The sequence below is a fragment of the Bufo gargarizans genome, chromosome 2, assembly GCF_014858855.1.
Source record: "Bufo gargarizans isolate SCDJY-AF-19 chromosome 2, ASM1485885v1, whole genome shotgun sequence".
In the NCBI taxonomy this organism is placed as follows: Eukaryota; Metazoa; Chordata; class Amphibia; order Anura; family Bufonidae; genus Bufo; species Bufo gargarizans.
Window position 1 is genome coordinate 121506547 of NC_058081.1, and position 72089 is coordinate 121578635.

The 72089-nt window shown below is 44.9% G+C and overlaps 1 protein-coding gene across 1 annotated transcript; it reads left to right on the forward strand.

The window, feature by feature from the left end:
- The first annotated feature begins 6160 nt into the window (after positions 1 to 6160).
- On the forward strand, positions 6161 to 41862 carry RGMA (repulsive guidance molecule BMP co-receptor a). The gene is made up of 4 exons (XM_044283196.1): positions 6161 to 6272; positions 22925 to 23040; positions 38080 to 38594; positions 39193 to 41862. The coding sequence occupies exons 1-4, from the start codon at positions 6259 to 6261 to the stop codon at positions 39886 to 39888; spliced, it is 1341 nt and encodes a 446-aa protein (XP_044139131.1). The 5' UTR covers positions 6161 to 6258; the 3' UTR covers positions 39889 to 41862.
- Positions 41863 to 72089: the final 30227 nt, after the last annotated feature.

The window sequence follows — 72089 nt, forward strand, 5'->3', positions numbered from 1 at the left end:
ATTTTAATCCATTTTTTCCAGTAACAAAGCAAGGGTTAACAGCCAAACAAAATGCTGTATTTATTGCCCCGAATCTGTGGTTTGCAGAAACACCCCATATGTGGCCGTAAACTACTGTACGGGCACACAGTAGGGCATAGAGGGAAAGGTGCGCCGTATGGTTTTTGGAAGGCAGATTTTGCTGGACTGGTTTATTTACACCATGTCCCATTTGAAGCCCCCCTGATGCACCCCTAGAGTAGAAACTCCATAAAAGTGACCCCATTTTGGAAACTACGGGATAAGCTTTGTTGGGACTATTTTTATGAGGCAAGGTTACCAGAAATAGAAATTCTGACATTTCATCTCCATTTGCCAATAACTCTTGTGGAACACCTAAAGGGTTAAAGACGTTTGTAAAATCAGTTTTTAATACCTTGAAGGGTGTAGTTTCTTAGATGGGGTTGCTTTTATGGAGCATACAGCAGTGGGGTGTTTCTGTAAACTGCAGTATGAGGGTAATAAATATAAAGTTTTTTTTGGCTGTTAACCCTTGCTTTGTTAGTGGAAAAAAATAGCTTTTTTGGCACCGTTTTTTTTTTTTCCTACCGTGTTTATCTGAGGGGTTGGGGGGGTATTTTTCTAGAGCAGATTCTTACGGACGCGGCGATACCTAATATGTCTACTTTTTATTTATTTATGTTTTACACTATATTATCTTTTTATAAAGAAAAAAAAACATTTTAGTATCTCCATAGTCTAAGAGTCTTTTTTTTTTATTTTTTTTTTACCCGATTATCTTATGTAGGGACTCATTTTTTGTTGGATGAGAGGACGGTTTTATTGGCGCTATTTTGGGGGGCACATGACTTTTTAAACATTTGCTATTATAATTTTTGTGATGTAAGGTGACAAAAAAATATCTTTTTTTGAACCGTTTTTTATTTTATTTTTTTACCTGTGTTCATCTAAGGGGTTAGGGGGGTATTTTTATAGAGCAATTTCTTACGGATGCGGCGATACCTAATAAGTCTACTTTTTTTTATTTATTTTAGTTTTACAAAATATATATTTTTTTTTTTCCCGTTTTAGTCTAGTTTTAGTTTAGTCAAGTCTGAGAACCAGTTTTTTATCCGATTGTCAGTGGCTAAATTGGGATATATTTAGTACTCCATGGAAGTGTGGTACTCCCTGAAGCAACCAATAATAGAGGCCCGGATGATCGGGGCACGTGTCACATTAAGGAGTGGTGTCCTTCCGTATCCCCCTCCTGTGACACACTCTGCACCTTTTTTGGGTCCGTCCCTTCTTTCCAGTATGGGGGACCACACCTGGAAAGTGTTGGCCAGGGACGATCCGGGCGCCTCCAGTTCCCGAGGTAGTCCGGCCTGCTCGTTCCTGGTCCGAAAAGATCAGGGCCTTGTGGACTGCCTGATAGAACTGAAGGAATGTCCCTGTGTTTCCACCGCTCTGGGATAGCACAAAAGAGTTGTACAAGGCAACCTGCAACTTTTTTCTACCATGCCCGAGTTTTGCGCATGGCATTATATGGCTTGAGGACTTGATCAGAGAGATCAACTCATATACCAATTGTAGTCAATGATACAATTGGGCTTGAGGACCGTTGCCGCGGTACCTCATACAGGGACAGGGGTGATGCCGTTACCATGAATTGTGGACAGTACAAGGACATCCCTCTTGTCCTTATATCTGACCAGCAACAGGTTTCCAGTGGTAAGGGCACAGGTCTCACCCCTGGGGATAGGTACCTGGAGAGGGTAGGCAGGGAGGCCGCTCTGATTTTTCTGCACGGTCCCTGAAGCGGACGTGGATCTGGCGGCGAGGGACTGGAACAAGGGGATACTAGTATAAAAGTTATCCACATACAGGTGGTAACCCTTATCTAGCAGTGGGTGCATAAGGTCCCACACAAGTTTCCTGCTAACACCCAGAGTGGGGGGACATTCTGGGGGTTGAATACGGGAATCTTGCCCCTCGTACACACAAAACTTATAAGTTTGTACAGCTTCACGCCATACCTCGCCCGCTTTGAGGGAACATACTGGCGGAAAATGAGTTTCCCCTTGAACGCAATGAGAGACTCATCAACTGCGACCTCCCTTCCAGGTACATAGGCCTGTACAAATTTGTCCCCAAAGTGATCGATGGCCTCAAACCGGGAGCGTGTCATGGCCGTATTGTAAAGTGGGGTCTGGTAGAGGATGTCCCTACTCCAGTAATGCCTGACACTAGGTTTATTGACTAGGCCCATATGCAGCACGAGGCCCCAAAATGTCCTCATCTCAGCTGCACTGACCGGCGTCCAGCCACCGGGCCTAGCCAAAAAGGAGCCCGAACTGTTGGGCGTTCAGGTTTGTCTGCTCCACCATTAGATTTATCAGTTGGTCACTGAAAAAATGACTAGAAATGTCATATTCAGTGAAGCCCACTGTGGAAATCTGGATTCCTGGTTGGCCTACAAAATCAGGAATCACGGGCTCAAATCGCTCTGGGGTATACCAGACAAGTTCACCGGCAGGGGGCTCCGGTAGATTTAACTGGTGGGCCGGAAAACTAGTACAAGCCCCACAGCTGCTCGTACTAGGGTGGGCCACAGGGTCCCTAGCATGGCGGTCCCCTTGCTCCACCTGCCGGCGTCTCCGGCAGGTGGAGACTTTTGTTCTGAAGTGCTTATGCCGCTGTACAGAACACTGGTGAGACCTCACTTGGAGTATTGTGCGCAGTACTGGAGGCCATATCTCCAGAAGGATATTAGATACTCTAGAGAGAGTTCAGAGAAGAGCTACTAAACTGGCACATGGATTGCAGGATAAAACTTACCAGGAAAGGTTAAAGGACCTTAACATGTATAGCTTGGAAGAAAGACGAGACAGAGGGGATATGATAGAAACTTTTAAATACATAAAGTACTGCATGTCCGACTTTTTAGTCCGTCGTGCTGCACTGGAGCTCCGCCCCCGTCCCCTTATAGTCAATGGGGACGTTGCTGCTGTCCGGCGGCACGGCGAGATAGCCGCAGGACGGATCTGACATGGTGAACAGCCTGTCGGATCCGTCCTGCCGCAAGTGTGAAAGTAGCCTAAAATACAAACCTGAAGAGGGAGATTAATTTCATGTTTTGTAGTTTTATGAAAAATTACTTAAAGGGGTTCTCCGGGAATAAATATTTTTTTATCTAATCCCGCCAGCCTGCCTCTGTAAATAGTCCAGAGAACATGGACATGTTGGAGCCAGTGCAGAGAACTGGAGCGGTGCGGAGCAGGTAAGTACAAATCGTCTGTTTAAGGCCTCATGCACACGAGAGTATTTTTTCACGGTCCGCAAAAACGCTGGTCCGTAGATCCGTGATCCGTGACCGTTTTTTCGTCTGTGGGTCTTCCTTGATTTTTGGAGGATCCACGGACATGAAAAAAAAGTTGTTTTGGTGTCCGCCTGGCTGTGCGGAGACAAACGGATCCGTCCTGAATTACAATGCAAGTCAATGGGGACGGATCCGTTTGACGTTGACACAATATGGTGCCATTTCAAACGGATCCGTCCCCATTGACTTTCAATATAAAGTCTGGAGTCCCTTTTATACCATCGGATCGGAGTTTTCTCCAATCCGATGGTATATTTTAACTTGAAGCGTCCCCATCACCATGGGAATGCCTCTATGTTAGAATATACTGTCGGATATGAGCTACATCGTGAAAACTCATTTCCGACAGTATATTCTAACACAGAGGCGTTAGTTAGAATATACTACAAACTGTGTACATGACATATGTGTACATGACATATACCCAATAGTGGCCCCTCCTAGAGACCCCGAAGTGTTTCATGGCAGCTTCCTGTCTGGACGCTGAAGAGTCCAGTCAGTTTTGTCTGCGATTGTGTTCAGTTGTTCCATTTTTTCCTCACGTGTGCAATGCGTTTTGATGCAGCAGCAGGAGCTTTGCAGGTTCCTTCCTCTCCCCCTCTTGGCTGGCAGCAGGACCAGACCACGTCTACCAAGAGGGGAGGAACAGAGCGGTGAGCCCTGTTCCTTGCCAATCTTTAGGCTCCATTCACACGTCCGCACCCATTCCGCAATTGTGTGGAACGGGTGCGGACTCATTCATTCTCTATGGGGACTGAATGGATGCGGAGAGCACACTATGTATATCCCCCCAGGTCCAGGATATACAAGCGGACAGGAGGTGCGCATGTGCAGCCAACCTCCGTTCATGGCTATGGGAGCTCCAAAAATAGGTCCACGTTGGCTCAGCTATTCCTGGCAGTCCGATCCTGGTGATATGCCATGAATGTCTGGGAAGGACAGGCCCCTTTAATAATACAGATGTGTGACTAGCCCCATTGACTTGTATAGGTCTGTGTATCTCACAAATGGAAGAATATAGGGTTGTGTGAATAAGTTGTTAGATCTTCATTTAGCAGAGCTGAGCAGCATCTACAGATGACAAACTATCAACCATGTCAGACACAATCTTCTACTGAACATCCAGCATCACTGAGAGTCATCGGTCTGACAACCTTCCAGGCTCTGCTGCATCATTCCCCTGACCGCTGCATAGGACAGGCTCAGCACTGCTGCATCATTCCCCTGACAGCTGCATAGGACAGGCTCAGCTCTGCTGCATCATTCCCCTGACCGCTGCATAGGACAGGCTCACCTCTGCTGCATCATTCCCCTGACCGCTGCATAGGACAGGCTCACCTCTGCTGCATCATTCCCCTGACCGCTGCATAGGACAGGCTCACCTCTGCTGCATCATTCCCCTGACCGCTGCATAGGACAGGCTCACCTCTGCTGCATCATTCCCCTGACCACTGCATAGGACAGGCTCAGCACTGCTGCATCATTCCGCTGACCGCTGCATAGGACAGGCTCAGCACTGCTGCATCATTCCCCTGACCACTGCATAGGACAGGCTCAGCACTGCTGCATCATTCCCCTGACCACTGCATAGGACAGGCTCACCTCTGCTGCATCATTCCCCTGACAGCTGCATAGGACAGGCTCAGCACTGCTGCATCATTCCCCTGACCGCTGCATAGGACAGGCTCAGCACTGCTGCATCATTCCCCTGACAGCTGCATAGGACAGGCTCAGCACTGCTGCATCATTCCCCTGACAGCTGAATAGGACAGGCTCAGCACTGCTGCATCATTCCCCTGACAGCTGAATAGGACAGGCTCAGCACTGCTGCATCATTCCCCTGACAGCTGCATAGGACAGGCTCAGCACTGCTGCATCATTCCCCTGACAGCTGCATAGGACAGGCTCAGCACTGCTGCATCATTCCCCTGACAGCTGCATAGGACAGGCTCAGCACTGCTGCATCATTCCCCTGACAGCTGAATAGGACAGGCTCAGCACTGCTGCATCATTCCCCTGACAGCTGCATAGGACAGGCTCAGCACTGCTGCATCATTCCCCTGACAGCTGAATAGGACAGGCTCAGCACTGCTGCATCATTCCCCTGACAGCTGCATAGGACAGGCTCACCTCTGCTGCATCATTCCCCTGACCGCTGCATAGGACAGGCTCAGCACTGCTGCATCATTCCCCTGACAGCTGAATAGGACAGGCTCACCTCTGCTGCATCATTCCCCTGACCGCTGCATAGGACAGGCTCACCTCTGCTGCATCATTCCCCTGACCGCTGCATAGGACAGGCTCAGCACTGATGCATCATTCCCCTGACCGCTGCATAGGACAGGCTCAGCACTGCTGCATCATTCCCCTGACAGCTGCATAGGACAGGCTCACCTCTGCTGCATCATTCCCCTGACCGCTGCATAGGACAGGCTCAGCACTGCTGCATCATTCCCCTGACCGCTGCATAGGACAGGCTCAGCACTGCTGCATCATTCCCCTGACCACTGCATAGGACAGGCTCAGCACTGCTGCATCATTCCCCTGACAGCTGAATAGGACAGGCTCAGCACTGCTGCATCATTCCCCTGACAGCTGAATAGGACAGGCTCAGCACTGCTGCATCATTCCCCTGACAGCTGAATAGGACAGGCTCAGCACTGCTGCTTATCAGCAACCCTGTTGCATGTTTTAAACTCAGTCTATTTGCATTTGACAAACTCAGCTCAGCTCCATCAGCGCTGGCCGGCTCATCCCCCAGTGCCCGGCTGCAGGGGGAGGAGCTGAGGGAGCGGCGGCGGCAGCAGTCAGTGCCCGGCAGACGGTGTGCGCGCCGTGCCCCCATATGAGCGCTGGATACATCCTATGGGAGGCTGGCCCCAGGCTTGGGCAGGCTCATGAAGCCGACAAGGTGAGTGGCACACGGGCGCCTAATTCCGCTTCTCCATAGCTTCTCAATGCTGAGAGCCAACTTACCATGGACTGGCAGGGAAGGGGGCAGTTGGATGTACATTTAACCCTTCACTTGCGCGAGGTTATCTGCCCAGAACCCTGCCGTGCGGGTATTCCCGTGCATCCTAGCTCCCCCATAGACCGTGGCTGTACAGGAGTCTGCAGGGCATGGAAGGAGCGTGGCACAGGTACCCCCAGTCTATGGCATGCCCCCGGCTGTGCAGGTAGATGGCAGCCTACCATAATGGCATTATTACTATATGTCCAGATATCACTCCCTGGGAGCTCATTGTAAAATCACATAACAAATTCAGCTCGGCTACAACTTTGTGTTGATACCAATGAGATGAAGCATGCGGTAAGTATAGAGCAGACATGTGTATAGCCTGTCAGGTGTCTAGAGCTGATATGTCTGTCAGTAATGGTTTGTAATCTATGTATCTAATATCTCATATCTGTCTGTCTGTCTATTATCTATCATCTATATCAAATCTATCCATCGATTTATTCTATCTATCTATCTAACGTGCTGGATAATCCTCTATATAATCTATGTTCTGGATAATCCTGTTTATAATCTATGTTCTGGATAATCCTCTATATAATCTATGTACTGGATAATCCTCTATATAATCTATGTTCTGGATAATCCTCTATATAATCTATGTTCTGGATAATCCTCTATATAATCTATGTTCTGGATAATTATATAATCTATGTTCTGGATAATTATATAATCTATGTTCTGGATAATCCTCTATATAATCTATGTTCTGCATAATCCTCTATAATCTATGTTCTGCATAATCCTCTATAATCTATGTTCAGGATAATTATATAATCTATGTTCTGGATAATTATATAATCTATGTTCTGGATAATCCTCTATATAATCTATGTTCTGAATAATCCTCTATATAATCTATGTGCTGTTTCTGTGCACCCCGTTCTCCATGGACCTACCTTCTTCTGTCCCATAGCTCAGGGTGGACATAGACCTCCCTCCCAGGTAACCAGATACCGGACAGATCTTTCCTCTGACGCCATCATACACGTAGAGATTATTTTACAATCAAAGGTTTTCCTGGGGGACATTTGCTTTATTATATTGAAGTTCTTGCCCAGTCCACCATTGCCATCTCTGGCCAGTTTAACCCTTTCTTATATATACCTGCTGTCTCTTCAGCGCAGCCATCTATCTGATAAACGCCATTAGTATTCATTAACTAGAGTTGTCGTATTCCCTATGGCTCTGCCCAGTCTCTGGCAATAAACCCTTGCGGGGGGAATTCTGAAGGACGTCATGACTCGTTCTAGGAAGGCGAATTCTGTACGTATATCCCTATAGATGTCCCCAGTGTGGTGTCTGTATAGTGACTGACTGGTCTCGCATCATCCTGGGCGCTGTCGGATGCCATCTATATATCATATCAATTGGTTGGGGCTTTACGTGAGCCTCTTGCCTACAGGAGGATAAAATAACGAAACCGTTTTACCGTGAATCTGTCAGACGGTGAACACACACATGTATCACCATAAAGCCGCCAGCTCCATTCATCTTGATCAACATGTCTACGGTAATTTAATTACCGCATGAAAACTGCACCGTGGGAGGACTTTCCTCTGTTCCCGTTCCTATTGTTTTACCCCCTGAAACCTCCGGAGTAAGAGGACGTCTGAGAATATATTCTGATCTAGATTGCGGAATATTAGAGAGATTTGTCACTTTTATTTTTCCCCAGAAAAGGTGGCGGAGCAGCAGGTGGTGTCATTGGATTCATTAGATGCTTAACGAATCCCCTGTCTGGGAATATCCTGCACGACATCCACAATTCAGCAGAAGCGTGCGCGCTGTGTGGATGATAGCGCAAATCTTAGAGATTTCACTGTTTCAGAAGCAGGTTTAGGGTTCATAGCGCCACCTGCTGCTCATAATCAGTGTGACCAGCACTGATCACTAGCAAAATATAGAATCTATCTTCTAGGCAAAGTAAGAACGCAAGAGGAAACATTAAGAATATGAACGTGCCGCCCCCAGAAAACATAGCAAAGCCATCTTCATTCGCGGGGCTCCACCAATGCTCTTCAGGACGCAGCTAATCAATACACAAGGTGCCATTGACAGCCCGCAGCAATGTCATTGCTGTCTACATGACGGCTGGGGCGTATTTGCACGGATATTGATTAACCCACAAAGTGACAGCCTACACCGTGTCCAGGTGTCAGCTGCACTCTAAAGATTAGCCTTCTAGTAAAGGCGATCACTTAATGTATGTCCGTCAGGAAGGTGCAAGGCAATCGCTTGCAAGTGTGGGAGGGTCATAAAAAGCCCTTGAAAATATTCTACATTTTTCAAACTAGCACCTGGATCTGAATACTTTTGTAATTGCATATCATTAAACATTTCGCATAGCCACCGAGTTATTCAATAAAACGTATCTGTACAGCGCCACCTGCTGTTTGTTCTTTTCCTTATTTCTCCGTCTCCCTCATTGAGGTGGTCGCACGTGCTCATTTTAAATCTTCAACTGCCGCCAACCATATATTCAGTTAGAACAGGGATCAGCAACCTCAAGCACTCCAGCTGTTCTGAAACTACAACTCCCAGAATCCTCCTTTCACTTCTATGGGAGTTACAAGAACAACCAAGTACGTGTGCATGCTGGGAGTTGCAGTTTCACAGCAGCTGGACTGCCGAAGGTTGCTGGTCCCTGTGTTAGAAGCTGTGGCGGTTACAGGGAAACAGCTACAGGACACGCCCCCTGTAAACCATAGATGTTCCCTGACTCCCCATCTACAGGTAGACTCCTTGCCATAGGGCAGTGGTCGCCAACCTTACATACACAAAGAGCCAAAAAAACAACAACTTATGACTACCAGGAGCCACAAGCTATACATTTACACACGAGTCACTGTATTTTTCGCCCTATGAGATGCACCAAGGTTTTAACAAAGAAAAATAAGATAAAAAAAAATATTTTTCATTCATTGGCAGAGAGAAAAAGAAAAAATATATTTTTCATCAGACCTCAGATCAGACTCCTAAATCAGATCCCCAATCCTCATCTGACCTACAATAAGATCCCCAAATCTCATGAAACCTCCAAAACAGACCCCCAATGCTCGGCTCAGACAACACAAATCATACTCCCAGTGTCAGACCCTCAGAGCTCAGATCTACCCTGCATGCTTAGATTCCCCCCCCCCCCCCATGCTCAGATCTCCCCCCTTCTCAGATCGGACCCCCATGCTTAGACCTGACCAACCCATGCTCAAACAAGACCCCCATGCTCAGATCTGCCCCCCATGCTCAGATCTGCACCCTCATGCTCAGATCTTCCCACTCATGCCCAGATCTTCCCACTCATGCCCAGATCAGACCCCCATGCTCAGTTCTATAATAAAAAAAAAATCTCTTCCCTCCCCTGATCAGGCACTGGGCTCCTGCTCGGGCACCTGCTGCTCTGCAGGTCTGACACGCTCTCCACTGTGACTTGATGAGCACAACGTCAGGTCATAGTGCGTGTCTCCACATACTACGTTCTCACCCTGTGTGCATCAGGACGTAGTGGAGAGTGAGCTGGAGCTGCAAAGTAGTAACAGTGCCCGATCAGGAAAAGAGATCTGAGCCTGGGGTGGAGAGTGAGCCGGCCTGACTGCTTCCCGGCTCCACAGCTAGCCGCACTTGAAGAAGCAAAGAGCCGCATGTGGCTCAAGAGCCACAGGTTGGCCACCCCTGCCATAGGGGCGAGGAACTCCCAGGAGAATCAATGACCGTTATCTAATAGTAGGACTCTATTTATGGTGTCTTCTGCACATGTCTCAGTCTTCATATTTACTTGCAGTAAAGTGACACATCCGGCAAGTATAAATTTGTTGAGCAGCACATGTTTTACATTACCGTAATTCATAAGCTTTCTAAGAATGCCTGGCACATCTGATGTCTTCTGTCAGCAGCACAGAAGGACAATCCGCAACTCTTCGGCTTTTATTAGACTTCACAGAATGCCTTGCCAGCCAAAGACTGGAAAAGCCTGGTGGGGCTTACAGTACTTTAGATGGTCATACATGGTGCAGGATTTCGTCCGGGACTGCGTAACCAAAGAGGGTTTTTGACATTGAGGAGGCAAAGCAAATGATATGATCCTTCTCCTCTGTAGAAAAGGTAGGGATCAGACCATCCCTGGTGTGTCAGTCTCACCATCATGACAGATGGTGAGAAGTCTCACCGTCATGAGTGTCAGGAAGACATCTGATGTCTCAAGGTGTTTTCTGATTAAACCCTTCTTTTTTATAGATTCTATCATGTCATGCTGAGCTGACTCAGGGGGTCCAACACTCAACACCTAGTTTTAACAGCACAGATTGCAGCTCTGGAGGATCGTGGGCGTATCTGGAGAATAAGAGTTCCTTCACGCGTGGCAGATTTTGTTGCACAATTTTCTGCGACTGAAAATCAGTTCCATTCAGTAGAAATGGAAATCACGTGGATTTCTGTAAGCCTCATTCAGATGAATCAAATTGATTTTCAGTCGCAGTAGTGAAATCTGTCGCATGTGAAGGAACCCTAAGCTGGTATCCAGCCTGTATAAAAAGGTGTTTCCAAACCAGACAGACGTCTTGGCAGAAGGGTAGACCTTTTCCCACCGTTGCCGTTAATAGCTATGGACAAGGTTTTGCCATAAACTAATTTGAGGAGCTGGCCGGGCAAGCTGCTGACAATATTTGTAGCCTTCTGTATTGTGGGTTTTGCAGTTTTTTGCACAATTACAATAGCAAACCGAGATCACTAATAAACGGTAATCACTTTAGACGTCAAGAATTGCTTCTGGATGCATTTTACATAATCTTTATTGAGAAAAGCAATGATTTCACACCGGCATGCCGGAGCAGACTACCGGATTACCATTAGTGGAGATGTGAACCTTCCCTTACTCCTTCATAGAAAAATGTAGAACTGGGCCAACGTTCACAGAAAGGTGTATCTGTCCTAATTACTGTCGTAGGGAAACATTTGATTCAGATGTCAAACCCCTTTTATTTGGTGTCCAGATAGGACACATTCTGGGGAGGCATCTGTAGTGTTGATTGAGCCACCCCCTCCATGATCAGAATTGTATATTGTGTATCTCTGGTATCTGGTAGACATATCTCCGGTACCTCCAAAAACCTTCACCGACATCTGTGGGACGTTAGCAGCTCTCATAATACGCCGCCCTTTTATTACAGTCATCATTTACGTGTTATTGTCCCTTGTAAGGGGTTAAATTTGGAGCTGAGGACCCAGTAGATCAGTGTTCTATGAGTCTACATGAAGCATCTTGTGGTTTCAGGCTGCACAACAACTCCACCTAGCGTAACCTCCGCGCTCGCTGGGAGCCAGGAGCAGCCGCTCGGTCCTGCTTCCATCTCCTGCATCGTGATAGTGTTTGAGATATGTTTCATGCACATATAAGGGTGTGATCTCCACAGTTCTGGCAGGGCTGACCACTGCCGTCTGCCAAACCCTGGAGTTTGAGTCAAGGTACAGCATAGTTCTACAATATTCTGTGATCATGGAAAAAACACCGGGTGCAGTTTCTGGAAGAAGCAAAATGTCCGTGAACCTGAAAAACCAGCTCTTCTGGGCTCTGAACTTTTCTTTTCAAACTCCAAAAATATGCGTTAGGGTATGGGAGTATATGATGTGTGCTGGCGAATGGGTTATCAGAGGGAGAGGCAACTGCATTGTGGGTACTACCCTGTGCAATAGGATGGCGCCTTACAAGTAATGAGGAGATGTAAATGCAAGATCTGGAGGTATCTATACGTCTATAGGTGGCTTTCACCTGGCCATTATAGAGAATCTGGACCTCCGGTGAGCCTGAATCACCATAGAACCCTATGGGTGTCTGAGTCCAGTTTGGCAGAAGTCTAAGGCCTCATGCACACAATCGTTGTTGTGTCCGTAGTTCTGTTTTCCGTGATTTTCTGCGGACCCATTGACTTTCAATGGGTCCGTGGAAAACTCGGCTAATGCACCGTTTGTCATCCGCGTCCGTGATCCGCGTTTCCAGTCCGTGAAAAAAACGAACAACGGTTCGCAGACCCATTTAAGTCAATGGGTCCGTGAAAAAAAAAGGAGGCACACAAGATTGTCGTCCGCGTACGTTTTCTTCCTATCATTTGCATGGCAAACTTGACTTAGATTTTTTTTTTACTTTCCTTCATGTCTGGAGATCCTCCAAAAATAAAGGAAGACACACGGAAACAAAAACGGACACGGATCACGGAACAACGGAACCCCTTTTTGCGGACCGCAAAAATATACTATCGTGTGCATGAGGCCTAAGGGTGCCTTCACGTGTGGCGTTATCCTATGGGGTTGAAAAGCGTCAATCCCAGCTCTGTGTTCCATTTTGCTGCCTAAATAATGATGTCTTGCCGAATCGCGAAAGCGCGAACGACCGCGTGCCCCCCGTGGCCCTATTGCGGCCCGCATACGGCAGGTCTACAATACACGGGCATCGGCCGCGTGCATATTAGGAAAAAGCAAAACGGAATGCCTCTTAAAGGCTTCTGTTTTGCATTCCGTCCTACAATTCCGTTATATTCCATTATAACTCTGTTATAACGGAACCTATAACGGAATTCAATAACGCCATTGCGAACCCGCCCCCGCCCCTGGTCTCGGTATTGCGGCTGTAAGACTACTTTCACACTGGCGTTTTGGCTTTCCGTTTGGGAGATCCGTTCAGGGCTCTCACAAGCGGTCCAAAACGGATCAGTTTTGCCCTAATGCATTCTGAATGTTGAAAGATCCGCTCAGAATGCATCAGTTTGCCTCCGTTCAGTCCCCATTCCGCTCTGGAGGCGGACACCAAAACGCTGCCTGCAGCGTTTTATTCTGTCCACAATGCGGTGTGGAGCAAGACGGATTTTCTCTGACACAATAGAAAACGGATCCGTCATGGCTATAGAAGACGTAATACAACTGGATCCGTTCATGACGGATGCATGGGGTTGTGTTATGGTAACGGAAGCGTTTTTGCAGATCCATGACGGATGTGAAAGTACCGTAGCAGACCATAACACGCGGCCATATTACGTCTGCCATTAGTGCTTAATGATTATCCAGAGAAAAAAATCCCGACCAGTTATCCCTCATTCTATGATTTATGTGCCCTTCGTGTTTCCGTGTGCGAATGTTGTTGGGTGTAACAATTATTACCGTGTTCAGGACGGTTGAAAGTCCACCTTATCTTCAGTATCACTGACTTGTAACTAGATCACACACACTCAGGTCCATAAAACTAGATGAGTCTGTTTCTGGGCCGCTCGGCAAAGAGAAGATCAAACTAGTATAGGAAACCGAAGTGGCAAGTGTCATCCACAATGTGACCGCTGCGCCTGCTCTGCTTTTATGGAGCTATTAAATCCGCTTTAGCCTGCAATTATTTTATACACGCGGTGTATCTAATAGGTCTGAGCAGACTTACCGTGTAGTTGCGGTTTCAGATCAAGCTAGCGGCTCACAGACAATCGCTCATTTATAACCTGGCAGGATAGCAGGCGAGCCTATCCATGTATTAGACTGCACTGTCTATTGAAGAGAGACAATGGTGCCGTAGATGTATAGAAATAGATTCACTAATGGGTCTGCACCAGAAATCTGCCTAAAAAATGGCGCAATTTTTTTCCGACATGCTCGACAAGGTGGTGGGGCTTAGTGAAAATGCAGTGGGGCTTCACGGTAGAGGGGAGAGGCTAAGATGCGCTGTTTTGCGTCAAAAATCTGCCACAATTCTGGCATCAAAATCTGTGTCAAAGTAAAGCAATATTTGGTTTAGGGCTCGTTCACACAACCGTATGGCTTTTTCTGTGTTTTGCGGGCTGTTTTTAACAGATCCGTTTTTCGTTTCAGTAGTGTTTCAGGTTCCGTTCCGTTTTCCGTATAGCATATACAGTATACAGTAATTACATCGAAAAAATTAGGCTGGGCATAACATTGTCAATAGAAGGTTCCGCAAAAATGGAATGGATACGGAAGACATACGGAGTACATTCCGCTCAGTTTTTTTTTTTGCGGACCCATTGACTTGAATGGAGCCACGGAACGTGATTTGAGGGCAATAATAATACATGTTCTATCTTTAAACGGAATGCATACGGAGTAAATTCCGTTTTTTTGCAGAATCATTGAAATGAATGGTTCCGTATATGGACCGTATACGGAACTCAAAAAAGGGCCCGTATACGGAACGCAAAAAAAGTTTGTGTGAACGAGCCCTTAGAATCAGAGAATAGTGTCTATCCCTGCACCACATCTAGCATCCAGCCTGAGCCCCTGTAATAAATCTGGTGCAGGTCTAGACAGCCGGTCTAAGCGTACGCCAACTATAGGATTATAAAATGTCAGCCATTTTGTTAAGATTGTCTGAACATTTTCATTGCTAATTCACATAAATATGGCTAACCTCCAGCTAGCAAGCAAAATATCCAAGGCTTCTTTCACACTAGCGTTAGGCTTGTCCGGCAGGCTGTGCTGCGGTTTTTGTCCGTCCGCCTCTCGGCATGTTTGTTGTGCTGCAGCTGCATCTCCCGCCCGTCCCCATTATAGTGAATGGGGCCGGGCTGGACTTCCGGCAACACACGTGTACAAGCGTTAGTACGGATCCGGCAGGCGATTCCCCTGTCGTGAACAGCCTGCCGGACAATCCTAACGCCAGTGTGAAAGAAGCCTAACCTGAGTCTGAGTCAGTATTAGCTGTTTTATTTCGGCAGTATATCTACGTAGCTTGAATGGCAGACGTGTAGCTTGAAGTTCCTGGGCCTTTTTGGAAATTGTGGACCACTGTCCCCTAAGGCTGCGTGACTGAATTGTTTTGGGGTAACCTATGCTACAGTCATTAGTAGCTGGATCCAGGAACTTGGTGGAAACTGATAAGAAGAAGCCTTTCTGTCTCAGTTAGATCACTTTTACATATAGAGGGCTTAGGGCCACCAAATATGGTTTATTTGTATTATTGTCACCTAAGGGTTCATGCACACGACCATATGTATTTTGCAGTCCGCAAAAAAAGGATCCACAAAAAATACGGATGACGTCCATGTGCATTCCGTATTTTGCGGAACGGAACAGCTGGCCCCTAATAGAACAGTACCATCCTTGTCAATAATAGGACATGTTCTATTTTTTGGTGGAATGGAAATACGGACATACAGAAATGGAATGCACGTGGAGTAACTTCCATTTTTTTTTTTTGCGGACCCATTGAAATGAATAGTTCTGCATACGGTCCACAAAAACCCCCGGAATGGACACGGAAAGAAAATACGTTTGTGTGCATGAGCCTGTACGCTGGACATTTTTCCACTTGGCGCTTCCTAAAGTTGACTCACTACCTTCGTGATGGAAGCCTGTAAGATGGGGCCAGGCTGCTGTGGACGTGCGCCACCTTTATGTTGTTGCTTGTAGGGTAAGTAAAGTTGCCGTTTAGACAGTATTTACATTGTTTGGATAACTTCATTGCCCAAACCTGTCAAACCTGTCAATAGCGCAACTAACTAACCAGAACATCATAACTTCCCCTCCGCCTTTTCAAAAATAGAGCATTGCCTAGGGATTTGGCAGTGTGGGCAAATCTCAGAGGCGTTAAATCCCCTCAACCACCAATGGTTAAAACCCATTTAAGTCCTATTTGATTCTTTGTGGTTCTTGCAGCATTACAAGGATTATTTATGGAAAGTTTTCCCACAATTTCCCAATAAGGTTACCCAGTCACTTTAGTTTAAGAAGTCATAGATGTAAAATCAGACTTCTCATTGTGGCTCAGTCCTAATCTAAATCCCCATGTCATATCAGTTCTCCTTAATTCTAATTTTTATTTTAGATTTTTTATTTTTTTTTGTATACACTTATATATCTGTATGATCACAAGTTCTTGGAATGCCCTCAAAAGAGAGGTTCTCCTATAGTATTGCATTGCATAAGAGAAACCAGTAACATAAACCACAGAAATGATATTTATTAGTGTGTGGGAGCTCTAATCTAGAGCGCTTAAGTCCTACAATTTGTAATTTGTAAATCGGGCAGCTAAATGGAGGCTTGTAAAACCAGACAATCAAAACTCATTTGTAGCCTTCCTCTGTAGCTCCTGCCTTTTTTTTCTCTAGAAATTGAGATAATTTTTTCCCCTGCTTCTAATGCACCTAGAATTCAATGCATTTTACAAGCCTCGTAAACCTCACCTACATTTTATGAGAAGATAGATCCCGTCAACTTCCAGGTGGCTCATCTCACTTATTTTCCGCTTTATGTTTTTACAAGAGCTTGAGCGCAGGCACTGAGGGGTATGTGCATACACACTAATTTGTCTTCTTGGAGATTTGTTTAATTTTACACAGAACAGGACTTGCCTACACCTTCCTCTGACCCGGTGTGCTCAGTGGGGGAAGTGATAAAGCCGTGAAGAATAGGAGTTGAGGAAAAGTTCCACTCATGACATAATCTAGAGACTACTTTATGTTCCTGTTCATATGAGTCAAGACATGCTAAAAAAAAATCCTTCGCTTTACCTGTCCATTTGGATGAAGACATCCATGTCTTAAGACAAAGTCTTCTTGGTTGATGGGAATTTTTTTTATTTACTCATGGAATGCAATATTTTCTGGAGGTTCCTGTTGATAAAGTAGTTACCATGGAGGTAGAATGTTTCCTTGACTTCCTCAGATGCTTTTAAGTCTAGAATATCTCTTTGAAAGGGGTCATCCCACCATTTTTGAACAGTTTTTATGCTCGTACTTACATTGGGGACTTACATCTCTTTCTGTGGGTGGGCAGCAGCTCACATGAAACAATCTAGCACCTGCATCTCCCAGGATGATTTGCAATTAGCCCCTTGCTCCTCTGCATAGTAAATAGTTCTTCACATATAGCCACAGAGATACATATGGTACTGTAATGCCCCCACAATTTCCTTCTGGATTGTCTAGAAAGAGATATAGCTATATACATGAAGGAATTTGAAGCAAGAATGAATGAATGAAAGGTGTCTGGATTCCATCATTATGAGATTCCATTTTGAATTTCCAGGAAGGCCAAGCGGAGTGAATACTTTTATAGCTACTCAGAGACCGTTTCGGCATGGAAGTTCATGTACGACCCCTAACCCTGCACCTACGCCTTTGTAGGCACTATATATGGGCAAATCTGACATCTTCTGGTATCTGTGAAGACATATGCTCTTCTTATATGTGGAAGAGTCAAGTAATGACTCAATTTCCCAGATGACATTACCCATAGCCCTCATCTAACAATCATGCCAAATGTTGTACATGAATTTGATTCTAAGACACATTCCGATTGCCGCCGAGTGAAAGCTCCTGTGTCTGATTAATCACTCACGTACTTGTTAATGGAATGGGATGACATGGTGCTTATCTTTCCTTACCATGGACTTGCTTTTATCAGCTCTCTGTATAACATATTTATAAATGTTTATGACAAAAGCCTGGTCAAAATTATTCATCTTACCTTGATTTGACACTTCTCCTCGTTAACCCGTACATTTCCAAGGGGCCCTGTAGGAATATTGCAGGGTGTACAAAACTTATGATCGCCAAGAACTGTTAGAAAGGAAGTTACTTGAAGAACTGCAATCATCCTTAAAGTACTTTCTGGTGTTGTTGCCAGTGCACCCATGTTGGGGCAACCTAACAGCTAACTAAGCACGCCTCCGAAATAAGAAACAGTGTTTGTGAGTGGAGATATGATGATCTGAGATCTTAACCAACTATGGATGCCAACACTTAAAAATTGTTGATTATCAAGGTGTAGAGCATGCCCAGTTACCCAACACAGATCTTACCATCTACTTTGACTCTCAAAGCCCCTTGTGATATCTCCATAAGACCTCTTTCACACGACCGTATGGCTTTTTCAGTGTTTTGCGGGCCGTTTTTTCCGGATCCGTATCTGTATAGACTAGGGCAGGGATCAGCAACCTTTCACACTCCAGCTGCTGTGAAACTACAACTCCCAGCAACCAAACATGCTCGGCTGTTCTTCTAACTCCCACAGAAGTGAATAAAGTATTGTGGGAGGTGTAGTTTCTGAACAACTGGAGTGCCGGAGGTTGCTAATCCCTGGACTATGCATTGAAATATCAATATTATTTCAATACTTTGATGCTCTTTTCTTTTCAATACTGACACTGTCAATATCTCAGCGGTAAGCTTAGTAGCAGGTCCAACTGAGAGAGAGATTTATCAAACTGGTGTAAAGTAGTACTGGCTTAGTTGCCCCTAGCAACCAATCAGATTTCACTTTTCATTTTTCACTGCTCCTTTGGAAAATGAAAGATGGAATCTGATTGGTTTCTGTGGGAAACTAAGCCAGTACTACTTTACACCAGTTTGATCAATCTCCCCATAGCGTGCACATTACCCGGCACTAGTCATGTTTTGTCAGAGGTCACACGTCTGTGGCAGGAGAGAAGGAAGGAGAGCGTCTCTCCCTTCTCAATGTGATGCAGTGGGCAAACAGGTGCAGTGCTCTCCTTTCGTCTCCACTGCCACTAATTTAGGGGGGGGGGCGTACCCAAACCTTCCTCATGGCGTACATAATGATCTGATACTCTCAGTATTAATTCTAAAACATCAGGTACTTATGCCCCTGGCCAGCAGCCGCGGGTCTGTCCTGAATTCCACTGTATCACGGTCCTCTGTATGGTGCAGGACAGTATTTTATGCTGCACTGTGGTGTTTGGTTTTGCTGAGGCGGTATTTTGTGCTGCACTACGGTATTGCTGGCCCCGCCTACTTTTGTTGTCTCTGCCTACTTGTGGCTTGGGTTGCCCCGCCTTCTGTCAGTTTGGATCCGCCTACAACATGGGGCCACTTTTAAGCATCATGCACACGTCCGTGGAACACCGACCATGAGATACCGGCCTGGATTCCTGCTGAGTGCAGGAGCGCACGGCGTCATTGGTTGCTATGACGCCGTGCGCCCGCTGCTGCACAGTAATACACTTATATTATCTATACGAGTGTATTACTGTACAGCAGCGGCGGCACGAAGCGCACGGCGTCATAGCAACCAATTCCATGTCCGTTCCGCTTTTTTGGGCTGCCCATATGCGGAACCATTCACTTAAATGGGGCAGCATATAAAACTGAAATTACTCTTATGTCCGTTCTGCAAAAAAAAATAATGTCCTATTATTGTCCTCTTAACGGACAAGGATAGGACTGTTTTATTATGGCCAAGCTGTTCCGTTCCACAAAATTTGGAATGCAAACGGACGTTATCCATATTTTTTGTCTTCAGTGAAAAACGGACACACCACGGATGCAATCGTTTTTTTGACACAATAAAAGCACACAGAGCTATGGGAACTGGGTATTGCGGATGTGCTAGCGGCCATCTAGCAACCCATGTCCTCAGCTCTATACCCAAAATCCCGATGACAGGTTCCCTTTAAAGAAAACCTACCCTTGAATGCACAAAAAGTGTTCTATGTATGCTATATAGTCACCAAATACAACAATGTCTACATCCTAAGGCCTCTTGCCCACGAACGTAAGGGCTCATTGCTGCGCTCCGCAATTCACTAGCTGTGGGGCAGCCGCATGCGGATTGCGGACCCATTCACTTGAATGGGGACCATGATCCGTCCGTTTCGCAAAAAGATAGAACAGGTTCTATTTTTTTGCGCAACAGAAGCATGGAATGGAACCCCACGAAAGCACTCCGTAGTGCTTCCGTGGGGTTCGTTCCGTGCTTCCGTTCCGCACCACAGCTCCGGATTAGTAGTGTTTCCTGATCCGTTCAGTTTTTCCATTCCGTTTTTCAGTATGGCATATATAGTATATAGAATGCATTAGGATAAAACTGATCAGTTTTTTTCCAGTATTGAGCCCCTAGGACTGAACTGAATACTGGAAAAGAAAAACGCTAGTGTGAAAGTACCCTAAGTCAATGGGGACGGATCTATTTTCACCGACACAATCTGGCACAATAGAAAACGGATCTGTCCTCCATTGACTTTCAGTGGTGTTAAAGACGGTTCCGTCTTGGCTATCTTCAAGATAATACAAACGGATCCGTTCTGAACAGATGCAGACGGTTGTATTATCTGAACGGTTCCGTCCATGACGGATCTGCACAAAACGCAAGTGTGAAAGTAGCCTTACATGCAGACCTTTAGCACGTAGGTATTGCACCTCACCCAGAACACCTGCACTCTCTGGCACCAAACCGATGAAGGCCCCCGGAGGCTGTTCTCTGAACTGCCTGCTCCCGGTGACCGCATTTGTTTCAGACTGGCTCGCGGCACAGGCACAGGTAAGGACTACCTGTGCCTCGCCAGACTTGTCATTTAAGATGGCAGCCCGCATATGTTCGCGGGCGAACACGGCGAACTGGCCATCCCTGATAATTGGCTCTCCACTGCCCCACCTGTCAGCATGGTGGTGCAATATACTCTGTCCCTAGCGAGCACCAGACTCTTCCACCATACTTCCCCAGAAGACTCTCAGTCCACACAGGCACAGTTATACCACAAATGTGCCCTGTTGTTCAGCCAGAATAAAAACAACATATATAGAAGTTTATACAGAGAAAAATTCAAATATTCAATAAAGGAAGTCCACTTTAAAGAGCATGCGGCTATTGTCACAGGGTGCTTGAGCAGCAGTCCTTTATCTGCATATGGGGGAACTCCGTTCACCCTTGCTTCACACTGCAGACACAGCCTTTCCGGCATAGAATGACAGGAATCGGCCGGACAAAAAACGTATTTGTCCGGCTGATTCTCGGCATATTTGCCAGGTTGCAGCTGGATCTCGGCCGGAGCCCATTATTATCTTACAAATATACCTTCCGCTGTACTTTGGTCCCTGGAGCGGACTGTACAGAGTTGGGTATGTGTACATAGATCTCTGAGTATGTATGCAGTGTGACAAGAGAGTGATACAAAAAAAAGGATCTGTCCGTGCAGTGTTTAGGCTACTTTCACACTAGCGTTTTTGTTTTCCGGTATTCAGTTCCGTCCTAGGGGCTCAATACCAAAAAAAACGGATCAGTTTTATCCTAATGCATTCTGAATGGAGAGCATTTCATTCAGGATGCATCAGTTCAGTCCCTCTTACGTTTTTGGGACGGAGAAAATACAGAAGCATGCTGCAGTTTTCTCTCTGTCCAAAAATACTGATCACTTGCTGGAATGCAGGATCCGGCATTAATTTACATTGAAGTGTATTAGTGCCGGATCCGGCATTAAGTGTTCCGGCAAAACGGATCCGGCTTTCCGGTCTGCTCATGTGCAGACCTTTAAAAATGCAAAAAATAAAAATAATACAGATCCTTTTTTCCGGACGACACCGGAGAGAAGGATCCGGTATTGCAATGCATTTGTCAGACGGATCCGTCTCACAAATGCATCAGCTTGCGACCGGATTGCCGGATCTGCCTGCCGGAATCCTCTGCCGCAAGTGTGAAAGTACCCTTAGAAATTCAGCACTGTGTATTAGATGTGTTACCTGGGGCACCTTCCCTAGTATGGAGAATGCCTGAAGAATACGACCACAATCCTGCATCACAGCCGTGGCCATATCTTCTTTGTATTTGTGGCCAAAGTAAAACACTGCAGAGAGAAGAGTGTGAAATCTCCAGGATATTAATGGAGAAAGCAGACATATGACATCACTCGGCTGTAACCTGGAACAAGAACACTTTGCAGATGGAAAAGAGGAACGGTTATCTCATCAAACAATGTGCGGTAAAACTAACACACCAAGGAGTGGACATGGTGTTCTCAATGAAGAAAGCCAGATGTAGCAGAGCTGTATTTGTTGTGTGATCCCTATGAAATTGAAAGAATCTATACTTCTTATCCTTGAGACTGCCTTCATACAGACTGCAATAGGCACTGTACCCTGTATACTGAAGACACATGTGGACAAGGAGTGGGCTCACAGAGGAGTTTTGGGCTTGTATCTGACAAATGCATGTGAATAAGTTCTGCGTAATGTTAAAGGCATTGTCCAGAAATTTAAAAATGGCTGTTTTATTCCAAGAACAGCTACACACCTGTCCATGGGCATTGCAGTTTTGCTCCTTTGAAGTGAATGGGGCTGAGCTGTAATACCCTACACAACCTGTGGACAGGGGTGGCGCTGTGTTTGGAAGAAAGCAGCCATCTTTTTTCTAGTCCTGGAGAACCCCATTTTAAACTCTGGAGGACACTGGGCTGCATTGAATGTAGTGCTAACTTGGATCTGGTGCATTGGGTTTTACCTGCAGTCCTATGTAAAACCACCTCACTATGCCCTGCTACAAACGGATTTTGTTCCGTCAGTTGGTTACACCAGGGTGACCTGTCATGGGTATAGTGTGTGCTTAGTGTTGCTGGATGTGTGAGGAGGAGGAGGAAGCTCTGCCGGTGCCGCCTCCTAGCTGGGGGTGGGAAGGAGAGGGGAGCTGCACTCATTGGCAGGGAGCAGCCCTGATTGATGGCCCCTGTGGAGGGAGGGAGTGCACTGGGAGTGTGAGCCTTCATTGCAGTGTGCTCATGTCTGCTGGAGTGTGATATATTCTCTCTCTTCTCTTTTTCTTGACTGTTCGTCCAGGGCGAGGGTTGTGGTTAAAGCCCGAGCTGGATGGATGGGTATGGGGAGAGGGGCAGGACCCAAAGCCCTGGGACTCTTCAAAATCCTCACCATCTTCTTGTGCACATTCCACACAGGTAAGGAAATCCCTGACTGTCTTATTATTGTCTGAAATGTCTCCCTGAGAGGGGCCCCTGGATGGGAGCCACATGGGTGTGTGCCAGCACTGTGCTGCCTTATAGTTCTACTTTTTAATATCCTATTGGAAAAATAAAGTCATTAATAGTTTTCTGGGCTCCTGGTTCAGTAACGGGTTGCTCTAGTCCTCTGTGCTGCAGCCCTCAGATGTTCCTCATTTACCCCTCCGATAATTTGTCACTGCATGGCTGGGATCAGCGCAGCGGTGGGGTCTCCCTTATTCCTGCTTCCCCAGGATCTATAGAATGAGACCCAGGATAGGCATCTGTTTCCAATGAGTCCTAGTGTTTTGCTGGCTTGATCCCTGCCTGCAAATTCCTGCCAACCTTGTTTTTGTTGGGGGGGAGGGCAGGCTCCACACTGGGGGTTTTGTTCCTTGCAGCGGCTCGAGTTTCTGCAGACTTAAGGTTTTTATTCACCTGGAAATGTAGTCCTGGTAAATCCTTAAATAATGGTATTCTTTCGGAGGCTCTCTGTATATTGTATCCAGTAGGTGTAAGTGTTTCTAGGTACCTGCCCCAGTAATCGCCATGGTCTGCAGATTCTGGCCCTTTAAGAGAAGTTTCTCTTCTGCTGTGGACATTGCTACTTTCTATGGGTCGGAGAAGTCATTGTTCATTTATGGCAGGCCGTCAAGTCTGTAATGGAATGACTACAGCTTTTATTATTTTATAGCTCTCTGGTATAGTGGAAATGACAACTGCTTTGACTGGGATCAAACAGGAGGCCCTGGAGATGTTCTGGGAAAGCTGGGTGACTACCGGTTGGAGCTTTATAGAGTCCGGATTGCCAAATCTGCCTAGTTGCATAGCCTACTGGGGGGCAGACTGCGGCCTAACTGGGTCTGATCCAGGACTATGTCACAGTACCGAGTCTCTATACGTTTATCTGGTCCTTATCTTCGCTGACCCAGTAATTGACTGGAGAGCTGTGTAGAAGTAGGCGCACACTCAGGCCTGACTCATTAGCTCTAGGTGAAGATTTGGCAGATAGTTTGATGAATCCCCTTTGTCCTATAGAAGGTTCACATTAAATATTTGGGGGGGGGGGGGGGGTGTAAGGGTGAACTACCCCTCCTCCTGGAATAGCAGTGTCTCTTGTATCCACAGATGAAGCGCAGATGTGAAAATATTTTCTTTGCAGGCCATGTGTCTCCAGGCCGCTTGCTTTCTGCTTTGTGTATTTGCTTACATTTTGTATTATTTTGTGCATAGTTTGTTAAACATGATTTATTGCAATTCTTCTAAAGCTCCGATTGCAAGCTCTTGGGAGCAAGTTGTGTAAAGCGTCATGAGTGTGAAATTTAGACGTTGCCTATCAATCCCACTCTTGTCAGATTCCTATCTGTTCCTCATGGAACAAAGTTGAAAGATCAGCTTGATATTTGTATGCGGCTGTGCACGGCAATAAAATGCTAACACCTGATGCTTTGCGGTCTGTGCACACATCTACATTTCCATTACTAGGATAGTCCCTGATGGGGGTTGTTACTCTCCTGTAGGTGCAATAGAAAGGTATAATGTGACCTTCCAGCACCCAACAATCTGGTTTTTAAATCACTGTTAGGCCAGGTTTCAGAATTGGAGATTAGGGCGTTAAGTAAATTTACATAGCAAGGACAGATCAATCAGGTCTGGGTTATCTGTCAGTATTACTAATGCGGCTATTGCTTTAGTGGTCACTCACAATACACTCCCTGTGTAAAGATGTATTAAGCGCAGGGATAATAGCAGCTTTTTTTTGCACAATTTTTGCAAAACTGCTGCATTGTCCCCCGATATAGTTAAAATTTCAGCAAAAAGTGACCACAGTAATTTCCAATGACCGATGTTTCACACCAATGTTTGATTTCCCCTCTGTGCTGCCGAAGGATGTGCCTAATTTATGACGAGGCGCATGCCTCATCAGTCTGGGCTCGTAGTATTTGGTCAATACTTATGGCTGTTTCCAGGCGTAAATGTTAGTAAATATGTCAGGGACAATGTCGCCAGCTCCTTTATACTCCCCCTGCCACTCCCAAGTTGGCAAGGATGGCGTTAAATGCCTGTGCAGCAAAATATTGTCGCACTAACAGTTAAAAAGTTGTGAAAAGGGGTCTTGTAACTTTGTCAAAAACTGCCATAAAAAAGTTAGTAAATTACCTCCAATGTGTTTTCTTAAGACAAGTCGGATAACCCCTTTAAGTTACTGATAAACTATCCTCTGAATAGGTCATTAGCATCTGATCGGTGGGGGTCCGACAAATGGTATCCCCACCGATCGGCCACTTGAGCCAGTGACGTCACGACCATTGGTCATGTGGCCTGGGCACAGCTCAGCAATAGGGCTCCAGGCCACATGATGGGGTAAGCAACAAGAAAGCCGCAGAGCTCACAAGAGCACCAGGGGTTCTCAAACAACTGATTGGTGGTGGCCCCAGGTGTGGGACCCCTATGAATCAGTTACTGATGACCGATCCAATAGTCGGCTAACCCCTTTAAATCTATCCTTTTGGAAAAGCTGAATGACATCTCCCATTCCGTTCTATAACCTGATGTTTTGTAGCCTCGGAAAGATGGAAGGCTGTCTCCTCTGAGAGCCATAACATTGGTCGTTGGTTTATAGCTGTGGTCTCCAATCTGTGGCTCACTAGGTATTGCTCAACTACAATGGGAGATGTACACAGGTTGGGGACCACTACTATGAAAAATATACAAAAAAGTTTTACACTAGTGAATACGTAAAGTATTTACTGTATATTTGTTTGTGGCTTTTTATTTTAGGCGAGTCCTTTTGTAAGGAAGGGAAGCCATAGACCGACACAGGCTGCATAGATTTACTAAGAGTTTGCGTTAGGTGGAAAATGGGGGGTGTTGTGGTCAGCGTGCTGCAAACCTCCTTTCAACAAATGGCTGCATTTAGCGAGATGGCTAATTGGTGGCGGCCTGATGAGTTCCAGCACCTGTGAACCCATACTAGATGAGCTTCCTGTGTTAACACACGGGGCTGTGTATACACCTGGTCAAATAATTGGTCCTATTAACAGGCAATAATTTCAGTGAATTGGAACTGCTCTGTTGCCCTTAGCCGTACAGATGGTGTGCTTCATTACACCCTTGCAGTCGCAGGGGGGTGACGTCATGTCATGTATATGTGAGATCATATTTAATTAATAGGCAATACATGGCTGCTGGTGCAGGGGGATCTGTATCCAGGTTCTACCATGTGGTTTCAGTTATGGGCATATCTTCTCTTTTATGTTCATATTATTACATGACCCAACACTGGCTACTTGCATAATGAAGTCGCTTCAGAGCTGTATCCCTCAACACCTCTCCCCCATCCTTCAGGCCATGATCCGTCCTGATGTGAAGCTCTTTGTCCACAGTTGGCCGTCTCGTATATATTAAGGTAGTTACTCTTCTACACAGAATTGTAATTTCTTTATCTGCAGAAAATCTTGTAACAAGGGGCAGAAGCGCCGCTCTGAGCACTGCGTCTCGTCGGTATTCTTCGTCTCTCCTCGGCTGTCCAGGCATGTGGTGTACAGATCCACAGTAAGTATATGGGTCTGTACTCCGCATGCTCGGCTCCTAGAGGAGAGCTGAAGAGGCACAGCATTTGGACCGGCGCTTCTTGCCCCTTTGTGTTACAGAAGTTTAGTTCCCCTTTAAAATCTAGATGCATCACTATTTTGCCATTTTTGTATTTCCGTTGCGATCCCATCCACCTATCTTTCATCTCCTTGATGCTAACATAGCACCAACATATTCCAAAACACTTTACAAAGATTGTCACTAGAGATCGACCAATATTGATTTATTTTATTTTTTTAGAGCCGATACCGATTAGCGGTGAACTCTCAGGCCGATGGCCGATAATTTATTATATTAGTTAGTAGTTGCTGAGGTGGTAGAAATTTTGCATTTGGCACTAGTATATTATAAATTTAATAAAGCCTTTGGTAGTCAATTTATAATATACTAGTGCCAAATGCCTATTTCCACACCATTTCCCCCCCCCCTCTCACTGACTTTAATTAACCCCTATCAGACCTCAGATGAATAAAATAAACTCCTCACCTCTCCTGCGCCGCGACTCCTCTTCATCTCCGGGTCCGGCGTCTCGCTCCCCTGTGTTCTCCGGCCTGCGCTGCTCTGTCACCTGACAGCATGCAGCGTCAGGTCATAGTGTGCGCACTACATCCTGCCGCTGTACGGGGTCAGGACAGTGCAGCGCGGGCCCCATCAAAGAAGACCAGGGAGGGTGAGTATCGGAAGCGCTTGCTACGCTTCTTCCTTGCTCCCAGCACCCGATGCATACTAGTGAGCGCTTACTAGTATTCGCTTTATATGCATTATCGGCAAGGTTAGATGCCGATACCGATAATGTGCAAAATCCTTAATATCGGTACTTCCGATAATGGGTCGATCCCTAGTTGTCACCACATGTTTCAGTCTCAACTCTTTATCTCGAACATGCACACTGGGGCCAAAATTATAGAAAGGCAGTTAAACTATCAGTACTGATGGGCATGTCGGAGGAAACTGGGGTAAACCCAAGCAAACATGGGAAGAACATACAAACTCCATACAAATGTTGTCCTTGGTTGGATTCGAACACCAGGCCAACAGCCCTGTGTTGTTGTTTTTTTTGGGTCAAATCTGTTCTCAGGGACCTACGTAGCCCTGATGTCTTGATGTTATTGATGATGGTTACACCCAATTAATTGCAAGCACACACGTATGGAAATTGTATTACCCAGTATAACCGGAATATCTTGGGCACAGAGGTGAAATATTGTTATTTTCCCTGTATAGGTGGCAGGTGAGTGTGAAGTCCAACTATCTGTTGGGTATTTGGAATATGGTGACAGCTTTGGGAAGCGCGTTTCTTATCTATAGATAAGTATGTCATGTGGGATTTGTACAAGCGCTGTTCAAGGCCTGCATGATGATTTACAAGGTGAGAAGAACAAGCTGTTAAAAGGCTGGTCTCTCTCTCTTATAGCTCTTCAGATTCCACTTTTTCTGCTGCTTTAGACTTGTAATATAATGGCGGTATTCTTTGTCTTGGCGGTTGGCAATGGCTGCTGCTATATATCGTATGCTTGATATGCCAGGGTTATTTACAGTACAGCAGCCGGTGACAATGATGATAATGCTTAGTTGGTGTTTTGCTTTTATTTTTTCCCTTGCAGAAGATTCTGGGACAGGATATGGGTAAGATGATATTGCTCACAATGGAGCTGTTAGTCTTGCAGAAGCTCGGGCTCCAGTTACTTGGATGGAGAACTGTTTTACAAGAGAGAGATTTTTAAGCTACTGTCACACAAAACATGTTTACAGTGATGTCAACAGGATCCATTCCACATGGTAACGGAGTAAATTTTGTATAATTGAAATAAGACGTTATTAACATACACCCCCCAGTAAAATAAAGAAAGTCGGTGAGGTTTAAATACTCCATTCAGCTACTTCCCACATGAGATGCCATTCTGGTACCCAATTGAGTGACCAGCTAAGGCGACGTGCATATCTGTGGCCAATTTACGGTATTCTGCTCCGACACAGAAAAAAGAATAACAAAATCGCCAGATCTCACATACGCCGGACACCGCTGGCACCCAAAAGATCTCATTCGCTATAATGGGGTCCATTGGGTTTCTGGTATGAATACTTTTATTTATTTTTTTTATTGGCCAGAATTTGCAACAGAGGCTCCTGCTGGAGTCTCTTCCACGGATGTGAACCTCGCCTCACTTTTCTGAGATCCTGAAATCTGTTTTGGAATGTCATGTGATACGGTATGACAGGTCAAATTTATATGCTATTTTAGGTTGTAGTCTGCATGAAACTTGCATATTATAACATTGTTTGTATGGATTTCCTCGAGCGTGCCAAAAGGTACTGATTGATTAATTTAGAATTTAGCTTGAGTCCCAATTGGGACTGGGGCCGACGTGAGGGATGATCATGTCTGTACAGAGCTGTGGAATATGTTGGCACTCTGTATATGAGTAAAGTAAATATATAATGAGACATTTAATATTCCAAATATGCCACTTTTGGGGCATCATAAAGTTGTACATTTTAGTTGCTTGTTTTTTGTGGCAAAATTTGCGACTTCTCCCTCTAAACTCCACTTTTTATAACTGGCAAGAAAAAGGGGTGAGGGACATAGCAGGCCCACCAGATCTTTATTCACATCAGTTTTCAGTTGGCATGAACAGACATCTATGGCAGCTAGGAGACTGCAGTTGAATTTAGACTGTCACACAGCCATCGGAGGATGTGCCAAATCTATAAGGGGCGTGCACCTCAGTGTAAATTTGGCGCTAGGGCTGCAGGTATTGATTAATTTAGTAATCATGTAATCTATCGAATAATCCAATGACTATTCGAGTACTCTGATAAAGGAAAACGTTCTTATTTATAACTTTTGTCTTATCAGACCCCCCCTCATGCCATCAGCTCCCCCCAATGCCATCAGTCCTCTGTGCTATCTGTCCCCAATTCCATGAGTCCTCTGACATCATCCCCTCCGATGCCAGCGTGCCCTCGGCTCCCCCCAGTGCCACAATCTTCGCTCCTAGTCTCCAGCAGCCCTTTAATACTTACCTCTCCTGTAGGGGTGCCGCTCCACAACTCCAGTCGTCTTCTCCGCAGGCCGGCGGGTGACCATGGAACAGTGAGTAGTAGAAAGCGCTTCATTCCTGCTCCGTGGTCACATGACACAAACGAATCCTCGATGCAAAAAATTTGCATCAAGGATTTTTTTTTTGTGTCTAATTACTCGATTCAATCGACATTTCAGCCCTATTTGGCACATCCTCTGATGGTGCAGTTGGCGTCAAGACTGGAAAACATAAACCGGTATTGATAAATGTGCCCCATAGGCCTTTATGGGCACTTCAACTTGGGTTCCTATAGTTATAGGTTTCAGTTTTTGTTTTTGTGCTCATAACCTAAATCAGAAGACCGTGGTTCCCAACATCACTAATTAGACTTTCATGTACTTCTTGGGAGAGGCAAACTTTTTTCCACAGGTTTTACGATTGGCAAACTGTTTTTGAACGTAGATGTGACCGTCCAGATGTTACATGAATAGAGGCATAGACCAAATCCTGCTCTGAATGCTATTTACCATATGTATTAATTGCGATTCAACCTACAGGTCTCAGAAGATTTCCTGCTGTGAAGGCTTTGAATAAAAGAGGCTCTGTAACTTTAAGAGTGCACAGCTTTTTCTTCCCTTTGCCACCCATCCCCCTCCTGTGTAACTGAAACCTGATCTAATCCCTTTGCACATGGGGTAATTTATTGGCCTGTTGGGCTTTTCTGGATGGCAAATTGCATTGTCTTTATTCTTGCGCTGAAGCTTTAGTGAAGCTGCCACATTCCACAGGCTCTATTCTCAGCTGATCTTTCACACCCCTCTGAGTACAGTCAAATACGTTTTATTGGGCGGCTTTGTTATGCAAACAAGACAATAATAATCAGACCATTATTCCGCAAGATTGCTTGATTAGCAGTTCAAAGGAGGTCACTGGAAGGACCCCGGAGCTCACAAACAAGTTCTCCCAACTCCTGCCCCTCTAGAGATTTTTTTACTTATTATATGTGTAGTAATCTGGTCCTTCCTACAATAAGAAGTCATGGAGTACTTCACACTAGCACAAAATACTTGTGTTCCTTGTCCTTGCTGGGTAACTATTAAACAATTGTGTAGAAAAGTGATTATTGGGACATTGTAATGCAAATCCTTTCATTAAGATGGTCATTAATGAGGCTGCAGATCAGCTAAGCACTTCTTGGGGTGGGGGAGGTGAAGCTTTGTTAACTGAATTTAGACTAGCTGTGAAGTGAGGCTTCATTTATGGTGGCCATACACATTAGATAGAAGTTGGTTGATGGCTGAAATGATTGCCCAGAGAACGATCGTTTTGCAGGCGCAACCATATACATTTTAGGCAATATTGATCATCGGTCTGACCATACATGTTCAGTTACATTGACATCTATTTGATGCAACCCAAAATGAGGGCGCTCTCCAGAAGGAGATATAGTACCCCCCCCCCAAATGCATGATATGGAATACTGCATGGTGGTCTGATACGATTGCATTAATGCGATGATTGTGTACCCTGGTTTTAGAGGTTCTTGGGATTTTATAATTTAATTGAAAATAGAATAGGATATGCCATAAGTGTGTTAAAAAAAAAAAAACTTTTTTACGCACAAGTCATTATTTCCCTATGAAAATGACTATTCAGGCTTAATCTACACTAAGGCTTGCCATATACGTTAGACATCTGTCAGCCAAACCCACCAACTTTGGCAGTATCAGCCAACCATCTAAGGCTACTTTCACACTTGCCTTTTGTGCCGATCCGTCATGGACGTTCAGATAGTACAACCGCCTGCATCCGTTCAGAACGGTTCTGTTTGTATTATCTTTAAAGGGAACTTGTCACCTAAAAAACACATATACAACCATCAGCAGTACCTTTATAGTAGCCCCCAGTCTGTTAATAATCATATGCTTGATCGGTTAGTCTGATGCTCCGTAGGTTCAAAAAAATGATGTTTTAAGCGCCATCAGCGCTATCTTGCCGGTCAGCTTGAAGTCAAGGGGGCAGCGGCTTCCTTGCTTCAAGTCAAGGTAAGCCCGCCCCCTAACCGTCCCCTCTCTTGTTGGATTGACAGCCTGCAGCGCGGCCAGGATCGCATAAATTTCGTGCTTGTGCGGTGCGCTCCTTGGTAAGGTGCAATCTAGTCTACGGCTGTCGCTGTTAGCCGGGTTCCAGCGGAGCACTGCGCATGCGTGTGACTTATGCGATCCCGGCCGCGCTGCAGGCTGTCAATCCAACAAGAGAGGGGACGGTTGGGGGCGGGCTTACCTTGACTTGAAGCAAGGAAGCCGCTACCCCCTTGACTTCAAGCTGACCGGCAAGATAGCGCTGATGGCGCTTAAAACATCATTTTTTGAACCTACGGAGCATCAGACTAACCGATCAAGCATATGATTATTAACAGACTGGGGGCTACTATAACGTACTGCTGGCGGTTTTATAGGCGTTTTTTAGGTGACTGGTTCCCTTTAACAAAACCAAGACGGATCTGTTTTCTATTGTGCCAGACTGTGTCAGTGAAAACGGATCCGTTTAAACATACTACATAGGCCTGTTCCATGGTATAAAGAACATGTAGTGCTACAAGTTACTAATGCAATGAAAGCGACTGAATTCTTTATCGGACTCGACAGATGAAAGTTGTTGGCTGGACTTTAGGGATATTGCAGTTTAGAGCCAGCAATTCTCACATAATAAAGTTGTATGTTAGTTTATCACTGCTCGGCCTCACTTGATTGGGTTGTTAAATTATTAAAAAGTGCATGCATGTTTTATTATAGCCTAGAAATGCACCTGTCTGTGTCAGTACTGGCAGCCGGCAGTGTGGAGTGAAAAGACTGCGCATGTCTCCGTTCACACTGGGGTGAAAGAAATAATAGAAGTATAATGAATAATCGCACCGCTGCTGGGGGGGTAGTGAAGGATAATGCTGTATATTGGTGCACCTGCCCTGGGATAGGAAATGCTCGTCTGCAACATGCTGGCGACTTCAAGGGAAAAAAAAGCAAAGGACGTTAATGGAGAAACTGCACTGTGTTAAATCTCCAATATTTCCATTTACTAACATTGCAAGCCTGTGTCCTACAGTGCGAAATACACAGAAGGCCCCGTCACATGCAGCGTCTTTACACATTTTTGTAGCATTTTCATTGTCATTTTTCACAAATTCTGTGCTCAGATATTAAAGTCTGTAGTAAAAGTCGTGGTAAATTTGTCGCATTTTTAAGGTCAATTGCTTTTTAAAGGGGGACCTTTCACCATGAAAATGCAGTGTAATCTGCAGGCAACGTGTGATAAGGCAGTAGAACTGAGCAGATTTAAATCTAGTTTTATGGGTGAAAAAATTCATATGATTTTGTATTTTATTTAAAATCTCTGCTCTTTCTGAGCTCAGTAACCATGAGGGTGGGTCTTATCAGTGATCGCCAGCTATTTCTGTATACACCTTTCTACAGGGAAAGCTGTGTCTCCAATAAGACTGCCCACGTGACTACTGAGTTCAGAACGAGCAGAAATATAAATGTATAGATTACAAGTTTTGCTGAATCTTTTCCCACAAAACTGTTGCTCATTCTGCTCAGCTCCTTCTGCTCTATAACCTGCAGATTGCACTGCATTTCACGGTGACTGGTTCCCTTTAAATGCAGCACGCTCCACTTTTTCGTTCTCCACATCAGCTTCTCTATAGGATTTCAAAACTGCCTGAAGTGCATGTAAAATATTTGCAAGTGTTGCAATTGTAAATGCGTAGTGTTTTTACGTGCATTTCAAAATGCTGAAGAAAATGGGACCTAAATCATGAAATAAATGTTGGCTGATGCCATAGTGTCCGGATTCAGCATCTATTGTAGCCCCACTGGTCCCTAGACGTCTGTAATCGGGAGAATGGCCTGACCTGTTTAATTTTAGATCCTTGATTCTCCAGAAGATGGGCACCACCAGAGGTGCCTGAGAGCCGCATCTCCCTCTTTCCGTATAAAACATACAATCTTGGCCAATCTGTGTATGCATATTTATGGGGAGGGGAATAACTCCTGACTAGAGATGTGTATCAGTTCCTATAAGTCGATTTGTCTTATCAACCAGAGTTCTCCACCTGTGAGGGGCTATCCCTGCTGCCCCTACCACTTCACAGGGCTGGACATCTTTGCCAGCCCTGACAATCTTACGCCTGCTCCGCATAGCACGATAAGCGCAGAGACTGTGCTTCTGGAACAGCGACTGCATGTGCCGCTACACTTCCAGGTAGCTACACATGAACAGTGCTGCCGATGAAGCAGAGCCTCTGCGCTTGGACAGCTTTTTAGAGCAGCGGCGCAGACGCAACATTGTAATCCTGACCAAATTTATATATATTTTTTAGTTTTTTTTAAACTGAATGGTCATGAGTTAATACATACACTGAGAACATACACTAATGAACTGAGACCTTTAAGGCTAGGTCTACACGACGACATTTGTCGCACAACAAATTTTATGATAGTCTATGGTGTCGCACTGTGACATGCTGCGACAGTCGCAAAAAATCCATTTGAGATAGATTTTTCTGCGACTGCCGTGTCGCAGTATGTTGCGTGTCACAGTGCGACACCATAGACTATCATTATAAAAATTGTCACGCGATAAATGTTGCCGTGTAGTTGTGCCCTGTCGCGCAACTTTTTGTTGCGCAACAATTGTCGTCGTGTAGACCTAACCTAATACTGAACTATGGCACGTAATGCAGCAAGGATATGAAAGGCTAAATTTTAAGGAAATGGAACAAAATGAATATTCAGAACACAAGGTCTTAGCTCTTTCCCTAATAGTGCACACATTTGTCGCAGACCCTCTTGAATATTGATAGGAGTACAGCCTAGGACATTCTCAGATGTCCCAAGTGAAGAATGATGCTGTAGCCAATTAGTTTATTGAAATGAAACCCAATTTCTGAGGCCATTAGACATGGCTACACATTTTTGTCCCTTTTTTACTTCTTGAGGGAATTGGAGAAACTTTGAATAAGTCTTTTTAGTGTCCATTTCGATCAGCTAATTTTTCAGCCTTCTGGTTGCTCTGTTGAAAGATCTGGCAGCTGTAAGCCAAGATATGTTGGCACTTTGTCTTCTTTTTTTTTTTCCCCCCTCTGTGTCAAAACCAAGTAAATAAAGTTCTAAGGGTACTGATGCCAACAATACCAACATCTCCTGCCAGGCATGAGTCACACAGAAAGGTTTTGTGATCTCTCCAGGTTTTAAACAACTGTGCCATTGAGCGAATGTCTCACACTAAACCCTGCATCTCCTGTATGGTGGCTCGCTGGGATTCTGAGTTCGGCTCTTTGTGTTAGTTTATTCTAAGGCATACATGACCTAATTTGTGGGAACGCCATTTCTGTTCACACCTTCCTCCTATAATTGTGTCTCATGAAGACACAACACATAAAACAAAACGGGTAATGGTTATAATAATGTTGATCACCAAGTAATAATCCTTTACTCAGTGGTGCAGGATCTTCAGTAAAGGTCAATCAAGGTTTTGGGGTAAAGGCTATATTAGGATGGCAGATAAAACACGTAGGGCAGGCATCTCAAACTGCGGCCCTCCAGCTGTTGCAAAGCTACAACTCCCATAATGCCCTGCTGTAGGCTGTCCGGGCATGCTGGGAGTTGTAGTTTTGCAACAGCTGGAGGGCCGCAGTTTGAGATCCCTGACGTAGGGAATAATACATCTTCCCATTAGTCTTTGCTTATAAAAAAAATTGCATGAAATTTATGTTTTCTTTATTACAAGCTTATTTTTTTATTTATTTTTTAGGGAGGGTGGCATTTGTTTTTGGTCACAGGTTACTTTGTTTTCAGGTGTTTCCCCTAAACTCAGGACCCCAATGCCACAAGGTAATAGTCTTAATTGCCAAGCCTCTGCTGTCCCCTTACGTATCTGACTCTGCCCTAAAACACAAGAGGCATAGATTGAAACTCCTGGGCCCCAGTACAATATTTTATAATAGTCTCCTACCTCCCATAATACTTATGTGGGGCCTGTGGGTCTGGGTGTAACAACTACCCTGAAGACAACAATCCTCAAAATGTGTTTGGACTTTTGGTAAATAATTTAGGGCCTGCAGACACGGTTTCATTCTTGTTTATGCTTCTTATTTTGCTGCTTCTATTTTTTTTTTTTTTTTGTAGAACATCCAAAGATTCTTTTCATGTATTCCCCCCCCCCCCCCCCCCTACTTTATCATTTTGGTGTGTATGATTAAGATTTATTTTTATTAATGAATTGAACAATCTAAGAAATTCTTAAGTTACTATTAGGAAGTCACTGGCACAGGGTAGTTGGGGATGGCTGACGCCACCTCTACAGAGTTCACCCCTGATTTATGGCTACATTTCTATACACTATTGACGGTATGACTTCTCTGTGTTTGCTTGCTAAGTGAGGTGGAGAGATGCCAGGGACTCAACTGGATATCATGTAGTCAAGTAGAAACTATGTGCATAGCACTGGGCAACATGGGCAAATACTTAGCCAGTACTGGACAAAGTGTCTGCTAGGAGTTATACTTTGTTACCTCTGCCCAATGGTACTATGTTATGGGGGGCTGCCTCCATCTGTAGAATAGCTTGACTTGTTGAATGTCCTATGGGTTATTTAGTTGTTTGTTTGGTATATTTTTTGGCAAGAACATAGCTATTCACTAGCTGCAAGACACGTAGATGCGTCACTGTAGCAGTCAGACGTATGCTTTTAATGCCTGCAGCCAATATGAGCTCTTGAATACTGTGAATGTTTGGGAAGGGAGGTGGGAGGAAATGAGCCTCTAACAGCCTCACCTGGGAACACAGCTGTCCTGCATCGCCCCAGGGTTGTATTTCACAGCTCAGCCCAAGCACAAGTTAATACACCGTACGCTGAGGATTTTTTTTTTTTTAAGTTTGTCAAAAGCGAAGTAGTTTCTAAATCTAGAGAATATGGTTTCCAGCCGTTGTAGCAATTAACTAATTAGCTTGTATTGATGACGTGGAAAGAACAATGAATGTGCTTGTCTGGTAGCTATGGGTTCTTGTGTACATTGATTCCTATAATGTTTAAGATGAGGCAGGTACAGCATCAATGTAGCGGACTTCATGATATGGAACAAGTAGAGAATTGAAACGGAAGCTTGTATTATGTACCATGTTTTTTGGGTACACCTATGCAGCACCTCAGACCTGCACGGTATTGCGAAGTGAGGTCACGGTTATGGGCAATCAAGGGTTACTCACTGTTTGGAGGAGAACCCTGGGCAGGCATGCGGCAGTGAAGGAGAGGCAGACACTAGTTCCTCTGGGGCACACTCTGGATGTAGGGACCAGGCCTGATGGATGAGGTGCCCTGGATATTGCAGGTATTTTGAGTGCCTGAGGCAAGGTCCCTTTAAGGATTGTGACGCCAGTGCCTGTAACGGTGGCACAACCTTGAGAAATATGCTGCACCTATTTGGTTTAAGCCGAAATGGAACACTTGTGTGGCAGGTTGAGCCGATCTAGTCAGACTTTGTTTTGCACAGAACTATGTGTTTTTGTTTTTCCATCTTGATCAGTTGCTGTTGAGCTTTTCATTCAGTTCTACATTGCAGAAATACAAAAAGCTTTGACTCCTCTCCGCTTCTTCCTCCCCCTTTTCACAAGTATGTATCTGTATCTCCTAAACATCAAATAAATGGTGGTTGCTGTGTGGGTGTGAGGACGGGTGTCAGGATTAGTGAAGTACCTCCAGATTGTACTGTGTTTTACTTTCTGCTATGTGATAGCTGCTCACTTTTATGCTCCACTTGTACTTTGTTTCAGTCCAGTATAAATCACCATCTTTTGCTGTTCTTTTACCACCACAGAAAGCTGTTTGATACTATAGGACTGCAAATATGTGGCATTTACTTTCAGGTTAATAGGGGGGAAAACTGCTCAAGAACATTTTGTAAATATTAACATGTACGGGACCTTCGTAAACTCCGGAGGTAGATGTCCCAATAGTAAAGAGATTGTCCAAACATCTAGGAACCGGTGACGTCAAGGAAATATGAGGCACCTAGACTCATGTGAGTTATGGTGGGTCTGCTGCATGCCTGAGCTGTGTTACTAGTGACTTCTTGGGCTGCCGTGTAAGTCTACATAAATAATATGTCAGAGCATGGTGCTTAGTCTTGGCCTGTCTTTGGGAGACTTGCGCCAATTTGATGGGCTCTGAATTGTTTACAAATGAGGGCCATACTTTTTTTTTTTTTTTTTTTTTTTTTTTTTAAATTGGAATAGTTAAAATGTGAAAGAGCTAGACAATGATGAAATTACAATATGACATCACTCAACACTTTGCTAAATCTTTTTTTCTTTTTTCTTTTCAGCCTTCAGCTCCTCCTGTAGAATTCTGAAGTGTAACTCAGAATTTTGGTCAACAACCTCAAACTCCCATCATACAGGAGCAGAGGATTCGGTGGAATTTTGCACAGCACTGCGAACCTATGCCCATTGCACCCGTCGCACTGCTCGCTTTTGTAGAGGAGATTTGGCTTACCATTCAGCTGTCCATGGCATTGATGACCTCATGAGTCAACACAATTGCTCCAAAGATGGCCCCACTTCCCAGCCACGTGTTCGTACCCCACCACCATGGGACAGCCAGGAAAGGTCTGACAGCCCTGAGATTTGTCATTATGAAAAGAATTTTCACCGGCATTCAGCAGCCCCTAATTACACCCATTGTGGTCTCTTTGGGGATCCCCATCTTAGGACGTTTACGGACACTTTTCAGACCTGCAAAATACAAGGGGCATGGCCTCTCATAGACAATAATTACTTGAATGTACAAGTCACCAACACACCTGTACATCCAGGATCAACTGCAACAGCTACCAGCAAGGTAAATATAGGATTCATATTGATACAATTACTAGATGAGTCTTACAGATATAGGAAGTTATAAGGTTTGGATGTAGCCCTGGGCTTCCTAGGTTAAAGTAAAATATATTACCAGTTAAATCATGAGAATATCCTAGTAACTTTTAATTTACTAATTAGAAGCAAAAAAGACACTTTATTCTAAACAAGCATCTTAAAAGTACAGACATAAAGTTGTCACTTTTTGTACACATTGCTAATACAGTTTGAATTTTGTCCTCATTATACGGGATCTTGTGAAACAAGTTAGACCTTTTTTGAGAATTACAAATGCGTTCTAATAGGTAAAGGCATGTGCTTGCATGTATGAAAATGCATACTGTAGTAAATCATTGGAGCAGTCATATCCATGTTCATTGAACTTGATCAAGAATTTTCACTTTATTAATCTTAAACTGCTCATACCCAATAGTCTCTTGGCTCCTATCGATTCATTGGTTTACTTGGCAGAGCTAGCTGTGTAAACCACTATATTGGTATGATATATCTTCACTTATTAAGCAATTCTTATGAATTTAATTTTTTATTCTATTTTTTTTTTTTTTTTTTTTTCCCTTCAGGTTACAATAATCTTCAAAAACTTCCAAGAGTGTGTGGACCAAAAGGTTTACCAGGCTGAAATGGATGAGCTTCCAGCTGCTTTTGTAGATGGCTCTAAGAATGGTGGAGATAAGAGTGGAGCAAACAGCTTGAAAATCATAGAAAAAGTGTCGGGGCAACACATAGAAATACAAGCCAAATATATTGGTACCACAATAGTGGTGCGGCAAGTTGGTCGCTACCTGACCTTTGCAGTACGCATGCCTGAGGAGGTGGTGAATGCAGTGGAGGACAAAGAAAACCAAGGACTTTATCTGTGCCTCCAGGGTTGTCCTCAGAATCAGCAAATTGACTTTCGAACCTTTCACTCCCAAACCCCAGAAACTGGCTCTAGGAGACATGGGACTGGATCCAGTGTCTCCTCATTTACCCCTCAGATGGCAGGAGCCAAATGCAAAGAAAAGCTGCCCGTTGAGGACCTCTACTTTCAGTCCTGTGTCTTTGACCTCCTTACAACAGGGGATGTGAATTTCACTCTAGCTGCTTATTATGCCTTTGAGGATGTGAAGTTATTACACTCCAATAAGGACAAACTCCATTTGTATGAAAGGACCACAGACTTGCCGTCTGGAAGTGCAGCTCCTAAATCGGGCCTAGGGATGGCCATGTTCCTTGTGGCTTTTGTGTATTTGTTTCAGTGTTGCACAGTGTTGTAATGTTATGTTTACTGTGTAAATCTAATGAGATGTAGTGAGGCAGGCTCAATTACCTAATATGCATTTGTTTTTGTGAAAGCACAATTATGTGACACCGCTATAATGTTTTCTTGTATACAACAGTCACAGAAACAAGGCTTTTGGACTTGCCATCTAGTGAAGCTATGCCATCCTTGATCCAAAGCCTACAAAGAATGCAAAGGTCTCTGGGAATATGTACCTTTCAGCAAGAAAGGTGTCTCACATTGATGTAGGACAGGTGTCTAATCCTTAGGGTATGGACTTGAAAAACTGAATTAAGACTTTTATATTTTTGTGTGCATCTTTTTGAGGCACAATAATTACGTAGTTTCCTGTCCATCAGATCTGCTTAGTGAAGCTTATGTGAACCATACCTCGTCTATAGATGTCAGAGAGAAGACCACTTCCTCTGCCCGACTTGGTACTGCAGATATCATGGTGGCTGTGAAATGTTAGTATTTTGTGAACGTGGCTTTTGTGATTTCATAATAAGCTGTAAACGCATGATCAATTTTTTTATTGGTGCTCACTAGTATCAGATGGTCTATTAACCATCACCAGTGTTTATGTGGACATGTAGCGATAAGCTTTTCCATATCCACTAGGCATATGTAGCCATGCGTCATACAGCAAAACTTGGAATGAAACATGCTGGTACCAAGCAGAAGTTTACGAGGCCAATGAAAACATGTAAAAATCGAAATGCCAAAACCTTTAGAAATGGGAATCTTTGCAGACCTGTGCAACCATATTGCATTTTGGCTCTCTGAGGGAGCACTTTTATGAGTATGTTGGTCAAGGTACATGTTGCTTTCCTTTAGCTGCCGATGCATCCAGATAAGAGCTGGTAGAAAGTACATGGCAAGTAATTCAGAGGGCCTCTGGGCTGGAAATGGGAGCGCTTATATCACCATGATGCCACATCTCGTGGCAAGCGAAGAAGCAGCAGCCTGTTCTAATACAGCTATAAATTCTAGGGTGGGGGACATGTAGTAGAACCTGGTCTTTAGACCAGTGATCATAGTACAGGCCATTTACTGACATGACACTGGTTACTGGAGCAGATGTATAGTGTAAATATAAACCTATAGGAGTCGGATGTAAAGCGAAATAATGCAATTTGTGTTGGACATAATTTATCTCGTCTGTAATATGTGGAACTTTTGTAATTCTGTCGGTTTTTAAATTGTCACTGTAAATAGGAGGTACGTAATGTGTTCCAGTGTAATAGATGTGGTAACTACTTTTTATGTCATTAGATTGAATTTTTATCGACTCTAATGTGCTGCAAACATCTGGGTAAGACTATAGTGTTTTTTTTTTTTTTTTTTTTTTTAAGCAGTAGAGGAAGCTCTCAGCCCAGGAAGACGTGTTGTGACCCCACCAGCATTCAGCCAGCAAATTTACATGGGAACTAAGACGAGGCAATAAAGCAGGAGGCATATCCTGCCTTGACCCCCAAAAATGTCACTCTTTGCTGGAGGAACTTAACTGGCTACATTGCTAAAAACTGCAGAGAAGTCTATAAAATGGTTGCTTCTGCAGATTTTACTAGGATGGTGTTTCCACAGCTGTCAGCCTCTATAAATGCTTCCTGCAAAAACCATGTACCTCTTCTGTCTGAATCGTGACTTTTCAGCCATTTGGCCTCTGTAATGGCATATGGGAGATATCTTGGGCCACCAATTTAGTTTGTGAAGATACACGGATATATTCACAAGTCTGGCGTGGAATAACCATTCGGCCTACATTGTACAGTGGTCTGGCCCAGGACTGTACTGTGTGCGGGTAACAGATGGCACTCAGGACAGCAGCATCCTAGTTTTGTATTGAACCTCTAAGGCTACTTTCACATTAGCGTTTTCAATTCCGCTATTGAGATCAGTCATAGGATTTCAATAGCGGATGAAAACGCTTCAGTTTTGTCCCCGTTCGTTGTTGCACCAAAATGCATTCCGTTCCTTTTGGTTGCGCTCCCATCGCGGACAGATTAATTCTGTCTGCGATGTGGTGCAGAGCAAGACTGATCCTTTCTGACGCACAATGTAAGTCAATGGGGATGGATCCGTTTTCTGTGACACAATAGAAAACGGATCCATCCCCCATTGACTTTCAATGGTGTTCATGAGGGATCCGTCATGGCTATATAAGACATAATACAACCGGATCCATTTATGATGGATGCATGCGGTTGCATTATTGTAACGGAAGTGTTTTTTTGCCGATCCATGGCTGATCTGAAAAAAACGCTAAGGTGAAAGTAGCCTAACATAAAATTTCCAACATGGTGGGGTTGGATGGTAGGCTCATGATCCTTGACAAACTCCTGGAGTCAGTGGTTGACCTGCTGCATCATCCTCATTCATGTAAGAAGTTCTAGCAATGGTATCCTTTGCCCCAATTCTTCATGTTTCCCACTAAGTGCTAGTAGTCAGTGCAGCTTCAATCTGTATCCCAGCAAGCATGTTGCAGGGTATGTCTGGATGTGTGTAGTTTGCAGAATTTTACATATAAATAGCTTTCTAAAGCCTTGCCTATCTTGCATTTCACACCACGGTCATTGTGGGGTTAATTAAAGACTGTCACTGGTAAATCAATGTTCAGAAAAAAGAAACGAAGTGAAGCACTTTATTCTGGTTTGGCTTATCTAGTTTACTGTCTACAACACCTGACAGATGTAGAGATACCGCACAACGGCAAAAGGGAAAACCTGATAAAAACCATTCTTCTTGGGTATGACATCGACTCATGTAGATACTGTAAATTATTTATTGAAAATGCAAGTAAAGGTTTTTAACATTACATGTCTTCTCTTTTTCTTGAAAATAAAATTTATAATTGACCTCACAAAAGCTTTAAAGGGTTATTCCCATCTTAGATATTGATGGCATATGACTAGGATACTCCACATTGCTGAGAAAAATTATGTTTTTAATATATGCAAATGAGCGTCTAGGAGCAACGGGGGCGCTATTCCTACAGTTTCAGATCTGTCATGGCCTCTGCGCTTTGATAGGGCCGGGCAGTGTAAATGTAGTCATGCCTGGCCCTGATAAGTGATCAGATCCATTTGATAATGTATGCAATGACGAGCGTACTTTAAAGGGGCTAAACCCATCTCATACGTTGGTGGCATATTGCTAGCATATGCCACCGATGTCCGATGCGGGCCCCACCTCTGGGACCTGTTCTTATCTCCAGAACAAGGCTCAGCTGTTTGCGGCAGTCCCTTTAGCAGTGAATAGAGGCGTGGGCATGCATGTGTGCTATGCTCTCTATTTGCTTCTATTGGCTATTTTCACTTCACACCATGACGGCCCAGAGAGATTGACCCCTGACCTCTGTAGGAGCAGGAACAGAGATATGTTTAAAAGGACCCCTCCCACCACCATTCAACAGTGTGTTCCTGCCCCTATAGCGGCTAGGACAGAGAAAAGTCCTCTCTGGCTTCAGGGAGGTGAAGTGGACTTTTTTTTTTTTTTTTTTTTTAAAAGGGGACACTATGGAAATGAAAGCTGACAGTTTATTAAAGAAGTCTTGGGAGGCAGCCATGTTTAGTGTAAAGACAAACATAGCTGCTACTTCAGTCGCCAGGTCTATGTACCTGTGGCTGAATAAATTAGGAAGTCATCTAGTTAACAAGACGTCTAGGGACCAGATACTAGATACTATTCCCCTACTAAAATCCACCACGGGTTTTCTAGCGGACGCCTCTGCAGAGACAATTAGGTTCAGCCAAGGACGCCGCTTTGTCCAATGCTGCCCGGCGGGCACTTTGGATGAAATCTTGGTCGGGTGACATCTCTTCCAAGATGAAGTTATGTTCTATAGCCTTCTCAGGGGATCACATGTTTGGTCCTGTACTGGACAAGATCCTTGAGAAGGCTACGGATAAAAAGAAAGGGTTCCCTGAGGAGAAGACTGCTAAAAAGAAAACTTCCTTTCGTAGTCAATCTTCCCAAAATAGCTCCTTTCGTGGTAAATGTAAGTCCGGACGTTGGAGTGACCCAAAAGGGGGGAGGGGTAGAGGATTCCTCCTTAATCCCCAAAACAAGGGAGGTGAGAAACAGTGACGCCAGGATAGGGGGAAGACTATCCCAATTTTCTGCTCAGTGGCAGCAGACAGCTGGGCTCAAAATCTTGTCAAAAACGGATACAGGATAGCGTTTTCTCCCCCCCCCCCCCCCCCCCCTAAACCCAAGGGACATGCCCCTAGCGATCGACGCCTTCTCCCTACACTGGAACTGGGACATTGCATATGCCTTCCCTCCGTTCCCATTAATCCCAAAGGTTCTCCAAAAAATCATCAGGTACAGGGCCAGAGTAATCCTGGTCACCCCGTACTGGCCCAAGAGGGGCTGGTTCTCGATTCTAACCAAACTCTCCCCACAGGAAGCTTTTATTCTCCCAAAGAGGAAGGATATCCTGATCCAGGGGCCAGTTCTCCATCCCCATCCGGAAATCTTCAATCTCTCGGCTTGGATCCTGAGTCCAACCTTCTAAGATGTAGAGGTCTCTCTGAAGGGGTTATTTCTACCTTGAAGGCCAGCAGAAAGAGGGTCACAAACTCCATTTATTTTAAAATCTGGAAGAAATTCTGTACCTGGTCAGGCGACGAAGCCGCAGACCAAACCTAATATACTGAAGATTCTGGATTTCCTGCAGAAGGGCCTAGAGTCAGGGTTAAGTCCTTCTATCCTTAGAGTCCAGGTCTCAGCACTTAGTGCATATTTTGATTCCGAATTAGCCAGCCATAGATGGATCCAAAGATTCCTGAGATCTGCAGCCAGACTAAGACCTTTTCTCAAATCAAGGGTGCCTACCAGGGACTTAAACACTGTCCTTAATGGACTCACAGGTCCGCCTTACGAACCCTTGGACTCAAGTTCTCTGAAGCATCTTTCTCAGAAGGCGGCTTTTCTTATTGCTATAACATCAGCAAAAAGATTGAGCGAGATCCAAGCATTGTCAATAAGACAACCATACCTCACAATACAGGAGGATCGTGTTACCTTGAGGCTAGACCCGACGTTTTTGCCAAAAGTAGTAACAGACTTCCATAGGAAGCCTCTCACGGGGCCCTTCGGTCCATGCCTTAGTGCCCGAATGGTCAGTCCGCCCATGGTCTAGAACGATCTATTTTCCCCAGTATTTGAAAGGTAAATGCACTATAACCTACCTTTATATATTGGTCAAAATGAACACCTGTTATTCTACAGAATGAACCACCAATTTAACTCATCACTGCTATTATTTTAAGGATGCCCCTTTTCAATTAATAATTCAATTACTCTGAATGAGCAACGTGCAGCAAACCCCTGAGAATATGGTGCTGAGGATGGGAGTGGTAGTGGCCCTGATGAACTATTGTGTCACTGTGTCCTCCTTCAGGTCGTTGCTCCCAGGGTTTCGGTGGAGTGAAAGGGTGGATTAAAGGAATCGGACAGACAACAAATGGCTTTCTTTACTGAGTGCTCATTATAGCTTTCAGTCCTTGCATTAATAAATACAAGGTGTCGTTTCCGTTACCAGATGATGAGGCATGGTGGCTGGTTAGATGGCACTCAGAAATATGCTAGCTGACAAAGTCTCTCACTCCTGATTCCTCTTTACCGTCTCTTGCCCACAAACGTATTTTCATTCCTTTCCCGTTCGTTTTTTTTTGCGGACCATATACGGAACCATTAATTTCAATGGGTCTGCAAAAATCTGCATTCCATTTCTGTTCTGAAAAAATAGAACATGTTCTATTATTGTCCGAATTATTGACAAGGATAGTACTGTTCTATTAGGGGCCAGCTGTTCCGTTCCGCAAAATACGAAATGCACACGGATGTCATCCATATATATTTTTCGCGGATCGCAAAATACATACAGTCGTGTGCAAGATGTCTTAAGACTATTAAGCTGGCACCTGTGTCTGTAGGTGTCCACATGTAATGCAGGAAAATTCAGATTTGCCTATCCAGCCCTGGGATGATGGGTCTTAACTTGTTATGCCGCACCTGGTGGGTTATGGTGATGGCTGTCTAAAGCTGGTTTCACATACGCGGCAAGAGATTCGGCAGGCAGTTCCAGCAGAGAACAGTCTGCCGGAGCTCTCTGGATCCGGCACTATATATTTATTGGGGAAAACCCAGTCGCCTCTAGCCAGGAGACATAATGCGATATGGTTGAGCATGGAGGCATACAGGTTTCATATGGTATCCTGTGGTATAGTTGCCTTCAGATTTGCAGCTGGGCTTGCAGATCCTGCACACTCATTAGTTGCCAAAGCTGGCGTCCCAGCTGGTCCCATAACGCTTGATAAGTGATAAATCTGGTGACCAGGCACGCCAAAGAAGTGTTGCAATCTGGCAGAAACATTCCTAGGAAACCCTTGCTGTGTATGTGTGGTGAAACGTATCCTGCTGAAAAAAATACTATTTGGAGCCCTGCCATAAGAGGCAACACGTGGCTGCAGGATGTCCTGCACATATCGCTGAACTGTCCCTACAAGGATGACCAACTGCTGTATGCGATGGCTCCCTGAGTCATCAGTCCAGCAGTTGGTGCAGTCTGTTGCCCCACAGCAAAGGCAGGGTTGAAGTGCTCTCGATGAGGCCTTCATACTGAACATCTTTGAATTCCAAACAGAACCTGGCTTCATCCCTTAAAGACAATATAGTTCCAGTCTGTAACAGTCCAGGTTTCTCTTTCATGACACCACTGAAAATGAAGGCAACAGAGTCTGGCCGTCAATGGCAGGACACGTAATAGGTGCCTGCTCGTGCTTGTCGGCAGATTGAACGATCCCCTCTACTGGTGGTCTATCTGGGCTTTCCGGAGCTTTTTCACCATGTGTGCATTTCCTCATATAACCACTGCCAAAAACACCTTCTTAACAGCTAGGTCAGAATGGCCCAGATGGCAGAATATTCACTAAAAACAACCATCCTGCTTCTCTCATTCCAATAGTGCACCCCCTCTCAAAGTCTGTCAACTGGGCAAAATGTCTTTGAGTGCATCATAGAGGCATATCTAGGAGTTAACCATCTCTCAGCAAGAGGTATGCTACCTAAAGTGGCCTCTGAGAGACTTTATAGGCAACAGGGAAGACACTTTTACGCCCTCTTGGGGCAAGACCCAGCGTCTTATCCAGGGATCAGCAACCTTCGGCACTCCAGTTGCTGTGAAACTACAACTCCCAGCATGCAAACTTTCTTGGCTGTTCTTGTAACTCCCATGGAAGTAAAAAGAGGATTCTGGGAGTTGCAATTTCAGAACAGTGCCGTGAGGTTGCTGATCCGTGGTCTAATCAGACCACATATGTAAAAAAATGGGGGCCCAGTCATTTTTAGTTGCGCTACTGTGCATACAACTTCGCATGTTTGGTGGAAATGGATGTTCTTTGTTCTCAAGAATGCCAGAAGAGATGATATGGGCATGTAGTGCTTCTTTGTAAAAGGTACATAGTTACAGTGTATTTGTGTATTGTACTAGGCTTTGTTTGGGTACTGGCTCAGATCCAATGTTTTTTTCAGGTTTGACCACATGTCATACAGTATGTGGGATTGGGATGTGAATAAGGCTGCATTTATACTAGGCAGATATCCCTGAAAATAGGTTCCATTGATCGGCGTGTGGTTGTCTTCACATGTACCATGTTTGCAGCATTTTTTCTGTAAACATTACAGGCACCTACTTTTTCTAACAAAACCTCTTATTTTATCTTTTTAATGTTCTATTCAGCCATTTCTAAATCTCCTAAACTTGTAACAAATGCTAGGTGAGGCATAAGCTGAACCCACTGGGCCCCAGTACCAAATCCTTAACAGAGTCACCACCTGCCAGTTATAATACTGGTCTCTTCTTATCGGCAGATGGGCCTTTTGGTCTACTCGGGGACTAGAGCCTGGTTGTAAAGCCTCATTCACACGTGTTTTGGTCAGAGATTCCCATCAGTGACTCTGAGCCAAAACAGCTGCGGCTCTATACACAGAACAGATGCAGATCTTTCCCTTATGTCTGTGGAGGCTCCAATCCTGGTTTTGGTTCACAATCACTGATAGCAATCGCTGACCAATGTGTGAATGAGGCATAACTGCTACCTCTGCACCTCCTAGAGCTATGCCACTAACAGCAGCTATTATAATGACCTTAGAGGTCATGCACATGGCAGTGTAGTTTATGTGAATTTACGTGCGGATTTCCCTGTATTTCCACCCCAAAATCCTCATGTGTTACCTGAGCACTGCAAAGGGTGCATGGCACTGAAAATCCACACCAGCAATTAACATGCTGTGGATTTAAAATTCCACACCACAGGTCTATTTCCAAGTGGAAAATTTCCCCACCATGTAGATCAGATTTTGAAAATGTAATCTACTTAGCTGGAACTGTATTATGTGTGCCTGAAAATCCACACAGGAAATCCTTATGCACCGTGTGCATGTAACCTTAAAGGCAGGCTTGCACTGGCCCACAGGTGAATCCCCTGGTGGCCCCTAGTCTCCCACCCCCTGCAAAAGTGGCACATAACACAGCAGACTTACTACACTACAGACATATATTTAATGTACAGTACAGACCAAAAATTTGGACACACCTTCTCATTCAAAGAGTTTTCTTTATTTTCATGACTATGAAAATTGTAGATTCACACTGAAGGCATCAAAACTATGAATTAACACATGTGGAATTATATACATAACAAAAAAGTGTGAAACAACTGAAAATATGTCATATTCTAGGTTCTTCAAAGTAGCCACCTTTTGCTTTGATTACTGTTTTGCACACTCTTGGCATTCTCTTGATGAGCTTCAAGAGGTAGTCACCTGAAATGGTCTTCCAACAGTCTTGAAGGAGTTCCCAGAGATGCTTAGCACTTGTTGGCCCTTTTGCCTTCACTTTGCGGTCCAGCTCACCCCAAACCATCTCGATTGGGTTCAGGTCCGGTGACTGTGGAGGCCAGGTCATCTGGCGCAGCATCCCATCACTCTCCTTCATGGTCAAATAGCCCTTACACAGCCTGGAGGTGTGTTTGGGGTCATTGTCCTGTTGAAAAATAAATGATGGTCCAACTAAACGCAAACCGGATGGAATAGCATGCCGCTGCAAGATGCTGTGGTAGCCATGCTGGTTCAGTATGCCTTCAATTTTGAATAAATCCCCAACAGTGTCACCAGCAAAGCACCCCCACACCCTCACACCTCCTCCTCCATGCTTCACGGTGGGAACCAGGCATGTAGAGTCCATCCGTTCACCTTTTCTGCGTCGCACAAAGACACGGTGGTTGGAACCAAAGATCAGATTTCCACTGGTCTAATGTCCATTCCTTGTGTTCTTTAGCCCAAACAAGTCTCTTCTGCTTGTTGCCTGTCCTTAGCAGTGGTTTCCTAGCAGATATTCTACCATGAAGGCCTGATTCACACAGTCTCCTCTTAACAGTTGTTCTAGAGATGTGTCTGCTGCTAGAACTCTGTGTGGCATTGACCTGGTCTCTAATCAGAGCTGCTGTTAACCTGCGATTTCTGAGGCTGGTGACTCGGATGAACTTATCCTCCGCAGCAGAGGTGACTTTTGGTCTTCCTTTCCCGGGGAGGTCCGCATGTGAGCCAGTTTCTTTGTAGCGCGTGATAGTTTTTGTGACTGCACTTGGGGACACTTTCAAAGTTTTCCCAATTTTTCGGACTGACTGACCTTCATTTCTTAAAGTAATGATGGCCACTCGTTTTTCTTTACTTAGCTGCTTTTTTCTTGCCATAATACAAATTCTAACAGTCTATTCAGTAGGACTATTAGACTTCTCCACAACACAACTGATGGTCCCAACCCCATTTATAAGGCAAGAAATCCCACTGACAGGGCACACCTGTGAAGTGAAAACCATTTCAGGTGACTACCTCTTGAAGCTCTTCAAGGGAATGCCAAGAGTGTGCAAAGCAGTAATCAAGGCAAAAGGTGGCTACTTTGAAGAACCTAGAATATGACATATTTTCAGTTGTTTCACACTTTTTTGTTATGTATATAATTCCACATGTGTTAATTCATAGTTTTGATGCCTTCAGTGTGAATCTACAATTGTCATAGTCATGAAAATAAAGAAAACTCTTTGAATGAGAAGGTGTGTCCAAACTTATGGTCTGTACTGTACATCACCTCAACCAGCCTATGTTCATATAAAAAACTTGATAGATTATTAAAGAAACTCCCCAGTTTATTATTATAGACACAGTTGTAACACCCCAGAGTGGTGTCACCACTCCTGCACCCTGCTATTGTCTTTATTGGGCTAACAAAGTCATCTATGCATTATGTTCCAGGTCCTCTCCATAATGTGCATCTATAATAATCTTTGTAACTGTTAATAACATGTAATGTGCCTGGTTTACCAGCAGGTGGCAGCAAACCCGGCAGAGCTATAATTATGTAGAATGGAGCTAACCATTCCATTCTAACCCCCCTCTGGAGAGAAGTGGGCGAGTCCTATTTCCTGAAGGAAGGCTGGGGATCAGTCAGAACTGGTTGTAGTGCTAGTGCTAGTGTGTGTGCTGGTAGGGACTCCATGTTGGAGCTCACCGCATTCTACCACATCCCTTGGCTGAACATAAGCCCGACCAAAAATTGAAGTACAGCATCACGAAGAAAACAAAAACACTAATTAAGCTTGCCAGGACAGCAGAGTCAGATATAGCAGAGTTGAGTTTGCCTGCCATTTTAATGCTAAAGCCTGCTGGAACCAAGATAAAGTCTGAAATATGTTTTGGAAAAACGTTTACTCAAGTAAAGCTGCCATTGAACTTCATCTCAAGGTTTGCACTCAAGTTCTTCCTTAATCCCTCACATATTCCCTTTATTTATTGCTTCTGAGCCAAAGCCTGGGGTCCAGCGGTATCCAGGTAGGAGCACCGTGACACACATAAAGAGACGTTTTAGGCCGCAACATACCACTTGGCATTTCCTACACCTGGGACGCGATATATAGCGGGCCCTAGGGGAAAGGCATCCGTTGCACGATCAGATAACTGAGATGACTTCTAGGTATAGAGGAAAGCCAGCCTGTATCCTCTTTTCCCCAGGACCTACCTTCTCAAAGTTGCTGCAGGGATCCCCCTTTCAATCATCTGGTAGCATCTTACTGATGTGTGAGCAGGTAATATTTGAATATATCTGTACGGTGGGCCCCCCAAAAACATTTTACTGGTGGGCCCTAGGCACCTCAATCCGACACTTAACGGGCATCAGCAGATTTGTACCTATGAAACTGGCTGACCTTTTACACGTGCACTTGGCAGCTGAAGGCATCTGTGTTTTTCCCATCTTCATATGTGCCCGCATTGCTGAGAAAAATACTGTTTTAATATATGCAAATGAGCCTCTAGGAGCAACGGGGGCGTTGCTGTTACACCTAGAGGCTCTGCTCTCTCTTGAACTGGTGCGCCCTCTCCAGCCATCTGCTGCCAAGTGCACATGCAACATGTCAGACAGTTTCATAGGGACAAATCTTCTGACAGATGCCCTTTAAGGTTGCCACACAAGCTAGGTTCACATGTGTGAACACATGTGAGGCAGGACAAAGTAGTCCAGCATGCTACATTTTTTTGTCTGGAAAAATGCCAGGCTCCCTGACAGAAACACGATTAACCCCATAATAAATGGGATCCGTCAAGTGCCATTCTTTAACATCAGGTGACGGATCCAATGCTGCTGCTGTTTTGCTTCTTTGTTCCTACAGGACAGAAAAAACTGTGCAGATGTGAACATACCCTTATCCACACACCCTAAATGTTGTTGTTGTTTTTTTCACGATTTCCCTGTCTAATACCTGTATCACAGTAGTTTTGCCATTCTGTTCATGAACCAGAAAAAAATTTGATGAGCAGTGTTACACAATGTCTGCCCCATACTTAGAAAAGCATTGGAACTGTGTAGAAGTGGAAAACTTAGCAGTGAAGAAAGGAGTTGTATGATGATGACCTATAGGTCATCAATATAAGATTGGTGGGGGATCTCACTTCCATCTACCTCACTGATCAGCTGTTGAAGTGGCCAGAGCTTTGAGTGGCAGAAAGTCCATGTGACCAAAGCACGTGACACCACAGGCCGAAGAAGAGGCCTCGGGGCTATGCCAAATGCAGCAGCCTCTTTTCAAGGGTGATTGTGGGGGTACTGGGAGGCAGACCATACCAATCTAATATTGATGACCTGGCCCAAGGATAAGTCATCAATATTTAACTCCTGGAAAACCTATTTGAATATGAATACAGTGCTTCCTCAGGATACAATATTTTCAACGTACAGTGGTCTTTTCTGACCCATCGTAAGTTTCAGTAGACTCAACATACGATTCAGACTCAGATCCTGTATTAGTTGCTAGTTAGCAGCTATTGCTGACAGTTTTTTGTCAGGGCGTGTTTTATCAGTCTTAGTTATCTGTTTATTGTTCTTGAATCTTCATTTTCTCTTATCTTAGATGACATTTTGGGGCTTTGGAACCGATTACTCAAGTTACAATGGTCGTCCTGAAACCAATTAATATTGTAACTTGAGGAACCACTGTATATCTTTTCCACCAGTGGTGAACTTTATTGGTAGCTAATCCTTTTATTTAATTATTATTATTTAAGAGATTATAGATTTGAGGATCTCCATTAATAATCTAGGGGGTCATTTATTAAGACCGGTGTTTTAGACGCCTGTCTTAATAAGCCTTATAGCTACATAACTTTGTTGTATCCACCGCTTATTTTAAATTTAAGACAATTTCTTAGCTGTCGTACATTTAGACCATTTTCTACGCCTAAACCAGGAGTAGAAAATGATGAATGAGATCGGCAGGCCTTGTCCCCTTCCCCATCCATGCAACTCCCACTTTTTTAGACCTGGTGTGAGCGGGGAATAAGTTGCAGATTCTGCCGCACCATGGTTTGCGACAGATTCTGCGCCAGATATTCTGGCGTATATTTAGTCATAAATGACCCCCCTAATCCGTACATGGCAGAATATTGAGAATGAATTGAAGAAATAGGTCCTCAAATTACACTGTTCAGCAGCACCAATTTCTGGACAAGTCTTCCAATCTAACTGATATTTACAATGTGATTTTCCTGAGTAACTTTCCAGATTTTCTCTATATTCGCTTGAGGACAATAATTATAATGCCAAGATACATAAACGTGTTCAGGAGGTTGCTGATTGCAGTTGTAGAAGTCCTATAGTCTGTTTAAGCTTGTAATACTGCCAAGTAGCAAATCAAATATATAATGTTTCACAAAGTTTTCAATCCATGTAAGTATAGGGGTGCAGGGACTTTCTATATATGTGTGTAATGGAAATTAAATGTATACACCAATCATTTATAACATTAAAACCTAATATTGTGTAGTGCCACTTCATGTCCCCTAAACAGCTCTGACCCATTGAGGTATGGACTCCACAAGACCTCTGAATATGTTCGGTGGTATCTGGCACCCAAATGTTAGCAGCAAACCATTAAACTGGTTGTCCAAAGTATGCAAGAATATAGCTAAAGGCAGGCGCATATATATGGACAGTATACGGAACCATTAATTTCAATGGATCCGCAAAAAAAAACTGAAGGTACTCCGTATGCCTTCCATTTCCGTATTTCCTTTTTTTCATTCTTTGCGGATCCGTTTTTGCAGACCTCAAAATACTAAAAAAGCCATACAGTCGTTCGCAAGAGGCCTAAGGCCTCTTGCACACAAACGTATTTTCTTTCCGTGTCTGTTCCTTTTTTTTGCGGACAATATACGGAACAATTCATTTCAGTGGATCCTCAAAAAAACAGAAGTTACTCCGTGTGCATTCCGTTTCTGTATTTCGGTTCCGCAAAAAAATAGAACACGCATTACGGACAAGGATAGTACTGTTCTACAGTGGGATGCGAAAGTTTGGGCAACCTTGTTAATCGTCATGATTTCCCTGTATAAATCGTTGGTTGTTACGATAAAAAATGTCAGTTAAATATATCATATAGGAGACACACACAGTGATATTTGAGAAGTGAAATGAAGTTTATTGGATTTACAGAAAGTGTGCTATAATTGTTTAAACAAAATTAGGCAGGTGCATAAATTTGGGCACTGTTGTCATTTTATTGATTCCAAAATCTTTAGGACTAATTATTGGAACTCAAATTGGCTTGGTAAGCTCAGTGACCCCTGACCTACATATACAGGTGCATCCAATTATGAGAAAGAGTATTTAAGGGGGTCAATTGTAAGTTTCCCTCTTCTTCTGAAGAGTAGCAACATGGGGGTCTCAAAACAACTCTCAATTGACCTGAAGACAAAGATTGTTCACCATCATGGTTTACCCTAAGTTCACACCTGAGCGTTTTACAGCGCGTTCCTACGCCCGACGCTCAAACAAGTTCTTGAGCTTTTTTTGGGGTGTTTGTCGCGCGTTCCCGCACATAGATATTCGGGAACGCGCGACAATGTGTGCACGCCTGTCTCTGTATGCGCGATTGTAAACGCCCGTACAATCGCGCATACAGAGCGCTCGTTTCAGAACGCTCAGGTCTGAACCCAGGGTTAGGGGAAGGATACAGAAAGCTGTTTCAGAGATTTCAGCTTGTCTGTTTCCTCAGTTAGGAACATATTGAGGAAATGGAAGACCACAGGCTCAGTTCAAGTTAAGGCTCGAAGTCCAAGAAAAATCTTGGATAGACAGAAGCGACGAATGGTGAGAACAGTCAGAGTCAACCCACAGACCAGCTCCAAAGACCTACAACATCATCTTGCTGCAGATGGCGTCACTGGGCATCGTTCAACCATTCGGCGCACTTTACACAAGGAGATGCTGTATGCGAGAGTGATGCAGAGGAAGCCTTTTCTCCGCCCACAGCACAAAAAGTGCCGCTTGAGGTGGGCTAAAGCACATTTGGACAAGCCAGCTTCATTTTGGAATAAGGTGCTGTGGACTGATGAAACTAAAATTGAGTTATTTGGCCATAACAAGGGGCGTTATGCAGGGAGGAAAAAGAACACAGCATTCCAAGAAAAACACCTGCTACCTACAGTAAAATATGGTGGTGGTCCCATCATGCTGTGGGGCTGTGTGGCCAGTGCATGGACTGGGAATCTTGTAAAAGTTGAGGGACGCATGGATTCCACTCAGTATCAGCAGATTCTGGAGACCAATGTCCAGGAATCAGTGACAAAGCTGAAGCTGCGCCGGGGCTGGATCTTTCAACAAGACAACGACCCTAAACACTGCTCAAAATCCACTAAGGCATTTATGCAGAGGAACATGTACAACGTTCTGGAATGGCCATCTCAGTCCCCATAGCTGAATATAATTGAAAATCTATGGTGTGACTTAAAGAGAGCTGTCCATGCTCGGAAGCCATCAAACCTGAATGAACTAAAGATGTTTTGTAAAGAGGAATGGTCCAAAATACCTTCAACCAGAATCCAGACTCTCATTGGAACCTACAGGAGGCGTTTAGAGGCTGTAATTTCTGCAAAAGGAGGATCTACAAAATATTGATTTCATTTCTTTTTTGTGGTGCCCAAATTTATGCACCTGCCTAATTTTGTTTAAACAATTATAGCACACTTTCTGTAAATCCAATAAACTTCATTTCACTTCTCAAATATCACTGTGTGTGTCTCCTATATGATATATTTAACTGACATTTTTTATCGTAACAACCAACAATTTATACAGGGAAATCATGACGATTAACAAGGTTGCCCAAACTTTCGCATCCCACTGTATTAGGGGCCAGCTGTTCCGTTCCGCAAAATACGGAATGCACACGGATGTCATCCGTATTTTTTGCGGATCTGTGTATTGCAGATCGCAAAATAAATACGGTTGTGTGCAAGAGGCCTAATAGTGACGCCCCCATCATGTACTTCCTCACATAATGGGCAACATAGGGTTAAAGAGTTTGTGCCTGGGTTTTATATTGATGACCTATCCTCATGATGGTTATCAATATCTGATTGTGGGGGTCCAACACTTGGCACTCCATGCAAGCACTACTTCCTCTTCATTACACAGCCCATGGTCTCCGAAGCACAGTGTAATTACAAGTACTTGCTTCATTCAAAAAACTGCATATTTGCATTCCGCAATTTGCGGACCACACATGGCGGCTGCCATCATAGAAAATGGCTATTCTTGTCCGCAATTGTGGTCAAGAATAGGACATGCTCTATATTGTTTTCAGGGCCGCGGAACGGAACTACGGAAAATGTATGGGTCTGACTCCTCACCCATTTCTCACATCTGCGGAACGGAGGCAGACTCATTCATACGGTCGTGTGGATGAGCCCTAATAGTAATTCCATCAACTACCTCCTCACATAATGAACAACAGGGGGTTTATACGTGAGGTACATGGGAATACTTACTTTTCGGCCTCATGCACACAACCTTAATTGTGGTCTGCATCTGATTCACATTTCTTCAGATCAGATTCAGACTCATTAATTTCTATGGGGCCAAATAAAATGCGGACAGCACACATGTTATCCGTGTGTTGTCCGCATCTGTGCTGCCATACAGCAAATTACAGAACATGTCCTATTCTTGTTCTTTTTGAGGACAAGAATAGGCATTTCAACCGCTGGGCCTGTGGAAGGTGAGGGATGCACATGTCTGCGGACTTCGAAATAGATACAGCCATGTGCACGAGGCCTAAACCTGTGAGAAGTCATTAGAAGGATCCATTTAGGATAAGGGCTCATGAACACGACAGTGTGTATTTTGCAGTCTGCAAAACACGGATCCGCAAAAAATACGCCTGACGTCTGTGTGCATTCCGTATTGTGCAGAACGGAATAGATGGCCCCTAATAGCACAGTCCTATCCTTGTCCGTAATGCGGACAATAATAGGACATGTTTTATATTTTTGCGGAACGGACATATGGACACGGAATGCACACGGAGTACCTACATACAGTCCACACAAAAAAAAAAAAAAACGGAAAGAAAATACATTTGTGTGCATGAGCCCTAAGGCTGTAACAGCACTGAGAAGAGATATTTAGCTTCCAACCAACACTGAAAAAAAGACAGGTGAGGAGGCAATGCTGAGAGAAATAACGGACAAATGATGTGAGAACAGGGGATAATTTGCTCCTGTAATAGCTAGGGACCCCCAGGCTGTGAAGAGCTTATCCGTTTCCTAGGAATATTTTTTCACACTGTTGCACTCAGACCCTGATAAACAGCTCTCTGTCTAACAAAAGCAGGATCTTATCTCCCCTCTCGGAGTACTCTGCCCCCTCTCAAATAACACCCTTTATCTAGTACATCTTGTGTAAGCCTTAACAGACTCTTCTCAGGAATAGTTGTGGACTTTTTACGTTCTTATATTAAAATGATTATTATTTTTTTTATTATACTCCTGTCGGTTCATGTATTCAAGTTTTTTTTCGAAACTATTGATACTTACCAGTGAAGAACGGATCTGAGTAATATGTACATGATATATGAAGTAACTAAGACAAATCATTTAAAGGGGTTTTCTGGGGACCTAGGAGGTCCACAGACCTACCTTAATTGTACATAACTTGCCTGTAGAAAAAGGTTTGTTATATACAGTACTTATCATCCTGAAGTTGTGTGGATTGACCGCTCGGTAACATGGTCACCTGACGCAATGTCACGTCACTTACCAGGCTTCTGGTCTGAGACATCATGTCTGCTGAGGACAGGGCTAGAACTTACCCTCTACCTGGCACATGCACAGACTTCTCATTCCACTTCATCTGCGCATGCGCCAGGGAGAGGAATACTTCTGGCCTCGTCTACAGTGGGAGTAACATCCCATCCAAAGCCCAGACTGAAAACCTAGTAAAGGATATGGCATCAGTGGAAGCTGGATTTTCAGAACACGAACAGCACATGACCATGTTCTTGAGTAGTCATTGTGAAATGCCTGGAGGTGAATGGTGCATGGTAGAGAGGAGAATGGGAGTGGTAGAAGGGACAGATGGTAGGGCTACTCACAACAGCAGTGGTCCTGCTCCAATGCTCCACTGGGCCGTGCAGTGAGAAGGGGGTCCCCCCTATGGTAGGGTGTTCCTGTATGTAGGAAGGTGGGTTGCCCTTGATGTTCAATGTTCGTGAGGTGTAAGGCAGGAACAGGCAGCGGATGAAACGGAGAGATCATTGCAGTTTAACACAAACTTTTATTGAAGAGCCAGCAGTTTCCACATACATTCACATTTCAATATAGATACAGCTCTTAAATGGTCTTATAGGGAATTTGTCACCACAGCACCTTCATATAAATCCAAATTACTTAGTAGACATGTGTTTGGCAGCTGAATCCAACGCACTTTGTCCCATCTTGATTGGTGGCCCCATTCCTGATATATTTGCATTTTTATTTTATGTATATGAGCCCCTTTGGTCCAATGGCATTGTCATTGGACCTCATTGTTATCGCGCCCGGCCCTGAACTCTTGCGCTTTCACCTCAGCTTGGGCCCCCCTTCCCTCAGTGCTTTGTGGACCAGGAGCAGGGAAGGATATAGCCTTCGTACTGCCTGAGGCATTGAAACTGCACCTCCCCCGCATGCCAAATTTTTCCCCTAACCCCTTAACTCCAGCCAGAGGTGTAACTTGATCAGCATGCACTTTCTATAATACTTGTGTCTTCTTACGTGGCACCAGGGTCTTTGGGCTTGGTAGCGACTGCTACCTTTGCACCCCCTATAGCTATGTCACTTAGTACAGGCCTGAAGCTTGCCAGGTCGGGGGAGCTACAGTGCATGTGCAGTACCCCAGAGCAGGAGTGTACTTGCAAACTGTTTGTCATGTTTTTTCATGTGATTTTATGCTATGTATACACAGTATGGTTATGGATGGGAGTTAATCAGCTCTAGACAGACCCTACAGGAAGCCTGGGTATGGATCCTAGATCCACCCCTAGCTGAGTCTAGAGAGTTCTAGCCTGGAGTTAGGAAGAGTGAGGAAGTTACTCTATGTACTGTATTCCTCACAGGACTGAAGCTACAGAGACTCACCGATCTCTGGATGATCTATAGAAAGAAAAAAATAGGGAAAGACAAAAAAATGTAAAACAAATCTGCATGACCAGTTGGATCTTTAAAAAAAAGTACACCTCAGTTGTAAATTACAGGTACAATTGCAGAAGTGAGATTGTCAGCCATAGATGGATAGAGTACAATAATATCCATCTTTTCTCAAATCCATAGAAAACCATCTGGGGAGATTTGCACTGTATATAGTGAGAACTGTGTTTTTGGTATAATTGGATGTACTACAACTCCCATGTTGCACTTAAGTAGAGCGAGACATGCATTCTGCTACTTCTAGCCTGTTTATCATGGGCACTTCTATCAGCAGCCCCAACATCAGGGTGTGCCCCAAAGGAAGAAAGGGTGCACCCTCCTTTCACTGCATGGCCCTAGGAAGCAAGGTTGTGAGGATTGCCTCAGTGACTGTACTAGCCAGATCTACTACCACTCTCATTCTCTGCTCCAGCTCCTCCTTGGCTTTTCTATGCTATTCTATATTCTTTTATTCATGTATATAGTGTTAACAAAGTCTACAAAGCTGTACAGAAATCATCAACGCTCCCATTGTTTTTTTTGTCGTATACTTATGAATACCAACCTGAAGTAGTCCAAAAAGACTACTTTTGGAGTCCATGAGGTGTATGGAGCCCTCAGGATGTGCTAAGCACACATCACTAATGTGGTATGAACACACCTTAATGTGCCTCCTGACCCCATCAACAGATGTAGAAGGGAAGAGGAACAGGGAATGGATGAAGGAGAAAGGTTTTCAAAATGACGGAATATAAGCCATCGTCAAAGGGGTGAAGTTGGGAGCAACAGTTCTTGGTTTGGAAGCATTTTACACAGATGGATGCCTGATGCTATGCCCCAGTCTTAGAGCCTAAATGCAAGTGCCTGGTAATGGGTCCCAGTCTGCCATTGGCAGCATTGATTGGATAGTATCAGACTATGCAGGAACACATCACAAATTAGTAACACCAGGATGGACCTTTATTGCTTACTGCTGGCAATTTATTCATAAACTCCTAGGTTGAAAAACAGAGGAATGGCATAATGGATAATCATATTAATTAGCTGGCCATTGGGAATGCAAATAGTAAAACAGACATGTCAGGAGAGGTGACAGGGCCTCTTTAAGGGAGGTGATCATTTTATGGTGATCATTGGTGAAGTCTGTGAGCCTCACTGGTTTCTAGAATAAATTGACTCTATACAACAGCTGAATTGCTTTGGTACTGTTCAGAGATTTCCATTAAATAAGTCTGCTGTACACACTGAAATTCCAAAACCAAGAACGACAAGCTGTAGGGTTATGCAAATTGAGGAAGTAGTAGGAAGCGGCGCTAAGATCTGCAAATGAACACATTTTCAAGCACCTATCCCCAATCTGTGGCATGTTAAAGGGGATAAAAGCTAGATTGAAAACAAAGCTGTTTAGCCATATGAAGCTTCAAAAAATAGGATTAAGTTGTGTGTGATGATTGTGAGATGCCTCCTGTTCATTGATCTGCCAGTTACCGCCACTTGTCGCAAACTGAAAGTGACAGAACTCTTGAGCTGAGAGACCTTGGTTTATCACTCCGGCCAATTGCCATGCACCTATGCCAAGATGTCAGCACTTTTTAATGCTGCATGTCCCGGTGGTTGGAAAAAGAATGACAAACTGGAATGATAGCAAGAGGTGCACAGAGACAAACCTCTGCATGAATGGATCTTCTGAATAGAAAAATGGCACACAGTGATTAATTCTGTACTGCAAGTGAAATTGGACATCACATCCCAAGTCTAGGGTGGCAAACTGTGTCTAAACAAACCATCAGAAGGTGTTTGCATGATATTAGAGCTACAGCTGTTCCATTAACCTCACACCGCTGCTCTCAGAGCTGTCTGTCCCTCTTTTTCTCAGAAGGCTAGTACTCTGGCCAAAGGCTGGTGGCCCAGGGTCCTTGGCTCAGTCATCCATCTGGCTCCCTGGTCAACAGGCTGGTAACCAGGGGTCTGTGGCTCAGCATCCTCATCTAAGCGTCTTCTTCTGGTCCCTTATGCAGTCTGGCAGAGGTTCTCCTACTAAGCACTGGTCCCTATCTGCAGACTGGCAAAGTCTCTTCTACTAAACACTAGTCCCTATCTGTGGACAACTAAAGGCTCTGACTGCTTTCCTTATATACAGTTTCAAGCTGACCTAGAATCTTCTGATGGGAGGGCTGGAGTGGAGAAGCACAGCCTAAACAGAAACACTGTTACAATTTCTGTCTATCATAGACTTGTATAGAGCTTCAATGCAAGTATATGGAAATGACTAAGCAGTTTTTCCAGACATAAACACCATAACTAAACCAGACAGCCAGAAGGTCAGTGTGTCTGTTTTATTTTTCCCTTGAAAACTTAGGTAGAAAGTCATAATGTCTCTCAATACTGGCTGGCTGTGCATTAACCCATTCCACAGAGCAGGGCCGTTTCTAGGGGCGGGCGGGACGGGCGGCCGCCCGGGGCGCTGTCAGAAGGGGGGCGCCGGCAGGGGCGCCCTCTTGTCGTTTCTCGGCCGTGCGCCCTGGCTCCCTCCCTCTGACATCTCGTCTGACCTGCGCCCGAGTGCCGAGTCCTCTCACTCCTCCCACTAGGCGGCGCAGGCGCGTGACATACAGTGAGTGAGTGAGCGCCGCACTGCCTGCCTGTTACCGCCCGCCCTGAGCCCCTGAGCAGTGCTGATGCCTGCTGTGAGGCGAGTGATGGTCTGGGGGGGCATTAATTACAATGGGCGGGGCATTAATTACAATGGGGGGGCCACTGTGGGAGACATGAAAATGGGGGCCACTGTCACTGTGGAGGACATTAAGTTTAATAAGGATCACTATGGACATTATTTAGAATGGAGGCTGCTGTTGGTGTCATTACTCATTATAACTGTATAATGTCTGATAGGCCTAGTCCTGAGCTGAGTTATATTACCCTACCCATGCCCTGTATAATAATGTACCCATCCCTGATACCCCTTAGTTATATTACCCCGCTGGAGTAATATAACTAAGGGGTATCAGGGTACATTATTATACAGGGCAGGGTAATATAACTCAGGACTAGGCCTATCAGACATTATACAGTTATAATGACATCCACAGCAGCCTCCATTCTAAATAATGTCTATAGTGATCCTTAATAAAAATAATGTCCCCCCACAGGCAGGCAGTGCGGACGGCGGCGCTCACTCACTGTACCTCACGCACTGCGTGACGTACAGTGAGTGAGGTGAGCACCGCCGCCCGCACTACCTGCCTGTTACCGCCCGCCCGGAGCAGTGCTGAGAAAGAAGCCTGCTGTGAGTGAGAGCCTGAGTCTGTGAGACAGTGGGTCACTGTGACCGTCCGTGCAATGTGGTTCCACATTTTTTACAATTGGGAGACACTTATTTCATCGAGCAGTTGTGAGGGGGGGGGGGAGTTTTTTTGACACTCGCCCTGAGAGAAATTTTACCTAGAAACTGCAGTGCAGATTTAGTGCAATATCAGTGCAAATGAACAGGATATCTTATTAATAATAATAATAATAAACATATAAATGCAGTTCAACAATACAAAACAGTATAAGTACACACAACAGCATAAATCACAGTGCAAGTTAACCCTTCAAAGTGCAATAAAGTAAGGAGTTGTTGGCTTTGCCTAGTACAGGACCACTGCCTAGTTTAAGACCACTTGAAAAATGGCAAAAAATCATATTTAGCATGGCTGGATCTTAACAAGGTTCCAAGTAGAGCTTCAACATGCAACAAGAAGAAATGGGAGTGAGACAAAACATTTTTTGGAGCATTCAATTTAATGAAAAGAACGAATAAACTGAAACAGGCTGTTTTTCAGCTGATCAAAAGTTTAGGACCACACCTCCCAAAAAAAACTAAAACCCCCCAAAACAGAAATCAAACTTCCAAACATGAACTCAGTAATGAGTAGCTCCGCCTTTATTGTTGATCACTTCAAAAAATCGTTTCGGCATGCTTGATGCAAGCGTTTCCATGAGGTGAGTGGGAACATTTCTCCAAGTGGTGAAGACGGCCGCACGAAGGCCATCTACTGTCTGGAACTGTTGTCCATTTTTGTAAACTTCCCTTGCCATCCATCCCCAAAGGTTCTCAATTGGATTTAGATCAGGGGAACACGCCGGATGGGCCAAAAGAGTGATGTTATTCTTCTGGAAGAAGTCCCTTGTCCTGCGGGCACTGTAGCATTAAAAAACCTAGTCGTTACCACACAGATGAGGGCCCTCAGTCATGAGGAATGCTCTCTGCAACATCTGGACATAGCCAGCGGCCATTTGACGCCCCTGCACTTCCTGAAGCTCCATTGTTCCACTGAAGGAAAAAGCACCCAGACCCTCCACTGTGGCGCGTAGAAAACATTTCAGGTGGGATCTGCTTGTCATGCCAGTAACATTGGAAACCATCAGGACCATCAAGGTAGAAAAAATTCTCATCAGAGAATAAAACTTTCTTCCACCTTTGAATGTCCCATGTTTGGTGCTCTCTTGCAAAGTCCAAACGAGCAGTTCTGTGGCGTTCAAGGAGATGAGGTCTTTGAAGAAGTTTTTTGTTTTTGAAGCCCTTCAGTCGCAGATGCCGTCTGATGGTTATGGGGCTACAGTCAGCACCAGTAAGGGCCTTAATTTGGGTCGAAGATCGTCCAGTGTCTTGACGGACAGCCAATTGCATCCTCCGGCTCAGTGCTGATGACATTTTTTGGGCTCTTCCACTTGACTTTTTTGTTCCATAACCCTCAGGCTCATTTAAGAAATTCCAAATGACTGTCTTACTGCGTCCCACCTCAGCAGCGATGGTGCGCTGTGAGAGACCCTGCTTATGCAGTTCAACAACCCGACCACGTTCAAAAAGGGAGAGTTTTTTTGCCTTTGCAATCACAACTTGTGACTACCTGACAGAAAATGACAATGAATCCACAACTTTGCACAGATTTGGCCTTTTAAAGGCATGTGGTCCTAAAATTTGGATCAGCTGAAAAACAGCCTGTTTCAGTTTGATCGTTATTTTCAATTAATTGAATGCTCAAAAAATGTTTTGTCTCACTCTCATTTCTTCTTGTTGCATGTTGAAGCTTTACTTGGAACCTTGTTAAGATCCAACAATGTAAAATATGATTTTTTGCCATAGCAATAAGGGCAAGTGTTCACAAATGTCCATAGATCAAAGAATCCTTACTCAAGGGCACTACAAATCCATATAACCAGAACACTAAATGACGGTAGGTATATTGATGATTGTATCATCATATGACGACATGATGGTTTCTAGATGTTATGCTAAAACGTATCGAAGTGAGGGTCATAAGCATGCATGTAGTGTATATGATCATGTGTATAGATTGCAAGAAGCAATATATTAGATGCACATCGTAAAAACTTACAGAGAACTTGTAATCTGCACTCACTGGGGGCCGCATAGTGTAGTGACACCTGCCGATTTCAGTGGTCTGTCACGTCTGTCATGGTAAGTCAGTACTTGTAGAGTACTGATATGCCAAACCCTGCAGTAGGCTGTAGCGCTGTGAGGAAGATGAGTTTGATGCGGCTCACTGTACCCCCCCTCCACTGCCTCCGAGTAATGAACGACAGCAAAGAATCCAACGCACAACAGGAAAGAATGCATGCCGAGTATTGCAGCAATCTGACAATTCTATCTGGGTGTTTTCATTTTTTTTGGTCAGACTAAGCGTGAGGAGATTCTGTGCGGAGATCAAAGCTGGCGCCACCTCTGAGGTGAAGCCGCATGCGCGGTGCACCCTCCTGCGCTTTGCGGGCTCCGTTCTAAGTATAAGTATATCAAACATTAGGGGCATATCCTCGCGATATGCCCCCAATGTCCAAGATGGCAATAGCCCTTCAAATCAACTGAGCTTTGTGCTTGTTAGTACACATTATTTAGTATTTTTAAGTGTATTTTTATTTGCCATTGCTAAATCGATCATGAGGGAATTTGCCTCTCCATTGTTCACAGTGAGGGTACTTCCTAATTACATCACTTAGTTTTGTCTTTTAAAACTTTGGGCCCAAAGTATTTTCAAACAAACGTATTCTGTGAATTTTTAGTGGTAAATGCAGAGATGCATACTTTATGCACAGTTAGATGCAAAGGCGGACTGGGAAAAGTGGCCCTGGAAAAAAAAAAAAGTGGCCCGATGTTGTCAGGCGGCAATACAAGTAGGCAGGTCAGCAATACAATAGCGCAAAATACCATCCAATAAGAACCATATACCACAGTGCCGCACGATATGTTGCCCAAAAAACTGTCCCTCCATGGTGGCCATCAATAGCTGCCATTTTCTGCCCTCTTCATCCAGTTGTCTCTTATCAAGATATGGAGCAGGGGGCTTAGGAGGTGAGATGTAGGGCATAGTTGAATTCAGAACATGTGCGGTCACTGGCCGGGGACTTGAGTATCTGATTCTCACAGCGTTAATTAGCACTGAGAGCTTATTGGTAGAGAGGAGGGCTTGGGTGGCCCTGTGGGAAATTTGGGAAATTTCCCTGTAAGGTGTATGGCCAATCCGCCCCTGGTTAGATGTGATCAGATTCCCCTGTTCAGCTCATTCAATGAGAATTTCCTTTCAGCAGATATGGGTATATGGGAATAAAGGTTGAGTACATTTTTTACATGTCTGATTCCATAGCTAGGGCCCTAATAACTGAATATATGAATATGGTCCTTCGATGAACCCTGGGGAGCTTTCCCATAAAAATTATGGATATCCAATCAGGGAATTTCTGCAATGTGATCTGCAGGGGGTCCGCGCTAAGTCCTTTGTATGTCGCAATCAGCATTAATTGTGGCAGACCAAGGGTTAAATGTCAGAGATCAGCGGTTTCTCTGATGTCTGCCATTAGAGTGTCAGCTGTATATTACAGCGTAATCACGTTGACACAGTCGCCGCGCTGATGCAATCAGCATGGTGATTGTGGTCATCATGATGCAGTGACTGCCTGTCACTTACGATGAGCATATTTGTCATGTGTCGGCAACCTGTTAAACCAGCAAGATCTGTCTCCTTTCTACGTTCCCATCTAATGTATTTTATACTGAATGCAAAGTAAAACATACCGAAGCATAGAAATCATAGGCACCAGTGGGCAGTCCAACTGGATAGGTGATTAATACCTCTTTAATTTCACAACATATCTGTTTAGTGGTGTTACAGCAGGCAAGGGAAGCAGTTTAGTGCAAGGCCTCTAGCAGTTGAGTACCCTGTTACTACAGGTGGGTAAGGGCTCATGCACATGACCGCATGTATTTTGCATATTTACATCTATTGTTACAATGCCTGTCCTCGTCCGCAAAACGGACAAGAATAGGACATTTTTTTTGCTGAACAGACATGCGGACATAGGGAAACGAAATGCACGCGGAGTCCGTTTTCAGATTTTTTTTGTGGACCCTTTGAAATTAATGGTTCTGCATATGGACCTGTAAAAAAAATGGAACGGAAACTGAAAAAAAAATACGTTCATGTGCATGAGCCCTGTCTAAGATACGGTGGGAGGAGCGCCACCCTACAGGTTCTTTGATGGGGCTGAAATAAGGCAGTTAGAGGTGCGTTCATTCTTTTGCAGCACAAAAAAACTTTATTGTAAACGTATATACATTCAGACTAGAGCTGAGCGAATTTCCGCTTATGCAGTCCTCCCCTGTATAACGGAAACGGGACGGATCCGTTTTGCAGCCAATAGACTTCTATTATGACGGAATAATTAATGGAATGCCTCTAAAGGCATTCCGTTATGCATTCCGTCATAGAATTGCGTTATGGTCCGTGGTAACGGAATCCATAACGCAATTCACCTTTTACTGACAAATAAAGTGTGAATGAATTTCAAAATATGAAATTCGCTCATCTCTAATTCAGACACTCCACAGGAGGGCACGATACCTTGGCAACTGCTATAAACACATATTAACATAGTCTCTAAAAGGCACAGTATGCCTACTAGTTACAGTCTCTTAAAGGGCACATTACTTTTGAAAGTTACACATCTGAGTTACAGAGGCAAAATAAGCATAATGATACTCACTTGCAGTTATATACAGATCATATTTCCATTCCATAAGTAGTGCTCGTCCCAACAAGGTTTTTCTTTCTCCAGAGGCCATGTGAAGCCATTCAGGTTCTGATTCAGGTCATACTTTAGTGCGCCCCCAGCCAGAAGGATACACCCTTTTTTTTGCTACCGTGTCACTTTCACAGCAACAAGCACTTGCCAGAAGTCTGTGTTCTGCAGCAGGCCTCTATTCAGTGCTCACCCCCAGCAGCAGGGCGAGAGCACAACACATGGCTCAAAGCCACACTAACATAACACTGAGCCCTCTGTCCAGTTTACGAGCAGGTGACACACTAGTCATGTCATAGCTCACCCTAACGCTGGGTTCAGACCTGAGCGTTTTACAGCGCGTTCCTACGCGCTGTAAAACGCTCAACAAGCAAGAACTAGAGTTGAGCGAACACCTGGATGTTCGGGTTCGAGAAGTTCGGCCGAACTTCCCGAAAATGTTCGGGTTCGGGATCCGAACCCGATCCGAACTTCGTCCCGAACCCGAACCCCATTGAAGTCAATGGGGACCCGAACTTTTCGGCACTAAAAAGGCTGTAAAACAGCCCAGGAAAGGGCTAGAGGGCTGCAAAAGGCAGCAACATGTAGGTAAATCCCCTGCAAACAAATGTGGATAGGGAAATGAATAAAAATAAAAATTAAATAAATAAAAATTAACCAAAATCAATTGGAGAGAGGTCCCATAGCAGAGAATCTGGCTTCACGTCACCCACCACTGGAACAGTCTATTCTCAGATATTTAGGCCCCGGCACCCAGGCAGAGGAGAGAGGTCCCGTAACAGAGAATCTGTCTTCATGTCAGCAGAGAATCAGTCTGCATGTCATAGCAGAGAATCAGGCTTCACGTCAGCCACCACTGCAACAGTCCATTGTCATAAATTTAGGCCCAGCACCCAGGCAGAGGAGAGAGGTCCCGTAACAGAGGATCTGGCTTCATGTCAGCAGAGAATTAGTCTGCATGTCATAGCAGAGAATGAGGCTTCACGTCAGCCACCACTGCAACAGTCCATTGGCATATATTTAGGCCCAGCACCCAGGCAGAGGAGAGAGGTCCTGTAACAGACAATCTGGCTTCATGTCAGCAGAGAATCAGTCTGCATGTCATAGCAGAGAATCAGGCTTCACGTCACCCACCACTGCAACAGTCCATTGTCATAAATTTAGGCCCAGCACCCATGCAGAGGAGAGAGGTCCCGTAACAGACAATCTGGCTTCATGTCAGCAGAGAATTAGTCTGCATGTCATAGCAGAGAATGAGGCTTCACGTCACCCACCACTGTAACAGTCCATTTTCATAAGTTTAGGCCCAGCACCCAGGCAGAGGAGAGAGGTCCCGTAACAGAGGATCTGGCTTCATGTCAGCAGAGAATCAGTCTTCATGTCATAGCAGAGAATCAGGCTTCACGTCAGCCACCACTGTAAGAGTCCATTTTCATAAGTTTAGGCCCAGCACCCAGGCAGAGGAGAGAGGTCCCGTAACAGACAATCTGGCTTCATGTCAGCAGAGAATTAGTCTGCATGTCATAGCAGAGAATGAGGCTTCACGTCAGCCACCACTGCAACAGTCCATTGGCATATATTTAGGCCCAGCACCCAGGCAGAGGAGAGAGGTCCCGTAACAGACAATCTGGCTTCATGTCAGCAGAGAATCAGTCTTCATGTCATAGCAGAGAATCAGGCTTCACGTCACCCACCACTGTAACAGTCCATTTTCATAAGTTTAGGCCCAGCACCCAGGCAGAGGAGAGAGGTCCCGTAACAGACAATCTGGCTTCATGTCAGCAGAGAATTAGTCTGCATGTCATAGCAGAGAATGAGGCTTCACGTCAGCCACCACTGCAACAGTCCATTGGCATATATTTAGGCCCAGCACCCAGGCAGAGGAGAGAGGTCCCGTAACAGACAATCTGGCTTCATGTCAGCAGAGAATCAGTCTTCATATCATAGCAGAGAATCAGGCTTCACGTCACCCACCACTGTAAGAGTCCATTTTCATAAATTTAGGCCCAGCATCCAGGCAGAGGAGAGAGGTCCCGTAACAGAGGATCTGGCTTCATGTCAGCAGAGAATCAGTCTGCATGTCATAGCAGAGAATCAGGCTTCACGTCACCCAACATTGGAACAGTCCATTGGCATATATTTAGGCCCCGGCACCCAGACAGAGGAGAGGTTCATTCAACTTTGGGTAGCCTCGCAATATAATGGTAAAATGAAAATAAAAATAGGATTGAATGAGGAAGTGCCCTGGAGTCCAATAATATATGGTTAAGGGGAGGTAGTTAATGTCTAATCTGGACAAGGGACGGACAGATCCTGTGGGATCCATGCCTGGTTCATTTTTATGAACGTCAGCTTGTCCACATTGGCTGTAGACAGGCGGCTGCGTTTGTCTGTAATGACGCCCCCTGCCGTGCTGAATACACGTTCAGACAAAACGCTGGCCGCCGGGCAGGCCAGCACCTCCAAGGCATAAAAGGCTAGCTCTGGCCACGTGGACAATTTAGAGACCCAGAAGTTGAATGGGGCCGAACCATCAGTCAGTACGTGGAGGGGTGTGCACATGTACTGTTCCACCATGTTAGTGAAATGTTGCCTCCTGCTAACACGTTGCGTATCAGGTGGTGGTGCAGTTAGCTGTGGCGTGTTGACAAAAGTTTTCCACATCTCTGCCATGCTAACCCTGCCCTCAGAGGAGCTGGCATTGACACAGCTGCCTTGGCGACCTCTTGCTCCTCCTCTGCCTTGGCCTTGGGCTTCCACTTGTTCCCCTGTGACATTTGGGAATGCTCTCAGTAGCGCGTCTACCAACGTGCGCTTGTACTCGCGCATCTTCCTATCACGCTCCAGTGCAGGAAGTAAGGTGGGCACATTGTCTTTGTAGCGTGGATCCAGCAGGGTGGCAACCCAGTAGTCCGCACAGGTTAAAATGTGGGCAACTCTGCTGTCGTTGCGCAGGCACTGCAGCATGTAGTCGCTCATGTGTGCCAGGCTGCCCAGGGGTAAGGACAAGCTGTCCTCTGTGGGAGGCGTATCGTCATCGTCCTGCCTTTCCCCCCAGCCACGCACCAGTGATGGACCCGAGCTGCGTTGGGTGCCACCCCGCTGTGACCATGCTTCATCCTCATCCTCCTCCACCTCCTCCTCATCCTCGTCCTCCTCGTCCTCCAGTAGTGGGCCCTGTCTGGCCACATTTGTACCTGGCCTCTGCTGTTGCCAAAAACCTCCCTCTGAGTCACTTCGAAGAGACTGGCCTGAAAGTGCTAAAAATGACCCCTCTTCCTCCTCCTCCTCCTCCTCCTCCTGGGCCACCTCCTCTTCCATCATCGCCCTAAGTGTTTTCTCAAGGAGACATAGAAGTGGTATTGTAACGCTGATAACGGCGTCATCGCCACTGGCCATGTTGGTGGAGTACTCGAAACAGCGCAACAGGGCACACAGGTCTCGCATGCAGGCCCAGTCATTGGTGGTGAAGTGGTGCTGTTCTGTAGTGCGACTGACCCGTGCGTGCTGCAGCTGAAACTCCACTATGGCCTGCTGCTGCTCGCACAGTCTGTCCAGCATGTGCAAGGTGGAGTTCCACCTGGTGGGCACGTCGCATATGAGGCGGTGAGCGGGAAGGCCGAAGTTACGCTGTAGCGCAGACAGGCGAGCAGCAGCAGGATGTGAACGCCGGAAGCGCGAACAGACGGCCCGCACTTTATGCAGCAGCTCTGACATGTCGGGGTAGTTGTGAATGAACTTCTGCACCACCAAATTCAGCACATGCGCCAAGCAAGGGATGTGCGTCAAATTGGCTAGTCCCAGAGCTGCAACGAGATTTCGCCCATTATCACACACCACCAGGCCGGGCTTGAGGCTCACCGGCAGCAACCACTCGTCGGTCTGTTGTTCTATACCCCGCCACAACTCCTGTGCGGTGTGGGGCCTGTCCCCCAAACATATGAGTTTCAGAATGGCCTGCTGACGTTTACCCCGGGCTGTGCTGAAGTTGGTGGTGAAGGTGTGTGGCTGACTGGATGAGCAGGTGGAAGAAGAGGAGGAGGAAGCCGAGAAGGAGGAGGTGGCAACAGGAGGCAAAGAATGTTGCCCTGCGATCCTTGGCGGCGGAAGGACGTGCGCCAAACAGCTCTCCGCCTGGGGCCCAGCTGCCACTACATTTACCCAGTGTGCAGTTAGGGAGATATAGCGTCCCTGGCCGTGCTTACTGGTCCACGTATCTGTGGTTAGGTGGACCTTGCTACAGATGGCGTTGCGCAGTGCACACTTGATTTTATCGGATACTTGGTTGTGCAGGGAAGGCACGGCTCTCTTGGAGAAGTAGTGGCCGCTTTCTGCAGAAGACTGGGTGGGAGATAATGTGAACGTGCTGGATCCACTGTAGGCCACCCAATTGACTAATGCCTGTACCTGCTCAGGACTTACCATCCTTAGAACGGCATTGGGCCCCACCATATATCGCTGTAAATTCTGGCGGCTACTGGGACCTGAGGTAGTTGGTACACTAGGACGTGTGGATGTGGCAGAACGGCCACGTCCTCTCCCAGCACCAGAGGGTCCACTAACACCACCACGACCATGTCCACGTCCGCGTCCCTTACTAGATGTTTTCCTCATTGTTATGGTTCACCACAACAACAAAAATATTATTTGGCCCAATGTATTGTATTCAAATTCAGCGGGATATAAATTTGAGGCCTAGTATTTAGGCGCTGGGTGACCGGTATGGATTTACTATCAGAATTGGACTTGGAAATGCACAGTAGCGTGTGTGTGAAGTTATTCTGAATGACCCTATGTGCACCTTGAATATTATATACCCTTTTAGGGATAGATTTCAAATAGCTCTGATATAGCAGAAACCACTAAATTGTGAAATTGCTAAATTGGGAATTGTATTTCAACCCAGAACAAAAAATGTGCTTCGACGGACACTAAATAACTTTCCCAGCCACAACAGTACAGCGGTAACGAGAGATTTAGCGGGATATAAATTTGAGGCCTAGTATTTAGGCGCTGGGTGACCGGTATGGATTTAGTGACAGAATTAGACTTGGAAATGCA

Excerpts from the sequence above, each read along its gene's own strand:
- RGMA (XM_044283196.1), top strand. Across the intron at positions 23,041-38,079 it reads CTTGTGCACATTCCACACAG|CCTTCAGCTCCTCCTGTAGA; the intron begins GTAAGGAAATCC and ends TTTTCTTTTCAG. Across the intron at positions 38,595-39,192 it reads CTGCAACAGCTACCAGCAAG|GTTACAATAATCTTCAAAAA; the intron begins GTAAATATAGGA and ends TTTTCCCTTCAG.